Here is a 72089-nt window from a genome sequence, read left to right as displayed (position 1 = left end):
CTTCGTTGTTTAACGACACCATGTTGAGGTCAAGATCAGGGAATAGGCATGCGAATTGTTCCCGAGCGGCTTCAAATCCAGCAACCAGAATCTGAGCGGAGCTTAGCTTAAGTTCTTCAATTTGCCTTTGAAATTCTTCAACCTGTTGCTTAAGCTCCTTGTTCTGCTGCTCCAGCTCTTCGACTTGTTTTCGCAGTTGTTTGTTAGTCTCTTGAGCGTGGAGAAGGTCGTCAGTAACCTTCTTGGATTCAGTTTGAGCTTGGGCCAACTCGGCAGCCATTTTCCCCTTCTCCTTGTTTGCCTCGGCGAGAGCAGCCATGGCGTCGTCTCTCGCTTTCTCTACTTGCCCAAGTAGCTTCTCGCGGTCGATTGACCTTTGCTCCAGTTTTTGTACCTTATCGGCATTAGCTTGAATGTGAGCCTCCAGGTCGCTCGCCTTGGTGCGCAGAGCCACGATTTTGCTTTCAAGTTCGACTTTTTCTTGGGCAAGTTCATGGACTTTGCGGCGAAGGTCAGCAGCTTCCTTGCGCGCAAGCCTAAGCTCGGTACTCAGGGCATCCTCTACTCGAGAATGTTCCATTTCCGCGAGTGTCAGGCTGAATGACACCTTCTCCACCTCGACCTTCATAGTGCTGTTTTCGGTCTTGAGGTTGTAGATATCATCCTGTAGCCGCCTGGTGGAGCTCTCCATAGCTCTCGTTATGATCGATGGGATATCCTCTGCAATAGTTTTGAGTTTGGCGGTCAGAGGTTCCCACATCCTTGTGACTTCAAGGGAAAGGTTAGATGCCTGGAGAGGCGCCAGGGGGGCTTGTGGAGGGTTCTCGCCGCCACCTTCTTTAACAGGGTTTTCAATGTTTGCTTCCTGGCGTGGCGACGCAACCGGGGATTCGGTGATTAGAATTGGGGAGGTGTGAGCAACCTCATCCCCGGTCGGAACGTTCTCTGCAGCTGAAGCATTTGAAGGAGGGCCCCCTCCAGCTGAGATATGGGGCGTAGAGGCACTTGGGGGGTCCTCCAGAAAGTTTGGCTCTTGAGCCTCGACTGCTGGTGGCGCAGTGGCCAGTGGAGTTGCTTGGACTGGTGGTGAAGGGGCTCGTGGTGTTGGCGATGAGGGAGGAGGGGCAGGTGTTGATAGTGGTGTTGAAGCTGGAAGAGGGGGTGGGGCAGGTGGGGAAGGTGGTGCCACCCTTTTCCTCTTTGTAACGAGGCCATCCTCAGTGACCTCGTCGTCCTCTTCCTCATCCTCTTGGACAACTTGGGGGGCTTTTCGCTTTGGCCTCTTAAGGACCAGTTTCTTTCGTTGGGTGGGCTCCTTAGACGGTGATCGCCCACGAATGATGGCCTTCTCGACCGCCGAGTTGGGCACCGTCTGGGAACCGGTCGCCAACCCGTGGTTGCGGGCGAGTGCCTTCAAGTCAGCGAGCATGTTCTTACCCAACATGGTATCTGCATGAAACGAAAGTGCATGAGTTAGCTCAAAGGGGAAAAAGATTAGTGTACAAGGCAATGAAACAGCAAAAACAGGCATATGCAGAAAAGATAAAACCAAAGTCTTGTGCGTGTCGCACAAGACGCCCAGAAACAATATCAGAAGCAATGTCAAGACAAGAGTGTAGCATCCTAACCTATTTGGAATTCCAACTGATCCTCAAAGAACTCGAAGGAAATCAGGGTGGGGGTCAAGAATGTTATGTGGGCATCTGCCACCCTCTTCCAGAATAGGCAAAGGTCTCGATCCAAAGCTCCCATGCTATCAGGGCTTCTGGGCCTCCTGAAGCAGCTCTTGGACTCCTTTTTCCCCTTGTCCACCCAGTACAAGGGGAAACCGTCGAGAAGGGAAGTGTCTTTGTCATTTGCACGAACCTGGATGAACTTCCCCTTCCAATCCTTGTACGACTGCTGGAAGATGGTGAAAATGGATCTCCCAGCAATGGCATTCAGGCTGACCCACAGGCGATCTCCTGGGTGTTTGGCCTCAAACAGGAACAGAAACACGTCCACCGACGCGGGCAACCCCAGGTGGGCGCACGTTATTTCGAAGGCTCGAACAAACGCCCAGCTGTTGGGGTGAAGCTGAGCGGCAGCAATGTTGAGCTCGGTCAAGAGTTCCCTCTCGAATCGGGTGAGGGGAAACCTGAGTTTGACTTTCTTGAAGAAAGTTGTGTAAACGAAGCAAAAGGGGCCGTCGGCGCTCACTTTGTCATCAGCGCACACAGGCAGGGCGGCGGGGCAAGGCAGCACCATCATCCTCTCATCGTGCTCCTTATGAAACGATTGATAGGCCTCGTCCCCCTTTGTCAAACGCAGAACTGCTCCCGCAGTGTTCACCGACGAGGTTTCCTTTAAGAGGGTTGGGTTAGCCCATAGGTATAAAGCCTTGAAGTCTGGCAGAGGGATGGGGGCTCCTCCAGCGTTTGGTGGAGTCGCCTGGGCCAGAGCAGCTTGGGAAGACGCAGGCCTCTCAGCCTGCGAAGAGGAAGCGCCACGAACTTGGGGTGGGTCGTGCGCTTGCGAAGAAGGGTTTCGCGCTGATGGAGGGGGGTTCGGGGTGATCTTCGTGCGAGTCATGATAGCAACTGCAAACGAAGAAGAAAGGAAAAAAAAAAAATAATCAGGAGGGTTACAAAGGCTGACTCGATCATAGAAGGAAGGTGAAAGACGAACGAATGCGAGTTCGTTGCGACGATCGACAAAGCCCTAAGTTACGCAGAAGGAGAAATGGAAAAACAGCCCACAGCGTATGCACCAGACAGTTACAGGATGATGCAAATCGGTGAAAATGCAAGGAAACCCAGCAGATGAAGGAAAGTAGTTACCTTTCGATGATCAGGAGAACGTTGAAGGGAAGTGGTGATCTAGAGCGTCGAGGAACGTCGAGAGTTTTCGCAGAAGGAAATGAGAGCGTATGCAAGTGTGAAGAAAGTGATGGAACAGTAGGAGCGTAAGGGGTTTAAGGGTTTTCGAAATAAGTTTGGAAGCGCTAACGGCAGATGAAGAGAGCCGTTGATGAAGCCACGTGTCGAGCGATCACTGAAGGGTTTGGTGGAGCGTCAGAACAGCAGAAAGTACGATCGCTTGGAATTCTGCGTCCGTGGGACGCAGATCGGTGTTAACGAGGGCTCTTTCAGTCTTTTCGCTAGACAAGTCTTCGCTTAAGACTGGGGGGCTTGTGTACCGCCCTGGTGGACGGGTGTGATGACGTGGCATCCTGCTATAGTATAGGCGTGTTGACAAGGCGCCAGGTTGGCAGATGGGAAGGAAGTCGGGAGGCACGTGTGGTCGCCGATTGTTAAGTTGGCGTGTTCCGATTTCCAGTTTACCAGAATAGGCGATCGCCAGGTTGAAGATGAAATCGCCAGATATAGACCCAGGCGACCAAGCAGTCGGAGATCGCCAGAACAAGCACATCGCCGAAGATGAAGGAGAAGCAGATTATGAAGGCGGCCGGCGAGACCACAGGGAAGGTGTATGAAGGCCCTAACTCGCCAGTTTCAGTAGAGATCGCACTCCTGAGTTAGCTATGCACTGGGCAGTACCATGCATAGGTAACTTAGCCAAAATGAGAGTAGAAGCAGCGCCAAGTCAGGGAGCCTCCAGATGATGGCACGTGTACAGTTGGATGCGAGCCACGTGTCCGATTCTGTAACTGCCAGGAGAGAGAAAACCACCAGGTATATAAGAGTTCTTAACAGATTTTCTAAGGTACGCGCGTTCAGTTCATACACTTTACGCTTGCGAGTGACAGAGCTGTTTGTGAGAGAGAGAGTTTGCACGGTTCCAGTTCTTAGTATTTGGTGATACCGTCACTGACTTGAGCGTCGGAGTGCGATCGGCCGCAGCGGCGCCATGTCGTTTCTTTGCAGGTTCTTGAGATAGATCCAGAGGAGGAACGGAAGTGAGAAGCGGCGCGCACGTCGATCCTTTGACGAGGCATTCTCCAGCGCTCCGGTCAACAGGCAGAATCACCTGGCGACGCCTTTCTTGGGCGACGCCTTTGCGAGGCGACGCCTTTCTTAGGCGACGCTTTCGCGAGGCGACGCCCTAACCTGGCGATGCCTCAAGCGGTCAACCTGTTGACTTCCTTTCCCTTCTTTGGGGCCCTCGAGCGGTCCCACCGCGTGTTGACTTTGACTTTTGGTCAACGCCCCGGGACAGTACACAAGCCCCCCAGTCTTGAGCTGATAACTTGTTTTCAGCGAAAAGACTAAGGCCTCGCCCTATTGTCCACGTGGCATTCTGATGACGTGTCATTCTCTGACGTGACATTCTTCGTACCGCTGATGTGACGTACCTTCGAGTGCTCTGACGATGTGACATTCTCTGAGCGAGAAAGGTGACGCTTTGGGTCATGTTCTAATCTCGTCACACGTGGCTCAATCGCATAGTCAGCGCTTGGTGCCCTTTGCGCTTCAAGTTAGCGCCCGATCCTTCGACACGTGTGCGATCCAACGGCTGAGGGTGCACGTCGTTAGCACTTCTTGAGTTAACGTTATAACTTTTGAAAACGCGTGCTCGAGGCATTGTTTCATTCGCATTCTCTTCCACTGTTCATCCTCTCAGAGCTCTCTCTACGACTTGCGATTCTCGTGTTCTTTATCTCTGCGAAAGCTCTTGCCTTTCTACGTACCAACCTCAAAGGTATGGTTTTTCTTTCTCGTTCACTCTTGCTTGTTGCTGCATTAACCTTATAACTGCCTGGGTCTGCTTTCATTTCTACATTCTCTGTGTTTTTCTTATTTCTTCATTTTTCCCCGTTCTTTTCTTTTCCGCATGGTCAGGATTTTTCTAGGGTTTTCTCCCTCTTTGCTTCTTCGAGCCCTCTTTGCTGAACCTTTGTCTTTTCTTCTTTCTTCAGCTCTTCATCCATCCATGGTGCAAACAAAAATAACACCCAATCCCCCTCCCCCAAGTGCTCACTACAAGGCCCTCTATTCATGGGCTTCCGACGAGCTATTGAACGAATGCACCAAACTGACCACTGTTGAAGACATAGAGAATCACCTGGGTGACTTGCGGTTGTACAACTTTAACTCCTTCTGCAAAACCCACGACTCTCATATCTCTATTCGTCATGGCACCCCTGGGGAGCTAGTTTTCGTGGACGAGAGGTCCAATGGGGGAAAGCCTTTCTTTTTCCTCTACCAAGTGGTATTCAAACGCATTGGTCTGCGTCTCCCATTCACATCCTTCGAGAGGGAGCTGCTCACAGAGGTCAACGTAGCCCCTGCCCAACTACATCCGAATGGCTGGGCCTTCGTAAGGGCCTTCCAAATCTTGTGTGGGTACCTGGGCATCCCACCATCAGTGGATGTTTTCCTCCACTTCTTTGAAGTAAAAAAGCAAGGGAAAAGTCTCTGGGAGAGCTTTTCCGGGGTTGCTGGCCGAATCCTCTTCACCCTCTTCCAAAACTCCTTCAAAGGTTGGAAGGGCAACTTCTTCAGGGTGTGTTGCGCCAAGCACGACCCTACAACCCTTGATGGCTTTCCCCTTGCTGATAGGGAGGTCTGCGTGGTGTTGGCTAGCCTGAAAGTCATCTTCCACACCCCAACATTGATTTCACTTGAATTTAAGGCCAACGCCCTCTCTGCATACTTTGGTAAGGAGTCTCGTCCTTTACTTGTTTTCTTCGTATCTGATTCTTGGTCGTGCTTCTCTCCAATTATTGTGATCAATGTTTGTCTGCTCTAATCTTCATGCGTGCTGTTGCTCTGTAAATTTACTTTAGTAGTAGAATTGAATCATGTGCCTGGCTCTGAGTTCAAATATTGATTCCATGTTTTTATGTATCGCCACATACATTTGATACTTCCCCCTAACTAACCTTTGTTGCTTGTTTGCCTTGGTGCAACATCGGTGATGGATTCTGCAACAAGGGCTGAATTGGCTAGGTCTTTGAAGGCTCGCCTTGGCGCGACGTCCACAAAGGCTGGTGCCTCCCTCACTTCCCCCCTTAAGTCCAATCCACCGACATCATCACTACCATCCCACTCTGCCGAATCTCCCGATTCCCCCCATTCCCACCAAACTCCCCCCTCACATCACAAACACCTTCCATAGCCCAAACACCCCACTCTCCTCCAACACTTCAAACACCTTCCTCACCTTTCCCCATTGCTGCAGTCCCACTGGCTGTAGCTAGTGCACTGTCCATAGCCCCTCCCGACAAAGGCAAGAGGGTGCTTGTGGTGTCTTCTAAGGACGACGATTCTGATGTGGGGCCTGCTTATAAGAGAAGGAGGACCAATCGAGTCATCCACTCGCGCTCTTCTTCGCCTCCGCACGGGGGTCCATGAGGGACAACCCCCTAGCGCCACGTCTCCCCCATGCCCCACAGTCCAAGATGAAGGGGTGGTGGAGTCTATGCCTTCATCAGCACCAACGCCAACAACAATCCCAACATCAACAACACCAACGCCGGCCGCCCCAACAACCGCCCCAGGACTCATAGCAATTCCCCCTCCCATCATGCAGCTGATGAGGGGCTTTAATGATAAGATGTCTCCAGGTGAACCTTCCGGGGTCCCACAGTCAGAGGGCATGCCTTACTACATGGGTGCCTTCTTGGCCGTGGCCCTTGAGTGGCGTGCCCAAGCTAAGTCCAAAGCTGTCGAGGCACGTGCACTTCAATCCCTCCGACAAGAAGTGGCTGCCCTGAAGGAAGAGAAGGAGAACTTGTGCCGCAGCTGGGCGTGCCAGGAAGAGGTCTACAAAGCCTCTTTGAGAGATGCCCGAGAGTCCAACGCTGAAGCCTGCAAATGGCTCACTGAGCGCCTTGAGCAGGTAACCTCTCTTCAGTCCAAGATCGTCGCCCTTGAAGCGGCGATGCGAACCTCCGAGGCACAACAAAAACTACTTGCTGATCAATTTCCTGCCCGGGGGCAATCGCTGGAGAAGACCAAGGGGGAGCTAGCTGAGAAGATGGAAAAGCTCAACCTTCTTCGAACCGAGCATAATCAGTTACAAACTGAACTGAACAGGCTTCAAGTGGAGAAGGAAGCTCTTGAGAAGCAGCTAGCCTCTAGCGACTCCACGATTGAAGAGCTGGAGAAGGCCAAAAAGAAGCTCATTGCCGAGAGGGAAGCCCGAGACTCCACCATTGAAAATCTGGAGCGAGCTAAGGGAAAACTCATTGACAACATGGATGATATCTTTGCAGAGGGATTCAAGGAGGCCTTAGTCCAAGTCGCCTGCGAAAACCCAGGAGTTGACACCTCCAACTGCAACCCTCTCAACCATATTGTTGATGGGAAGGTCGTTCCCCTGGACCTTGGGGATTGAACCTCACTTAATTAGCCTTCATCTGTAAATTCGTATTTTCTAACATTTGCTCTGTAATTCTAACACTCAACCTTATTTAAATGTTTATTCGAGCTTTAGCTTTACATCCTCGTGTACTTTTAGCTTCTCTCTTTTACTGCTTGCTTTACTAAATCAAGGGCGTAAGTGGTACTTACTTTAGATGCATTGCTTCTTCGCCTTGTCTTTAACTCTTTAGGTAGCACGTAACCTTTTCTTTCCGTTCTTCCCTTCTGAGTAGCGGAGCATACCCTTCTTCTGATCTTTTCACTTAGAACTTCACTTGGCCTTCACGTCTGCCAGGAATCTTCCCCCAGAAGGCGTCGCCTGCCTCGTCATTGCCCAAGGGCAAAGGAGAATATAACTTCGCGTATTTTTCTTGCCTCTGATAACTCGTGTTTTTATGCTTCTCCTTCTTGCTCTTCACTTACTTGTTCTTGAGCCCCAAAGCGCTTACTACCAAGGGCATCGCTGGCTTTACCATTGCTTTGGGGCAAAAGGGATCTCATCTTTTTCTTTCTGACCTCGACATCGCTCAAGGGCGAGGAGGGCTTATCTCAACTGTACTAGGTGCCCATGCTTGAGGAGGGACCTGCTCTGGGTGTCCTCAGCGTATCTAGACACTTGGGACAAAAGTCGCGCTTTGGTGCCCACGCCCATGGAGAGGCCTATACAACAGTACCGTATCATGCATGGGGTGTCTGAAACACCAAGGCAACTTAGCCCCTGATGCCCACTCTCGAAGGAAACGTCCCCCGCCACTTCCTCGCGAGGTGTCTAAACATTAGACACCGGGGCTAGCTATTCATACCTGAGGAGGGGGCGTCCCGAAGGAATCCCTTAACCCCTGCCCAAGGACTAGGCACCCGGATGTCAATTTATATCTTAACATCTGACATCGAGGCTAGCTATTCATACTTGAGGAGGGGGCGTCCCGACGGAATCCTCTAACCCCAGCTCAAGGACTAGACACTCGGTTTTCAACTTATACTGATGTACCGACCAGGTCACCGGTTGTGATGACGTGCCTGGCACGTGACCATGTGGGGCGTGCTCAGCAGAACACGTGGACAAGTGAGAAACGAATGGTTCGGGAGTGAGCATGGTCGTCGATTCATGGAACTGGCGTTCTATAATGAACGTGCTCGGTTGTCGCCGGGTTTGTGTGATATCGACGTGTTAGATAATAGGAGATCAGGTGGTCCGACGTCGCCGCGAGGAGCACATCGCCGGATCTCCCAGTAAACTCAGTTGAAGCTGCTAGAGGCTCAGAAGGGTAAGTTCAAGCGTATAATTTCAGTAAGATGATTGTTGCGCCAACATAGGGCGTGAAGGTCGTGTGGGTTGAAGGGAACAGCTTGCCCATCAACGACATCCCAGCATGCACATTCGTTGGTGGCAAGGTTTCCTTAGCTAGAACATGCATGGCACAGCGAGGAGGAGGTGCCACTGGCGACAAGCGATATCACAGAGATGGCGCACTCTGCTGCATCCGATACTCGCCTTGTCAGGTGGTGTTTTAGGGCATATTGCGTGCTAGCTTGCTCCTTGAGTAGAGGACTTAGCCGCGCGGCTGGTTACTACACAAAAATAACGTTCAAGTTGCCCCCACCCAAATGACGACACGTGTAGGGTTGGATGCTACCTGTTACTCCAACCCAGATGATGACACATGTAGGGTTGGATGCAATAGAGAAATGACCCTCGAGTTATCCTAGTTCAGATAATGACACGTGTAGGGCTGGGTACTACCTGCGACCCCAGCCCAGATGGTGACACGTGCAGGGTTGGATGCGAGCCACGCGTCCAAAGCGTAACTGCTTGGAGAGAGAAAAATCCTAGCTATAAAGGTAAACTTAATAGAATTTGCAGAGGTACGTTTTTCATTACGGCTCATTGCTAGGGTTGTGTGCACTTTAGTACGGTTCCACAGAGTATATTTTCTCTCAGTTTTTGGGTGTTCTTGTGACTGATTTGAGCGTTGGAGCGCCACCGGCCGCAGAGGCGCCACCTTGTGTTTTCAGGTTCAGAGAGAGACTTTCTGTGGTGTGGACTTGAAGGGCACGTGGTGTCAAGCTAGTGAGGAGGTTCGTGACGAGGTAACGCTCTTGCGCTAGGTCCACCGGCAGGATCATCTGGCGCCCACCGTGGGGCCGTATAAAAGGTGATTCCCAACCATAGTTCGTGTTTGTTGAAGTTTTGATGCTTTCTGTTCGACTGTTCGCTGTCGCAGTCGGTTTCTGGAGTTTCACCGTTCGTTTGGAGTTTCTTTGAGTTGCTGAGTTTGCTGAGAAAGGATAAGGACAACGCGATCTAGTTCAGTCGCGCCGTCAACAGATGAGGATGCTGTGTCTATGACGCAGGTGATGGATATGATGAGGACGCTGCAGGAAAACGTAGCTGCATCACGTTCTGAACTAGAGAGAATGCACGAGGCGCTGGTGGCCTTGCAAGCTAGGAATGAGGAGCTCAACAGGGTCAACGAAGAGCTGCGTAAAGCTCTACAAGAGCGGGAGGAGCGTGCAGTCGGGAACAGATCTGCACCCCCATCCCCACCGCGTAGCTTTCCCATGTAATTTTCTCAAGAGATCATGGACTCGGTGGTCGCGGCCAATACGGTGGCGGTGAAGGCGTCTTTCACCGGTGTGGAGGACCCTGAGGCTCATCTCACGGCGTTTCACACCCAGATGATGCTCTCGGGGGGGTCGGACGTGGTTTACTGTAAGTTGTTCATGAGCACTCTCAGTGGGACAGCGCTGGACTAGTTCGTCAGTTTGCCTACTGGCCACATTACCACGTTTCAGCAGTTTTCCAAGATATTTGTTGAGACGTACATAGTGAACAAAGCACCACCATTGGTGTCTTACAACCTGTTCGACGTGGGACAGTACCAAGGGGAGTCCCTTATGGATTTCCTGAACAGATTCGGAGCTCAGATAGTCCGCTTGCCAGGAAAGGATGAAGAAATGTTTGTACACGCCTTCAAAAAGGGTGTGTTACCTGGGCCCTTTAGCGAGTCGCTTATCAGGAGTCACCCCACCACGTTCGCTGAAATCCGGCGACGTGCCGTGGCTCACATCGCCGTTGAGAGCGAAGTCTCCGAGAAAAGGGGAAACGTGGCCCCAGCCAAGCCGCGCGCCCAGGCAAGGCCCCAGGCGTAGAGGATAATAGAGGCGGCGGCGGGGAAGAGGGACCAAAGGATGCGCCATCCTTATGACCCTAAGCAGAATAAGGGGAAGGGGTCGGGGCGGCCCAAAGAGACTAATCGCCCTCCGAGGTACGAGTTCGTGATGGGGTTGGCCGATCTGATCGCCATCCCTAACATTGCTGCCAGGCTCAAGGTGCCTGAGAAGACGACGAAAAAGGTTTTGGGACCAAAACCAGACGCGTGGTGTGAGTTCCACAAGAGCTTTGGCCACTCTATCAACTCGTGTTTGGCTTTGGGGCACCAACTCGTCGAGTTGGTCAAGTGCGGATTCTTGAAAGATTATTTGCTGGAGAAGCAAGCGGGCCAATCAACAGGTTCCCAACCGGTGGGCAATGAAGGACAACAGCACGAGGTTCCCATTCACGGTGAGATCCACACCATAGCTGGTGGATTCTCAGGTGGAGGGTGTACTACATCGCAGCGCAAGGAGTACGCAAGGTCGGTGATGTCAGTGGAAGTTTTCGAGGATCACTCACCCGACGTGGACATCACATTCACCAAAGGAGACCTTAGGGACGTTGTGCCTCACGACAACGACCCTATTGTGATCTCTCTTGTCACGGCGGGAAGGACTGTCCACCAGGTGCTAGTCGACCAAGGAAGCTCGGCAGATGTAATGTTTTGGCCGACTTTTGAAAAGTTACAACTATCCCCCGATCAACTGAGGCCATATGGGGGCTGCTTGTATGGTTTCGTCGGCGATCAAGTGGAGGTCAGGGGGTATATTGAGTTAAGGACGACGTTCACAGATGGTTTGGCCTCACGAACAGAGAAGATCAGGTACCTTGTCGTAAACGCTCCGTCAGCATACAACATACTGTTGGGGAAGCCAACGCTCAACAGGACAGGAGTTGTGCCCTCAACAAGGCACATGAAGGTCAAGCTACCGTCTATGGAAGGTTTGATCATCACCATTTGTTCTGACCAAAAGGAGGCGAAGAAGTGCTACGAAAATAGCCTCAAGAACAAGAGATCTGTATGTCACGTAACCACAACGCCGGCCCCTGGCGTGGAGCCTGCGCGGGAAAACCGGCGAGTTTCGGATACGGCGTTGGAGGTGGCCACCGAGGGCGATGCGCCAATGGAAGATATCGAGGCGAGGTCCGAGAGCGCCGCTCGGGTGGAGGGAGAGAGAAACTGCTCGGAGACCGCCAGGGAAGGAGGTATCGCGAGGGCGCTGATCGCCAGCGAGAAGGAGCCTCAGCCAGTGGAGGAATGGCTTGAGAAGAAGATCAACGGCAAGACGTTTAAACTGGGGAAAACCTTAGACAGCGAGACACAAGACCAAATCGCCAAGGTGATAAGTAGACACATGGATGCATTTGCGTGGTTCGCTTCAGACGTGCCGGGGATCGACCCCGATTTTTTGTGCCATCGCTTAGCAATGGATCCCCAAGTCAGGCCCATCCGCCAGAGAAGGAGGAAGTTCAACGAAGAAAAAAGGCAGGCGGTCAAGGACGAAACACAGAAACTCCTTGCAGCAGGCCACATCAGGGAGATCCAATATCCAGAATGGCTCGCCAATGTCGTTCTGGTCAAGAAGAGTAGCGGAAAATGGCGGATGTGTGTTGACTTCACAGATATAAATAAGGCCTGTCCAAAGGATTCTTATCCTTTGCCGAGTATAGACGCCCTGGTAGACAACGCATCAGGGTGCAAGTTACTCAGCTTTCTGGATGCCTTCTCAGGATACAACCAAATCAAAATGCACCCCATGGATGAAGAAAAGACCCGCTTCATGACGGAAAGGTCGTGCTATTGCTACAAGGTGATGCCCTTCGGGCTGAAGAACGCAGGGGCCACGTACCAAAGGCTAATGGACAAGGTGCTCGCACCTATGCTCGGGAGGAATGTGCAGGCGTATGTTGACGACATGGTCGTGACGTCCCTGGAAAAGAGCAGGCACGTCGCCGATTTGGAAGAGTTGTTCATTACCATCACCAGGTACAAGCTGAAATTGAATCCTGAGAAGTGTGTTTTTGGCGTGGAGGCAGGGAAATTTCTGGGATTTCTCTTGTCGGAGAGGGGAATCGAGGCCAACCCCGAAAAATGTGCCGCCATATTGGCGATGAGGAGTCCCGCCACCGTGAAGGAAGTACAGCAGCTCACGGGGCGGATGGCCGCTCTGTCCTGATTTGTATCTGCCAGTGGAGAGAAGGGCCACCCATATTTCCAATGCTTGAAGAGGAATAACAGGTTTGTCTGGACGAGGGAGTGTGAAGAAGATTTCATAAAGCTCAAAGAATACTTGGGGAGCCCGCCAGTTTTATGCAAACCTCAAGTAGCAACGCCCCTCAGGTTGTATTTTGCCATAAGTGAGAGGGCAATAAGCGCGGTGCTCGTCCAGGATCAAGATCAGGTCCAGAAGCCCATCTATTTTGTTAGCAAGGTGCTGCAAGGCCCAGAAGTGAGGTATCAGGCCTTGGAAAAGGCGGCACTGACGGTTGTATTTTCGGCGAGGAGGCTGCGTCATTACTTCCAGAGCTTTACAGTGTTGGTAATGACCGACTTACCCATCCAGAAGGTTTTGAAGAAACCGGATGTAGCTGGAAGAATGGTGAAGTGGGCGGTGGAGCTGTCGGAATTCGACATCAAGTATGAGCCTCGGGGACCGATCAAGGGGCAAATCTTCGCTGATTTCGTGGTCGAGCTGTCTTCCGAAACAGCACAAAACGCCAAGGATGATTTTCGTTGGGTGCTCTCGGTGGATGGGTCGTCTAACCAGCTGGGTAGCGGGGCTGGGGTTATTTTGGAGGGACCCAACGGTGTGTTGATAGAGCAATCTCTGAGGTTTGCTTTTAAAGCAAGCAACAATCAAGCAGAGTACGAGGCTTTGATTGCCGGTATTTTATTGGCAAAGGAGATGGGGGCAAAGGTGCTGATGGCCAAGAGTGATTTGCTATTGGTCACTGGGCAGGTAACTGGCGAGTTCCAAGCCAAAGATCCGCAGATGGCAGCCTACCTGGAGTACGTGCAAGAGCTAAGGAGATCTTTCGTTTTGTTTGAAGTGGTGCACGTGCCAAGAGAGCAGAATGCCTGACCTGACTTGCTAGCTAAGCTTGCCAGTTCGGGCAAGGGGGGCAGACAGAAGACCGTTATTCAAGAAACTTTGAAGACTCCTCGGGCTTTTGTCGCAGATCACCAGGTCCTACACGTTTGAAAATCGACGGAAAGGACGGCAAGGGGCCATAGATCTTTAACGCAGGAGACCTTGAGGACACCGAGGGTCAGGGCGCGCCCAGCGAAAGAGGTAAGAATGATGCAAGTTTGCGCTATCCACAAGCCAGATACGTGGATAACGCCATACCAGCGCTACTTGGCAGATGGCATGCTTCCAATGGACTAAACGGAAGCCAGAAAGATAAAGAAGAGCTCCAGCAAGTTTACCCTCATCGACGGTGAGCTGTACATGTTCGGATTTACACACCCTCTTCTTGTATGTGTACACGGAGAGAAGTGCACGAGAATTATGGCCGAGCTCCATGAAGGGATTTGTGGGAGCCACATCGGGGATCGAGCTCTGGCGACAAGGACTGTCCGTGCAGGTTATTACTGGCCCACAATGAGGGAAAATTGCAAGAGATATGCCCAGCGTTGCAAGCAATGCCAGCAGCACGTCGATTGGCACAAGGCGCCCCTAGAAGAGTTGAAGTCAATATACAGCCCCTGGCCGTTCCACACGTGGGGAATCGACATTCTGGGACCCTTCCCGTTGGCGATTAGGCAAATGAAGTATTTGGTGGTGGCGATCGAGTACTTTACGAAATGGATTGAGGCAGAACCAGTAGCCCAGATCACCGCGCACAAAATCCAGAGTTTCGTGTGGAAGAATATTGTGTGTCGTTTTGGCGTGCCCAAGCGTCTAGTATCAGACAATGGGACTCAGTTCGCAAGCCACCTGTTGAAGAAGCTGTGTGAGGACATCGGGACACAACAGGTATTTGCTTCCGTGGAACACCCGCAAACGAATGGGCAAGTGGAGTCCGCTAATCAGGTTCTTCTGAGAGGCTTGAAGAGGAGGTTGGAAAAGGCCAAGGGGTCTTGGGCTGAGGAAGTTCCCCGCATAGTGTGGGCGTATCATACCACTGAGCAATCGGGAACCCATGAAACCCCGTTTAGCTTAGTGTATGGATGCGATGCGATGATTCCAGTCGAAATCCAGGAAAGCTCGCCGAGGTTCCAGAACTTCGTGGCGGAAGACTCGAACGAAGAAAGGAGAATGAACTTGGATTTGCTGGACGAGGTCAGGGAGGAAGCACGGGTGAAGGCCGAGGCAGTAAAGAGAAGAGTTGAGCGTAAGTACAACTCCAAGATAAAGCCGAGGCAATTCAGAGATGGCGACCTGGTGATGAGGAAGGCCCACCAGTACGAGATGGAGAACAAATTGTCACCCAAGTGGACAGGACCGTTCAGAATAATCGAAGCACTTGGGAACAGCGCCTACCGCTTGAAGACGCTGGAAGGAGGGACGATTCCTCGCACTTGGAACGCCACCCATCTCAAGTTTTACTACAGTTAAGGCATTGTAAGCAGCAATTAACTCGAACAATTTAGGATGTATCAGTTTAAACAATTTTTCAAAGGGGGCACTCTTTTTTCCCTAAGGAGGGTTTTAAATGAGGCCACCCAATAAAGAAGGTTTCGAAGTTCCTCAAAGTTTCCCAGTTATTAAGTTTGCATGCTGTTTGTTTTTCGAGCTTGTGGGGAGAGACTTTATTGCCCTTGTGTAGTTTTAAACGATGGTAAATCCAAATCGCATGCATCCAGTACAGAGTTTTCGAAACATGAAGTTTTAAACCCTCATTACCACCCGGCGATCGGAGGCACAAGTATTAAATTTTTTGACCGCCACCAGGCAGAAAAAGATTTAAAAGACCTCCTTGTCTTGAGCGAGTGTAGGCGAGAAAAAGATTTAAAAAGACCTCCTCGCCTTGAGCGAGTGTAGGCGAGAAAAAGATTTAAAAAGACCTCCTCGCCTTGAGCGAGTGTAGGCGAGAAAAAGATTTAAAAGACCTCCTCGCCTTGAGCGAGTATAGGCGAGAAAGAGATTTAAAAGACCTCCTCGCCTTGAGCGAGTGTAGGCGAGAAAAGATTAAAGTCCTCCTCGCCCTGAGCGAGCACAGGCAAGAGTAGATCACAAGACCTCTTTGCGTGAGCAAATTGAGGCAAGTTGAAAGCCCTCAGTGCATCCAGGGGAGGAGGAGATGTAACCCCTGGGCAAGTTGAGGCATCAGGAAAAGTCCTTCTCACCCTCGAGTGAGTTCAGGCAAGATGAAACTGAAAAGTCAGTGGTGTTAATAATCTTTAGTATGGGAAAGGAGGGTTGGAGAAGAACTCTTTTCCTCTTGAGTGAGACATCAATATTGACCTGGTAAGACCAGTTAAAAAAGAGGTTAAAGGGTGGTCGGGGAAGGTTCACGGAGGACACCTCACCACCTAAGTCATTGTCCTAAAACTCGGGGAGGTAGAGAAGGATCCGAAAGGCAGCTCTACCCCCAGATGAGGGGACAAATGGTTTAAGCGATTTCTAGTTAAGGACTCAGGGAAGGTAGAGGGGGATCCGAAAGGCAGCTCTCCTTCCAGTTGAGCAAAGATGAAGTCATGAGGTGGCCCCGCAAGGGACGTTTTCAGTTAAAGGAAAATGGCGTCGCCAAAAGCCCATGGCTTTGAGATCGAAATAGAAAGAGGATCACACGGCGAGAGCCGGATTAGTGAAGTTTTAGGCGATAACGTAGAAATACACTTGTCCTTTGGCAGATCGGGCGAGTAAGGTTTCAGATACTAAGATCGACCTACGCCTTTTTGCCATGTAAGTGATTTCGCGTTAAACGTTATTGCTATGGACTAACCGTTCTGATCCTGCCGGCAACTTGAACGTGGGTGGATCGCTTCGTAACACTTTCTGCCCTGTCTTCGCGACTGTGTCTCCTGAAGAATCACCTTCTGAACTCTCTCTCTCAGATGTCTTCAAAATGTGACCTGCAAAATACACAGACGGCGCCTCTAGCGGCCGTTTGCACTCCGACGATCAAGTTAGTTCAACAGAACCACCAGAAAACTGGAAACTTAGTAAAAACGTGTGTATCAGAAAAACTTGCACTCTGTTTTTCCCTCTATCTTTTTTCTCCCCCCCCACTCTCCCTCTGATTCTGTCTTTTATCCCTCTTTCCCTGCTTCTGGGCATAACAGAATTCTGTTATGCTTTTCTGGCATGTGTCAGAACCCTGTCGTGCTTTTCAGAGAAAGCGTACCTTCAGAATCAGCAATGGGGAGCGTGAGAGTCTGCGCATGTCTGCGCTTGGCTGCGCCTGTCTGTACCTTTAGCGGTACGGAGTGCTCTTTTGTCTGGACCGCACCCCTCTCAGATGGTGACACGTGGAGGCCTGCAACTCACATCTAACCACACACGTGTCACTTACTGGAAGGGCTCTAGCGCCTCTCTTTGTCTGCCTAAGCTACACCCTTGCGGAGTAACTTGGGATGCTTCTCTTATCTGGGCAAATTGCATACTCTTAGGAGAACGTCGGGTGTGGCTGGTCTAGGCGCACTCACCAAACGTTACTCTCTGCGTAGGCGACTTACCCTTCAGGATGACACGCACGTAATGGGTTGAGGGAATCACCAATCACCGACTGGCTTACTGTTCCCTCAGGCCACTCTCGTGCATGATTCCTTGAGGTGTGCTCATGCGAGGTCCATGCGTAACGCTCTCGCTGGGAACCTTAGTCCCAGTTTAACTGCGTGTAACACGAGACCCCGATGACAATACACCCGATGACTGATCAGTGTTTATTCGCTACTCGCGCTCTGCCTCCAGGCGCGAGTCTGGGAACTGGTCTGCTGGTGGTCACTTGGCTACTGACCACCGATCACCATTCTGGGTGATCTGTCCCCCGACCTCTCTGCCGCCTGATCTGTCGGTGGTAACTTGGTTACTGACCACCGATCACCTCTCTTGGCGATCGTCCCCCTACCTCTCTGCCACCTGGTCCACGTGTCACCCTGTGAGTGGTCCACGTGGTTCTCTGATGCTGATGTCATCGACTACCGATGACCGATCGGATCACAAGCCCCCCAGTCTCGAGTCGAGAACTCGTTCTCAGCGAAGAGACTAAGTGGTCGTGCCCTCAGTCCACGTGGCAAGTGGGGCCGCCTCACGTGCCACCTCACGTGCTGCTTTTTAACGTTTGGGCTTCCTTCCTTAATCTCGCGACACGTGGCACCATCAACGGCCAGCGTTGTGCGTCGCTAGCGCTTCTCTTATTCAAAATGGCGCGCCCTTCCACTGTTCCTTCATCTTCTTCATTTGACTCCCAAACTCTCTGCGAACCTTTCTTCTGCGCACCCATCTTTCTTCGAATTCTCTGTGATCCTATACTCCTACGATCATTCAAAGGTATGGTTTTTCTTTTCCCTGGCCCCTTTTTGGTCATCTTTACCGATTGCATTTACCATTCTAGTTATCATGCATTCACCTTCCCTGTTTTTCTTCTTCTCAACCCGCGCTAGGGTTTTTCCCATGTTTCCGCTTTGGCTTCTGCCTCCCCTTCTTTCTCCTTTACCTGGGCATTTCTTCCTCATTCCCCCTCTCTGTTTTTCACCGAACCATCCATCACTCTCTCCCTTTCTATTTCTGACCCTTCGTTTTTCCTCCATTGCAGCTATCTCACGATGGCTCGCTTGAAGCAGACCGCTCGCGTCCTTGCCTCTTCTTCTGGTGCACAGCCCTCCGCGAGTGCACCAGCTTCGCCACCGCCTGTTGTCACCTCATTCCATGACAACGCCAAAGTCTATGACTGGGCCCCTCTGGCGTTGCTATCTGAAACGTCCATCTTGCTACCTGAGGACCATCTTAACTCGCTTCTGAGCCACGACCCGGATGAACCCTCGTGTTCCATAGACAGGGAAAACGACTTCCACATCCGAGTCCGCATCCCTCCCCGAGGGATGCCCATTTGCGCTGACGACAGGGCCACCAATGGGGTGCCCTTCGTTTTTGTTTACTCCGCGATCTTCAAAAGGTTGAGGTTGCGACTCCCCTTCACCTTCTTCGAGAAAGAGCTGATGATGGAGTTGAACGTCGCGCCCTGCCAACTCCACCCCAATGCCTGGGCCTTCATCCGGGCGTTTCAGATTCTGTGCAACTACTTTGGGCACAACGCCTCGGTGGAGGTGTTCCTCTACTTCTTTGAGGCGAAGAAACCAGGGGATAGGTTTTGGGTCAGCCTGAACGGGGTTGCTGGACGGGTGCTTCTGGGCCTGTACCAGCAGTCCTTCAAAGACTGGAAGGGCAGATTTTATATGATATCCGCCACCCCACAAAGCCCTCATCTGCTCGAGGGGTACCCCCTCTACTGGGTTCCCCAGGTTCAATTTAAAAAACCCAAGGATCTCGAGACCATGGCCCCCTACGAGCGCGAGCTGTGTGGGCTGCTCCTGGGGGCTAAGTATGACTCCGCTCGCCTCATCAAGGATGAGTTTGATGTGGTTTCCCTGAAGAAATATATAGGTAGTTCTTTCTCTGCCGCCCCTTAGGACATTTATACTTCCTCATGCATGCTCTTATACTTTCCACCTTGCTTGCGTCTCTTAGCTGTCTAATTTTCCTCTTTCTTGCCTATGCAGATTCAATGTCAGGGAAAGATAGGAGGTTGGCGGTGTTGGAGCTCGCTAAACGCCGAGCGGCCAAAGGGACTGGCTCTTCCTCTTCCACCACCGAGCCAATCGAAGCCCCTCCGCTCTCGGTCGCGCCAGCCGAAGGCCCCGAGCAAGGGAAGAAAAGGAAGAGACTGGTGAAGGCTTCTTCGCTGGTACCTGCTGCTGCTGCTGCCTCAGTGGAAGAGGAAAGCTCAGGCTCCCCCCTCATTCACCGCCAGAGGAAGAAAGCAGTGGCTGAGGGGGTCTCGTCTCTCCAGCCTGGAGGGATAGAGGTGGTAGAGGTAGAAGAAGGTTCACCACCTCCCTCTCCCTCTACTCGACCGGCTCCAGAGCCCGCATGTCCTCCTTCTCCTGGCCAAAAATCGCCCCCAACCTCTCAACCACCAACTTCCCCCCCAGCAGGCCAATCACCTGGTCCATCCGCTCACCCTGCTGGGGGTGTTTCTGCTCAAAAAGAGTGTGCCCCGCCTCCAATGACAATCTCCACCGCCAATGCTGAACATGGTGGGTCTGGCTCGCGCCCAAGCAACACTGGGGCCAACCATGAAAACTTCAGCAGAGTTATCTCCATGGTGCGACAGCACATCAGCAATGGGGAGCTCGTCGACTGGAGCGGGGAGGAGATTGACGCACACCTTGCCAAGCAGGTGGTGCTCTCGCTGGAGTTCTCCAACCAGCATCGCAAGCAGAAGGTCCTGGAGAAAAGGGTGAGGGAACTCGAGCACGACAACGAGTCGCTGCGCAGTGACCTTGAAGCCGCTCAGGGGTCCGTCGAGCTGATGCGAGGCATGGTGGAGAAGGCCAGAAGGGAGTACTTGCTGCAGGTCCAGGAGACCATCAAGATGGAGATCTTGATGGGGCAGACTGTTGGTCCTCTGGACTGGAAGGTGGCAGAGTTACAGGCTGAGAATTCCTCTTTGCTCGAACGGAGTCAGATGGTGGAGGAGTTAGAGGCTGAGAACTCCTCCCTACGCCAACAGGATTCTCAGCGGGTAGAGATGCTCAAGGCCGCCAAGGAGGCAACTGCTGCCGCCGAAAAGAAGCTTGAGGAGGCAGTGGGCAAGCTCTCTGAGGCTGCCTCCTCCCTTGCTACCCTTACCACGCAGAGGGATGCTGCAGAGGCTTCGAGGCGAAGTCTGGAGGCGGAGAAAGAGGACTTGATGAACGTGGGCGCCGATTCCCTCATTGATGGATTCGAGCTGGCGCTCGAGCAAGTCCGCTGCGTCCTTCCAGAACTGGACCTTGCGCAATTCAGCATTCATCACTCGGTGGTAGATGGGAAGCTCAGCCTCCTACTCCCTGAATCTCTTCCTTCTGTAATTTTGACTTCTTCTGTACAAAGTTTCATTTTGTAACCTTATGTTTCTGCACCATTCAACTCTTTGTAACTGACAATTGTATGAACATCTCTGGTGATATACCTTGGTTTCAATTGCTCAATTTTCTTTGTATTTTCTTTGGACTCCACTTACCTTTATGTGCGCGACTAACTGTTAGCTAGTTTAGGTTCAGCGCGATCTTGGGCTTTGCCTTTCCTTTCGCACACGACTAAGTGTCAACCAGCTTAGGCTTAGCGCGATCTGCTTCTCTTACTCTTTGCGCGCGACTAAGTGTTAACCAACTCAGGCTTAGCGCGATCTGCTTCTCTTCTCTTTGCGCGCGACTAAGTGTTAACCAACTCAGGCTTAGCGCGATCTGCATGATCTCGACTGGCTGTTCCCTCAGCTTGGTGTTTAACAGTCCTCGTGCGCTGCTTTGTACTACTAGCCAATTACTGACGACTCATCGGTGATCGCTCTTTAGTCCTTACTTAGCTTTCTCTGTCGCTCTAGCGCTAAGTGCATAAAGGACCTTGACATCGATTGCTCAAAGTGAGGCCTCATCTTGGGGAAAAGGAAGTGTTTCTCGCTAACCCCTTTCCCTTTCCCCGAGGTCATCACCCTTTGGCGGGTTGAGTCGATCACTCCCTGTCTCACTCCTGGGGTGAGTAAGGTTTCTGACTGAGAGTTTTACTGGCCAATATTGGTGCATGCCAAGTGGGTAAGGACGTTTTGTCAAAACCTTTCCTTTCCTTCTCTTGGTCTTACTAGCACCCCTGGCTTTCAAACCTTTCTGCTTGCGCTCACACCTGGGGTGAGGAAGACTTAGATCGGTGCCAGTACTTGCGCCTAGGGCAAGTAGGGCCTAACCAATCACCTGCACTTGCACCTAGGGCAAGGAGGATTTTAACTTTAATACTGAGAACACTTTCCACTGCTGCCTCAGTGGAAGAGGAAGCTCAGGCTCCCCCCTCATTCACCGCCAGAGGAAGAAAGCAGTGGCTGAGGGGTCTCGTCTCTCAGCCTGGAGGGATAGAGGTGGTAGAGGTAGAAGAAGGTTCACCACCTCCCTCTCCCTCTACTCGACCGGCTCCAGAGCCCGCATGTCCTCCTTCTCTGGCCAAAAATCGCCCCCAACCTCTCAACCACCAACTTCCCCCCCAGCAGGCCAATCACCTGGTCCATCCGCTCACCCTGCTGGGGCGTTTTTGCTCAAAAGAGTGTGCCCCGCCTCCATGACAATCTCCACGCCAATGCTGAACATGGTGGGTCTGGCTCGCGCCCAAGCAACATGGAGCCAACCATGAAAACTTCAGCAGAGTTATCTCCATGGTGCGACAGCACATCAGCAATGGGGAGCTCGTCGACTGGAGGGGGAGGAGATTGACGCACACCTTGCCAAGCAGGTGGTGCTCTCGCTGGAGTTCTCCAACCAGCATCGCAAGCAGAAGGTCCTGGAGAAAAGGGTGAGGGAATCGAGCACGACAACGAGTCGCTGCGCAGTGACCTTGAAGCCGTCAGGGTCTGTCGAGCTCATGCGAGGCATGGTGGAGAAGGCCAGGAGAGAGTACTTGCTGCAGGTCCAGGAGACCATCAAGATGGAAATCTTGATGGGGCAGACCGTTGGTCCCCTGGACTTGAAGGTGGCTGAGTTACAGGCTGAGAATTCCTCCTTGCTGAACGGAGTCAATGGTGGAGGAGTTAGAGGCTGAGAACTCCTCCCTACGCCAACAGGATTCTCAGCGGGTAGAGATGCTCAAAGCCGCCAAGGAGGCAACCGCTGCCGCCGAAAAGAAGCTTGAGGAGGCAGTGGGCCAGCTGTCGGAGGCTGCCTCTTCCCTTGCTACCCTTACCACGCAGAGGGATGCTGCAGAGGCTTCGAGGCGAAGTCTGGAGGCGGAGAAAGAGGACTTGATGAATGTGGGCGCCGATTCCCTCATTGATGGATTCGAGTTGGCGCTCGAGCAAGTTCGCTGCGTCCTCCCAGACCTAGACCTTGCGCAATTCAGCATCCATCACTCGGTGGTAGACGGGAAACTTAAGCCTCCTACTCCCTGAATCTCTTCCTTCTGTAATTTTGACTTCTCCTGTACAAAGTTTCATTTTTGTAACCTTATGTTTCCGCACTATTCGACTCTTTGTAACTGACAATTGTATGAACATCTTTGGTGATATATCTCGGATTCAATTGCTCGATTTCTCTTTGTATTTTCTTTGGACTCCACTGATCTTTATGTGCGCGACTAACTGTTAGCTAGTTTAGGTTCGGCGCGATCTGGGGCTTTACCACGACTAAGTGTTAACCAGCTTAGGCTTAGCGCGATCTGCTTCTCTTACTCTTTGCGCGCGACTAAGTGTTAACCAATTCAGGCTTAGCGCGATCTGCTTCTCTTACTCTTTGCGCGCGACTAAGTGTTAACCAACTCAGGCTTAGCGCGATCTGCTTGATCACGACTGGCTATTCTCTCAACTTGGTGTTCAACAGTCCTCGTGCGCTGCTTTGCACCACTAGCCAATTACTGACGACTCATCAGTGATCGTTCTTTAGTCTTTACTTAGCTTTCTCTGTCGCTCTGGCGCTAAGTGCATAGAGGACTTTGACAGCGATCGCTCAAGGTGATGCCTCGTCTTGGGGAAAGAAAAGTGTTTCTCGCTAACCCCTCTTACTTTCCCCAAGGTCATCACCTTTTGGCGGGTTGAGTCGCTCATTCCCTGCCTCACTCCTGGGGTGAGAAGGGTTTCGGACTAAGAGTCTTACTGGGCCAATATTGGTGTATGCCAAGTGGGTAAGGACGTTTTGTCAAAACCTTTCCTTTCCCTCCCTTGGTCTTACTAGCACCCCTGGCCTTTCAAACCTTTAACTGCTCGCGCTCACGCCTGGGGTGAGGAAGACTTAGATCGGTGCCAGTACTTGCGCCTAGGGCAAGTAGGGCCTAACCAATCACCTGCACTTGCACCTGGGGCAAGGAGGATTTTAACTTTAATACTTGAGAACACTTTATATGCTGGAAATTTTCTTTAATTGGGTGGCCTCGTTAAAAACCCTCTTTAGGGAAAAGAGTGCCCCCTTGTCTGTTCAACTGTTTCCACCACAAACAAAACATGTGTCTTTTAGCATGAGAACGCCATTACTGTACAATTTTAACTGAAATAAAATTTTAGATGGGTGGCGTTCCACGTTCTGGGGATTGCTCCTCCTTCCAAAGTCTCCAGGCGATAGGCTCCGTTCTCTAACGTCTCCACCACTCTGTACGGGTCTGTCCACTTCGGGGATAACTTATTCTGCATGTCATTCTGATGCGCCTTTCTCATCACCAGATCACCTTCCTGGAAGCGCCTGGGCCTCACTTTAGAGTTGTGCCTCCGCTCTACTCTTCTCTTCACGGCTTCAGCACTGACTCTGGCCTCTTCTCGCACTTCGTCTAGCAGATCCAGATTCACCTTACGCTCTTCATTGGACTCTTCAGCAACAAAGTTCAAGAATCTGGGAGAGCTCTCCTGTATCTCTACAGGAATCATGGCGTCTGTCCCATAGGCAAGGCTAAAGGGTGTCTAATGGGTGCTGGACTGTGGGGTGGTGTGATAAGACCACACAATTCTGGGGATCTCCTCTGCCCAGCCTCCTTTGGCCTTGTCTAGCCTTCGCTTCAGCCCCCTGAGCAGCACCCGATTTGCCGACTCCACCTGCCCGTTTGTTTGTGGGTGCTCCACTGAGGCGAAAACCTGTTGTATCTTTAGCTCCTCACACATCTTCCTCAACTGATGACTGGTGAACTGGGTGCCATTGTCGGAGACCAGCCTCTTGGGTATTCCGAAGCGGCAGACAATGTTCTTCCAGACGAAGTGTTCGACTTTTTGTGCGGTGATGTGTGCAACTGGCTCTGCCTCCACCCACTTAGTGAAATATTCAATGGCCACAATGAGGAACTTCATCTGCCTTGTCGCCAGGGGAAAAGGTCCTAGGATGTCAATCCCCCATGTATGGAATGGCCACGGGCTATGGATGGACCTCAACTCCTCAGGGGGTGCCTTGTGCCAATCTGCATGCAGCTGACATTGTTTGCATCGCTGAGCAAACCTTATGCAATCTTCCTTCAGCTTTGGCCAGTAGTACCCCGCGCGGAGTACTCTACTTGCCAAAGCGCGACCACCTACATGGCTTCCGCACACCCCCTCGTGCAACTCAGACATGAGTCTAGTGCATTGCTCGCCGTGTACACAGATCTGCACAGGGTGAGAAAATCCAAATCTAAATAGGCTTCCATCTATGAGAGTAAACTTACTTGAACCCCTCTTTATTCTTTTTGCCTCTGCCAGATCGAGCGGGAGTACACCATCTTCTAAGTATAGCCGGTATGGCGTCATCCAGGTGTGGGGTTCCTTCTCCGCGTGGACCTCCATCGACTCACCGATCTTTGAGGGTCGCGATCTCACCCTCGGCGCTCTCAGCGTCTCTTGAGTCAACGACCGATGACCGATCGTTAGACGCTCCATTGACTTGTATACATGAAGTACCTGGTTGTCTGATACAAACGCGCGTGGCACCTTCAGGGTCTCCTGAATGACAGTCCTCTGCTTCCCCCCTTTGCCTGAGCTGGCCAGCTTGGCAAGCAGGTCTGCTCGGGCGTTCTGCTCTCTTGGTACATGCACTAACTCAAACTCGGCGAAAGACGTCTTCAGGAGCTGCACATACTCCAGGTAGGCTGCCATCTGGGGGTCCTTTGCTTGGAACTCCTCGGTAACCTGTCCGGTGACCAGTAACGAATCGCTCTTGGCCAGCAGATTTCTTGCTCCCATTTCCCTTGCTAGCAACATTCCCGCGATCAGGGCCTCGTACTCCGCCTGATTGTTGCTAGCCTTGAAGGCGAAACGGAGGGACTGCTCGATTAGTACTCCGTTTGGCCCTTCCAGGATGACCCCAGCGCCGCTTCCTTGCTGGTTAGAGGAGCCATCCACCGATAACACCCATCGGAAACCTAGCCCTTCTGCAGGTGTCGCGATGGATGATAGCTCGACTACGAAGTCCGCGAACACCTGCCCCTTGATCGGGCCTCGGGGCTCATACTGAATATCGAATTCCGACAATTCTACTGCCCACTTGACCATCCTTCCTGCCACATCAGGTTTCTTCAATACATTCTGGATAGGCAGATCAGTCATCACCACCACTGTGAAGCTGTGGAAATAATGCCTGAGTCTTCTGGCTGAGAATACCACCGCTAGAGCAGCCTTCTCGAGGGCCTGGTACCTAGTTTCAGGGCCTTGTAGCACCTTGCTGACGAAATAAACAGGCCTCTGGGCCTGATCCTGCTCTTGCACCAGGACTGAACTGACTGCCCTCTCCGTAACAGCAAAGTATAGACGGAGAGGGATGCCTACCTGGGGCTTTCGCAAGACTGGTGGGCTTGCCAGATATCCTTTCAACTTAATGAAGGCCTCCTCGCACTCCTGCGTCCAGAGAAATCTGCTGTTGCGCTTGAGACACTGGAAGTATGGGTGACCTTTCTCCCCACCAGCAGACATAAACCGGGACAGTGCTGCCAAACGACCGGTGAGCTGCTGCACCTCCTTCACCGTCGTTGGGCTCCTCATCGCCACGATCGCCGCGCACTTCTCCGGGTTAGCTTCGATTCCTCGCTCTGTCAAGAGGAAACCCAAGAACTTCCCAGCCTCTACACCGAATATGCACTTCTCAGGGTTGAGCTTCAACCTATACTTGGCGATGGTGGCGAATAGCTCTTCCAGATCAGCTGCGTGATGCTTCTTCTCTTGGGACGTAACCACCATGTCATCTACATAGGCGTGTACGTTTCTCCCCAGCATGGGCGAGAGCACCCTATCCATGAGCCGCTGGTAGGTAGCCCCCGCATTCTTCAACCCAAATGGCATGACCTTGTAGCAATAGCAAGACCGTTCCGTCATAAACGCGGTCTTGCATTCGTCCATTGGGTGCATCCTGATCTGGTTGTATCCCGAGAAAGCGTCCAAGAAGCTGAGCAGCTTTCCCCCCGATGCGCTATCGACGAGGGCATCTATACTGGGTAAGGGGTAAGAATCCTTGGGGCACGCCTTATTGAGGTCAGTGAAGTCCACGCACATTCTCCACTTGCCGCTTGCCTTCCGCACCAGTACCACATTCGCTAGCCACTCGGGGTACTGGATTTCTCTGATATGCCCTGCGTCAAGGAGCTTCTGCGCTTCGTCGTGGATCACCTTCCTCTTCTCCTCGTTAAATTTCCTTCTTCTCTGCCGTACGGGTCGAACCATGGGGTCCATTGATAGACGATGGCAGAGGAAATCGGGGTCGATTCCTGGCATGTCGGACGATGACCATGCAAAGGCATTCATGTGCTTCTCAATCACACGCATGATCAGCCTTCGTTCTTCTTCAATGAGGGATCCCCCCAACTTGAATTTTCTTCCCCCGATGTCCACTTCGACCCATCCTTCAGCTGGGTGGGGCCTTCTCTCACTGGCAATGACCGCTCTCGCGATCCCTGACTCGCGAGGAGTGATCGCGCCTTCCTCTTCTTCTTCAACTTGGGCTACCTGGGAGCCCCCCACCGCGGCGTTCTCCATCCTCTGAGCGCCTTGTGTTTCCCTGACCGCCAATCGCTCTTCGCGCACGCCTGGTGGTGGTTTTGTGGTGACGTGGCACACACTTCTCTTTTGCTTCAAACTGTTCTCATAACAGCGTCTTGCCTCAGCCTGATCCGACTTGATGGTTATCACGGCCCCCTCCATCGACGGCAGCTTCAACTTCATATGCCTCGTCGATGGTATTGCGCCCAGTCTATTGAGTGTTGGCCTCCCCAACAAGACATTGTACGCAGAAGGGGCGTTCACCACCAGGTACTTTATCTTTTCAGTACGGGCTGTCGTTCCGTCAGTGAACGTTGTCCTCAGCTCGATGTATCCCCGCACTTCTACCTGATCCCCTGCAAAACCGTAGAGACAACCAGCATACGGTCTTAACTGATCGGGGGACAACTGTAGCTTGTTGAATGTTGGCCAGAACATGACATCCGCCGAGCTTCCTTGATCTACGAGTACTCTATGCACTCGTCTTCCTGCTGTGATGAGAGAAATGACCACAGGGTCGTTGTCGTGTGGGACAACGTCTCGTAGGTCAGCCTTCCTGAAGACAATGTCCACCTCAGGGTAATGACTCTCATTTACCGCATCTACCGCCATCACAGATCGAGTGTATCTCCTTCTTTGTGAAGCTGTGCATCCCCCACCAGAGAAGCCTCCAGCGATCGTCTGCACTTCCCCATGCACAGGGACTTCATGCTGTTGCTCTCCAGTTTGGGATCCCGACGCGCGATCACCCTGTGGCTCACGCAGGTAATCTGCTAGAAAACCAGACTTCACCAACTCTGCCAGTTGGTGTCCCAGCGCCAAACAGGAATGAAGAGTATGGCCAAAGGCCTGATGAAACTCACACCATTCATTCTTCTTCCTTCCGAGTACCTTGTCTGTCTTCTCTGGTACTCGTAGTCTTGCTGCTACGGCAGGAAGGGCGATGAGATCCGCCAACCCCACCATGAAGTTGTATCTCGGGGGTGCGTTATTCTCCCTTGCACGCCCCTTACTCTGGTCTTTGCCTGGTGCATAGGGACGAGGTTTTTCCCGCACCTTCTTCCCTTCTTTGGCCTCATGCACCCTTGCTTGCTGTGGTTTTCCTTGCCCTCCACGCGGTCTGGGTGGTGCAGCACTTCCCCTCTTCTCAGAAACTTCTGTTTCTGCCACTATGTGCGCCACCGCACGCCGTCGGATCTCTGCAAAAGTGCTGGGATGGCTCCTGATGAGAGACTCACTGAAAGGGCCAGGCAGCACTCCCTTCTTAAACGCGTGCACAAGCATATCTTCATCTTTGCTGGGTAGTCTAACCACCTGTGCTCCAAAACGGTTGAGGTAATCTTTCAGCGACTCCCCCTGGTATTGGCGTACATCGAATAGGTCGTAGGACACCACTGCAGGTGCCTTGTTGACGATGTATTGTTCAATGAAAAGCTTCGAGAACTGAGAGAAAGACGTGATATGCCCTTCTGGTAAACTCACGAACCACTCCATGGCGATTCCGCTCAGCGTGCTCATGAACATCTTGCAGTATACGGCGTCTGAGCCCCCAGACAACATCATCTGGGTGTGGAATGCCGTCAGATGCGCCTCCGGGTCTTCTACCCCTTTGAACGACGCTTTTACCCCCACCAGATTGGAAGGCACCATGGTTCCCATAATCTCGGGGGAGAATGGCATGGGAAATGCCCTTGGAGGTGAAGGCTGCCTAGACACTCTTTCGTCAACGACGTGCTCCCTCTGCGCCTGCAGCGTTCTTCTCAACTCTTCGTTGACACGATTCAGTTCGTCGTTCCTGCTTTGCGACGCAGCCAACTCCGCCTGCATCCTTTCTTGTTCGACTTTCGACGCTGCAGCGTTATCCTGCAGCGTGCGCACCATTTCCAGGACCTGCGCCATTGTCACAGCTCCTTCGTCAGCGGACGGCGCAGGCGATGGCTGTCTGTTTCTAGGCATCTTCTCTATCAGAGAAACTGATGAAACTCTGGTGAACTTTAAAACTATGGTATATGTGGGACAACAATTCCCTCGGCCCCACGGTGGGCGCCAAATGATCCTGCCGGCAACTTGAACGTGGGAGAATCGCTTCGTAACGCTTTCTGCCCTGTCTTCGCGACTGTGTCTCCTGAAGAATCACCTTCTGAACTCTCTCTCTCTGATGTCTTCAAAATGTGACCTGCAAAATACACAGACGGCGCCTCTAGCGGCCGTTTGCACTCCGACGATCAAGTTAGTTCAACAGAACCACCAGAAAACTCGAAACTTAGTAAAAATGCGTGTGTATCAGAAAAACTTGCACTCTGTTTTTCTCTCTATCCTCTTTTTTTTTGTTTTTCCCTCTTCCACTCTCACTCTGATTCTGCCTTTTATCTCTCTTTCCCTGCTTCTGAGCATAACAGAATTCTGTTATGCTTTCCTGGCATGTGTCAGAACCCTGTCGTGCTTTTTAGAGAAAGCGTACCTTCAGAATCAGCAATGGGGAGCGTGAGAGTCTGCGCATGTCTGCGCTTGGCTGCGCCTGTCTGTACCTTTAGCGGTACGGAGTGCTCTTTTGTCTGGACCGCACCCCTCTCAGATGGTGACACGTGGAGGCCTGCAGCTCACATCCAACCACACACGTGTCACTTACTGGAAGGGCTCTAGCGCCTCTCTTTGTCTGCCTAAGCTACACCCTTGCGGAGTAACTTAGGATGCTTCTTTTATCTGGGCAAATTGCATACTCTTAGGAGAACGTCGGGTGTGGCTGGTCTAGGCGCACTCACCAAACGTTACTCTCTGCGTAGGCGACTTACCCTTCAGGATAACACGCACGTAATGGGTTGAGGGAATCACCAATCACCGACTGGCTTACTAGTTCCCTCAGGCCACTCTCGTGCATGATTCCTTGAGGTGTGCCCATGCGAGGTCCATGCGTAACGCTCTCGCTGGGAACCTCAGTCCCAGTTTAACTGCGTGTAACACGAGACCCCGATGACAATACACCCGATGACTGATCAGTGTTTATTCGCTACTCGCGCTCTGCCTCCAGGCGCGAGTCTGGGAACTGGTCTGCTGGTGGTCACTTGGCTACTGACCACCGATCACCATTCTGGGTGATCTGTCCCCCGACCTCTCTACCGCCTGATCTGTCGGTGGTAACTTGGTTACTGACCACCGATCACCTCTCTTGGCGATCGTCCCCCTACCTCTCTGCCACCTGGTCCACGTGTCACCCTGTGAGTGGTCCACGTGGTTCTCTGCTGCTGACGTCATCGACTACCGATGACCGATCGGATCAGTTATCACAACAAGTTTAATCAAAATTAACCAAAGGAATGTCATCACTCTTAATAAAAGAAAAGAGATCATCCACATTAGAGAAATGAGAAGTAAGGAAAATTTGTCAAACCCAACTCCAAATAGACATAGCATTCGGACATTCAAAAAATAAATGGTGAATAGATTTCTCCTGCTTTTCACAAAGCATACACATAGAACATAAATGCAAACCTCTATGTTGAATATGTTGATCTGTAGGTAGTCGCTCATGAAAAACTTTCCAGAGAACTAGAGTTTTGGAAGGAGGTATATATGAAGACCAAATGAGTTTAACCCAGCCATAGGGAATTCCTGGATCTAAGAAAAAATCATAGCCTACTTAAGAGTGAAACGCCGAGAATCTTCTAGAATCCAATTAGGAATATCCTGTTCTTGCCTAATCATGATATGTTCAAAAAAATGAGGCATCTACCGTAATGACAAGAGAATACTACTAGTCCAAAATTGAGAAATTGTATCTGACAATATTGAACCATCAAGTACCCATGCAATGATTGATAAAGAAGAAGTGGAACACCATTTATCATTCCAAAAATTAATAAAAGTACTTGTACCAATAGTCCAAAAAGTATGTTCAAGAATAGTGTCATAAAAATGTTTAATCATAGGTCAAATAGAGGTGGATCTATAAACCATTCTAAATTGGTACTTTGATTTAAGAACTCTGACTTTCAAGAGAAGAGACCAAGGCTTGTTACTATAAGCAAAATTCCAAGTAAGCTTAAAAAGATACACATTATTTTCATGATAGAGATTAATAAGCTTTAATCCTCCATTCTCAATAGGAGAACAGATCTTAGCCCAATTAACTATAATTATGCCTTTTTTTTCATAATATTACCAATCAAAATAAAATTTCTGCTCCACTGCTCAGCTTGCTTAAGAATAGAAATCGACCATTTATATATGTTAAAACTATAACCTAGAAAACCAGTAATAACCGTATTAACCAACTGGATTTGACCCATCATGCTAAGAGATTTCCCTTTCCAAGATGCTAGCTTCAATTTGACTTTATCAGCCAAAGGTTAAAAAAATCGACACTTTGGAGCACCAACAAAGATAGGCACCCTTAAATAATTAAAAGGTAAAGCCTAATGACTACAAGAAAGAAACGTTGAACTTTAGTAACAAATCTTGCAGAAGTATCCATGGTGAAAAAGCTACTTTTAGAATTATTAACATAATGACCAGAAAAGTCATCGTATGTTTTAAGGAAGATACTCAAGTTTCTAAGAGACTTATTATCTACCCTACAGAAAACAAAGATGTCATTTGTGCATAAAATGTGAGTGGGAGTGATGTAACCTGTAGGGCTAGCCATATGCTAAATCTTCTTATCATTCACAGGTTTAGAGATGCTTCTACTTAGAACCTCTTCTGCGAGGCAAAAAAGCAAGGGAGATAAAGGATCACCTTGTCTCACACCTCTACTACAAGGAAGAAAACCCACCATACTTCCATTTATCCTAATAGAAAGCATAATTGAATGAAGGATTGCACTAATTCAATTAACAAATGAGGAATGCAAACCAAATCGTGTCAAAACTAACAATAAGAACTTCCAACTCAAAGTGGCAAATGCTTTATGAATATCAACTTTGTAAGCCACATTACCTCCTCTGACCTTTTTAGAAAGCATGTTAATAGCTTAAGAAGCAATACCAATACAATTATGAATATGTCTACCCTGCACAAACCCATATTGATTTGGAGAAATGATTCTAGCGGCCACAATAACAAGTCTATCCGCTAGTATTTTGGAGATGATCTAAAATTTGAAATTAGCAACAACAATTGGTCTGAAATATTTAACGGAATCTGCTTCCGTAGTCTTAGGAATTAGAAAACCATATTACTGTTCATTCCAAGAAGAATATAGTTTTGTTTAAAACACTGTTGAGCATCTTTACAAACATCCATCCCAATAATCTCCTAGCAAGAATGATAAAAAACACCACCAAACCCGTCCGGACCAGGAACTACATTTTTTATTTCCAAATAATAAGGGGATTTAGTCAACATAATATTCTCCTCAGAAGAAACTGTTTCGGGGATATAGGAACCAATAAACTCCTCCATACTACCAGTATTTAGGCCATTAGAATTAGATTTAACATAAAGATTTCTATAAAAGTCTAAAATATGATCCTGAATGAGTTTAGAATCCTCAATAACACCATTATCAGTCTGTAATCTATGAATCCTACTAGAATTATTACGCCTTTTAACCACAACACGGAAAAAAGCAGTGTTTCGATCCCCATCTTAAAACTAGAGCATCTTGGCCCTTTCTTTCCAAAACAACTATTGACAGTGAAAAGCTTGATCAAGCTCCTCCTTAACAATATTTTCTTGACAAATAAGTACATCAAGAACAGACGAGCTAGCAGTCTTTAAGCTTTGTTGAATAGCAAGGAGGGAGGCTTGCTTAAGAAACACTTCATTTTTAACATTACCAAAAGAATTTTTATTCCAGCTTCAAAGCTCAATTTTCAACCTTTTTAATTTATGTTGTAAAATAAACATTGGACAACCAACAACCGTATTAGTCCAAGAATCGTGAATAAGCTTCATATACGAACTATCTTGAAGCCACATAGTAAAGAAACAAAAATTACTCCTTCCGTAAACAATTACTAGAAAGACTACCAAGAATAGGGGAGTGGTCAAAACAATTTTTTAATAAGAACATGATAAGTACAAGAGTCTCATTCATCCAAACACTCTTCATTACATAAAACCTTATCCAACTTTCTATCAATTCTCTGTGACCCTATCCTTCCATTACACCAAGTATAACAAGGACCAGAGAAAGGCATACTAGTAAGATCATTATTGTTAATCCAATCAAGAAATTCATTATAAGAAACCTGATTAGGAGCACCCCCCCCCTTGCAGTCGTCAGCCGAGAGTACAACATTGAAATCTACCAAAATACATCAAGGCCCAATGAAGAAACTAAGATCCCTCCACAAAAGTCATCTAACCAAGTATGTGTTAGCACCATAAACAACTGCAAAGCTAAAGCCTTTATCATGCAAAAAACAATTTACAGAAATAAACTAAGCATTAACCAAGAAAACCGACAAACACCAAAGCTTAGCAGCTTTATTAATGATAGGAGAAGTAGCAACCAAATGCAGATTAACAGATTTGAAAAGAACATTTAAAGCATTAGTGTACGATATCATGGGTTCAACAATAAAAACAAGAAGAGGTTTATATAATTTAAGTAAATTAAACAATATCTCCACGGTTTTGTGGTTTGTCAGTCCTATGACATTCCAAAAAACAACAAGAAATCTTCATTGCGACTTTTTTTTATGGAACTGCCTTTGATGTTTTTTGGATCTACAAGCCCTTTTAGGTGATCTCCTTGATTTTCTAGTGATGCGAACAATATCGCCCCCGGTATCACTAGTAGTCTCCTCTGTCTCACTATGATCCGCCCAAAATTTAGAATCAATTGAAGTCGGGACAATTGGCTTACCAGTATTAGGACCACCTGCCTCATTTGCAGTTTCCAAACCATCAAGGGATGAAAAATGATTTTGCAGGGTCAACGCAAGTGATTGTGCCGCCATAGGAGAATTCTCCCTTGGCGGAGAAGGAACAACAACAATATTAGAACATACCAACACATGAATAACATCAATCTGAGCCGTAACTACATGTGAATCTACTACAATTTGTGATTCTAAAACCTTGGTTTGCGTAACAACCTGTGTATCTACTGCAATTGCTGATTCTAAAACCTTAACTTTGTTAGAAATTGGCCTTGACAAATTCTGCCGAGGTGAAGACGTATCATGATCCGATGCATCCTCAAAGGGAGGCATATCGATAACAACATCCCCACCTCCATATGTTTTAACGGAATCAAGTTGACCCAGTTGTATCCCAGTCGTAGTACCACCAAAGATGTTAGTTGTCAAATTACCAACAAAGCCATCAAAGAGATTATAATGCGGAATAGGCACTGCAATAGGATTTTTCTTATGATACTCTTTATGTTGTTTAGGAACCATTGGGTCCCCCACAACCTTCCCATGTTCTCTGTCATTTTTAGGAATTTTCTTGGTCTGAGAAAACTTATGTTGAGGACCAACAACATGACTTTAAGCATTAAACACACCACACTGACCAAGATCATGCCCAATCATCTTACAATGACTGCAAAATGGAGGGAGCCACTCATATTCCATATCCGCTATAAATGCAAATCCTGAATGTTCAACTAATAGCTGATTAGGAAAAGGGGACAAAAGATCAATATCCACAAGCACCCGAGCAAAAATACCCCTTATTTTTCTTCATAGTATGATAATCCAAAGACAAGGGGGTGTCAATGTCTCTAGTAATAGAAAATATAGCCCGTGATCTCCAATATTCTGAAGAAAAATGGTAAATTCTAACTAAGGCCTAGGTTTTAGTGCTTTTCATAGTAGATGGAACAAAATCCTTTATCCTGGCAAACAGTCTCAAGAAACCAGGAGATAACTGCCAGGAGCCAACCTCAAGAACCCACCTAACGTCTTCTAAAGAAGAAAGCTCAAACTCATAGAAACCCTTGCCAAGAGGTATAACTTTCCATGATTTGAGCACTTTCCACACAAGCTACAACTTTTTGGTTAAATCAAGGTGTGGGAGGGGTGTATCCCCCTTAGATAAAATAATCCTCCCATGTAGATGATTCTTACAATCTTCTAGAACCACCAAGTAATCTTCCTCTTCAACCTGGACAACAACCATGTCTCCCTTGATACAGGGCATAGGCAACTGGGACAAGGGGATGTCACAGGTGTTGCTCAAGGCCTAAACAAAAGTTTTTCGTTGGCTTTGTGGAGCATAGGCCTTCTTAATTGGTGCCACTTCTTGTTCTTTCAAAAAACCCCAAGGTATCAAGAACCATGCAAAGGCCTCTGCCATTCTTGAAATTCCAAAACTCCCACACCTAAGAACGCTATCCAGTTGTCTGCCACCGTAAGATCAAGAAAACCATCCATGTAAGCACGTCCCGTGGCACCAACCCTATTCTCCCTTACGTAAGGGGACCTACAACCGTGACAATAGAAGACAACGACAAGCGCGATGACAGCAACAGGCGACGAACACAACGATGACAATAGGCAGCAAGCACGACGAAGACTAATATGGCAAGCGGTGCGCTCGATCTTCAACAACGACGCAACAATGCCAAACGCGAGCAACAGAAGCGATGCCACTGATGGCGAGGACGACAGGCGCACGCGACGGAGACGCAAGCAACGGGATTTCAGTGAATGGAGTTCGATTTAATTTTTTTAGGGTTCAGTGAAACCTAATTTAGTGGGGTTCCAAAAAATTGTTCTAACTTACATTTCTTCTTGTTGTGTTTGTTTAAAACATGTGATGATCATATGTTACACAAGAGTAGAGGATGTTGTAAGAGATAAAACTCCACAGTGAACATATATAATTTTTTTTCTTTTGATATTTTCTTTTAGTATATTTATATATTTGAAATTTTCCATAAAAAGATATATTATTTTATAGGTATAATTATCTTATTTGTCCCTACATTTAGGGTCAATATTTAGTTTAGTATTGTGGTTTTAAAAAAAAAATCAATTTGGTCCCTATGTTTTTTAAAATGTATACAAATTGGTCATTTCCATTAAATCTCACCTTACGACGTCAAATGTTGCTTATGTGGCAGAGAAAGGTGAGATTGAGAGACGTGACGTGTCAAGTGGCGGTGTCCCCTAAAGTCGTAACCCCCGCATCGTCGCCGACGGCATCTCCTCCCATTATTGTGGCTCCTGCTCCATCGGCCAAGCCTCGGGCAATGTCTCATTCGGCTAAGGTGCTAGTGAGCTCCCAACCGACTCCAGTTCCAGTGAGCTCTCCCCCTGCGCCTGTGCTTACAACTGCTCTCGTGGTGACTCCAACTTTGACACCTTATCTATATGTGAAATGGCAGCATAACGAGCTAGACCCAGGCAGCTTCCTTGACTGCCAAAGCACAGGAACCATTAAGGATGCTCACAACTGCATGTCTATAATGTAAAATATTCAATACAAGTGGTTGAGATGTAAAAGATACATTGATGTTTGTGGGAAGCAAGCATTGGTGGATTAAGCATTGTTGGTATTTTGGCGATGGATGAGTCATACCATACACTACTTGTCACAGCACCTGATCTTGGCCAATACATCTCTGGTGTCATTCTCTTCGAAGAAACTCTCTACCAATCCACACTTGATGGAAGGAAGATCGTAGACGTCCTTCTTCAACAAAAAAATAGCTGCAGAAACTAAAACTGTTTTAGAACAGAGAAAATATATTTGAAAGAATATGTTATAAAATCTATTGTTACTATTCTTTCTACAAATAAAAAACAAAATATCATAATAGAAAGATGTCAAAAAAGTAAAATAAAATATAAATTTATATAATTTTAACATTTAAACTGCATATAAAAAATAAAATTAATATATCATCATGCTTAAATTAAAATCTCAATAATATTATTATTAATAATCATAGCGTTCCTTGTAACCTCACATCTTAATCCAATTGTAGTTTCTAAAATCAGAAAATTATAACATCTCCAGCCAATTATCTTAAAAAGTTTTTATCTAATTAAAATATTACTTTCACATACATGGAGGAATTATTTTCAAATTTTAAAAATTCATCCTCGGATACTTAGGTTAAAAAATAACATTTTTTTATAATAAATTGCATTACTCTAAGTAAATAAATAAAAACAAACCAAGAATCCAATGGCGGGAGAGAAGCGTTGAATTCCTTTCCAACATGTAGTCTAATTCGAAACAATTGGTCCCAATTTTGTACCCTATACCTAGTAAAATCTTTCTATGTTTTAACGATGGAACGTGAGCTTTGACGGCAGTGTGTGTATGAATGTTAATATATAAGGTGGTTTCATGAACTGTAAACTAGGGTTTGGTAGGGTCTAGTGCCTTGACTGGTTCCAATTAGAGACAAGATCCCTTAATATGTGGGTTCCAATGATTGCCTTTGATTGTGTTAATCCTTGTAATTATTGTAATTATCAATCAATGGTTATCAGCATTGATTGTTACCTAATTTTTTGTAGTGTCGTGATACTGGGTATTAATTGTAGGATTATATATTGTCAGGTTTTGACTATATATGAATATTGTAATCAACAAATTAATAACATATTCTTTTACCTTTCGTTACCCTTTTTCTCACTTGGTATCAGAGTTGTAAAGCTATGAAGACTTTTTTGATCCAATTCAAATCATGGCATCCGCTACAGATTCAAAATCCCAAAATTGTCTTTCATTCACTGTATCTGTCAAGTTGAACAGAGACAACTATCCATTATGGAAATCCTTGGTGATTTCTATAGTCAAAGGTTGCAGGCTCGATGGGCACATGCTAGGGACAAAGGAATGTCCTAAAGAATTCATAGTTTCTGCAGACTCAAGCAAGAAACCAAATCCCGCATTTGGAGATTGGCAAGCTCATGATTCACAACTCCTTGGATGGTTGATGAATTCAATGACTGTTGAAATAGCAGTACAGTTGCTGCACTGTGAAACCTCAAAACAACTTTGGGATGAAGCCCAAAGCCTAGCTGGTGCACACACAAGATCTCGAATCATCTACCTTAAATATGAGTTTCACAACATCAAGAAAGGAGAAATGAAGATGGAGGAATATTTGGTCAAGATGAAGAATCTCGTTGAGAGACTTAAACTTGCAGGGAGTCCTATTTCCAACTCAGATCTAATAATTCAAACCCTAAATGGTTTAGATTCTGAATACAACCCTGTGGTGGTCAAACTATCTAATCAAACTAATCTCACTTGGGTTGATCTGCAGGCATAATTACAGACCTTTGAAAGTAGACTTGATCAACTGAATGGTCTTACCAAACTCTCTCTTGATGCATCAGCAAATGTTTCTAATAAAACTGATTACAAAGGTAACAAATTCAACACAAACAACAACTGGAGAGGCTCTAACTTCAAAAGTTGGAGAGGAGGCAGAGGAAGAGGAAAAATGTTTAAACCAACATGCCAAGTTTGCAACAAGGTTAGGCACACAGTTGTAAACTGTTGGTACAGGTTTGATAAGTCTTATTCAAAGTCAAATTATTCAGCAGACATTGACAAACAAGGAGCACACAATGCCTTCCTAGCCTCACAAAGCGCTGCTCAAGATTATGATTGGTACTTTGACAGTGGTGCAAGCAATCATGTGACACACCAAACTGAAAAATTTGAGGATCTAGCAGAACATCATGGTAAGAACTCATTAATAGTTGGAAGTGGTGAGAAATTGCAGATTGTTGCCACAAGTTCCTCAAAACTAAACTCACTCAACTTACATGATGTCTTATATGTGCCCAACATTACCAAAAATCTATTAAGTGTGTCAAAATTAATTGCTGACAGTAACATTCTTGTTGAGTTTGATGCAAATTGTTGCTTTGTGAAGGACAAGTTAACAGGGAAGGCAATTCTAAAAGGGACACTTAAAGATGGCTTGTATCAGCTCTCAAGGACTGAAAGGGACTCGTGTGCTTATGTATCTTTCAAGGAGAGTTGGCATAAAAGGCTTGGTCATCCAAATAATTCAGTCCTAGATAGAGTCTTGAAAAGTTGTAATGTGAAACTATCACCTAGAGATCATTTTAACTTTTGTGAGGCTTGTCAATATGGCAAAATGCATTTTTTACCCTTCAAAGCATCTTCCTCTCATGCTAAGGAAATCCTTGAATTAGTCATACTGATGTTTGGGGTCCTGGACCAATAATATCTTATTCTGGTTTCAAATATTATGTTCACTTCATTGATGATTTTAGTAGATTTACTTGCATTTATCCTCTGAAACAGAAATCAGATATTGTACAAGCCTTTATTTAGTTTAAAAACATGGCAGAAAATTTGTTTAACAAGAGAATTAAGACAATCCAATGTGATGGTGGTGGTGAATACAAAGTTGTGCAAAACTGTGCAGTAGAAGTAGGGATACAATTCAGAATGCCATGCCCTTACACATCACAACAAAATGGTAGGGCTGAGAGAAAACACAGGCACATTGCTGAATTTGGCTTGACATTGCTAGCACAAGCCAAAATGCCCTTACATTTTGGTGGGAAGCTTTCTCCACACCAGTTTATCTCATAAACAGATTGCCCTCTCTAGTCACTCAAAATGAAAGCCCTTATTCATTGCTTTTTCAAAAGAAACCTGACTACAATTCCTTAAACCCTTTGGGTGTGCTTGCTATCCCTGTCTTAAACCTTATAGTCAGCACAAACTACAATTCCACACAACTAGATGTGTGTTCTTGGGGTATAGTAACTCTCACAAAGGATACAAATGCATAAATTCTCATGGAAGAATCTTCACTTCAAGACATGTTGTTTTCAATGAAGAACATTTTCCATTCCATGATGGGTTTCTCAATACAAGAAGTCCCTTGAAAACACTAATTGAGAGTTCATCTCACCCTTTTTCTTTGCCTACTGCAGGTAACCCACACATTGGAGCAGCCACACTTCCAGATGATAACAATCTTGGTGATGACCAAGAATCAACCAATCCAACTGAGAGTGTTGTAGTTAATTTTAGCATAGATCAGGATGCAAATAATTCAACAAGGAACAATCCAATTTCTGAAAATAGTTCACCAAGCAACATTCAAATTCCTGATCTCACAGAAACAGTTGCTAGAGATCACCAAGATCTTGTTGAACCAAACATCAACACTCATTGGACCAGGAGCAAAGCTGGAATTCATAAGCCAAAGAAGCCATATCTTGGGTTTGTTGAAACTACCACAAATGAGAAGGAACCAGAAAATGTCACAAAAGCACTCACAAGACCACAGTGGAAAGAAGCTATCGAAAAAGAGTATCAGACACTCATGTCAAATCAAACTTGGCTCTTGGTATCGTATCAAGGCCAAGAAAACACCATTGATTCTAAATGGGTCTTCAAGACCAAGTACAAAGCAGATGGGACAATTGAAAGGAGAAAGGCAAGACTAGTAGCAAAAGGATTTCAACAAACAGATGGATTGGACTATGAAGAGACCTTCAGTCCAATTGTCAAGGCAAGTACAATTCGGATCATACTCTCAATTGCAGTACACCTCAATTGGGAGGTCAAACAGCTGGACATAAACAATGCATTTCTTAATGGCTATCTCAAAGAAACTGTGTTTATGCATCAACCAGAAGGAATTGTAGACTCAACTAAATCTGAACATGTTTGCAAGTTATCCAAGGCAATTTATGGATTGAAACAGGCCCCAAGAGCCTGGTTTGACAACCTAAAAAATGCCTTAGTCAACTGGGGTTACAAGAACACAAAAAGTGATTCCTCACTATTCACTCTAAGAGGTACAAATCACATTACCTTCGTACTTATATATCTGGATGATATAATTGTCACAGGGAACAACACCAAGTTCTTGGAATCCTTCATCAAACAACTCAATGATGTGTTTTCGCTTAAGGATCTTGGTCCACTGCACTACTTCTTAGGCATAGAAGTTTAAAGAGATGCATCTGGCATGTACTTGAAGCAATCAAAATACACCGGAGATATTCTGAGAAAATTCAAAATGGAAAATACTTCATCTTGTCCAACACCTATGATAACCGACAAGCAATTTAAGCTGAAGGGGAGAAATTACAAGACCCAACCATGTTCAGACAAGCTATAGGAGCTTTGCAATACTTAACAAACACAAGGCCTGATATAGCATTCTCAGTTAACAAGCTCAGCCAATTCATGAGCTCTCCCACTATAGATCACTGGCAAGGCATAAAAAGAATATTGAGATATCTCCAAGGTACCATTCAACACTGCCTACACATCAAACCATCAACTGACTTGTACTTAATAGGATTCTCAGATGCAGACTGGGCAACAAGTGTGGATGATAGAAAATCCATGGTTGGTCAATGTGTCTTCCTTGGTGAAACACTTGTTTCTTGGTCTTCAAGGAAGCAAAAGGTAGTCTCAAGATCCAGTACAGAATCAGAATATAGAGCATTGGCTGACTTAGCTGCTGAAATAGCATGGACCCGTTCACTTCTTGATGAATTGAAACTCCCTATGCCAAGAAAACCAACCTTGTGGTGTGATAACTTGAGTGCTAAGGCACTAGCTTCAAATCCAGTTATGCATACTCGATTCAAACACATTGAAATTGTTGTGCACTACATCAGAGACCAAGTGCTGCAAAATGAGATTGTTGTAGCATATGTTCCATCAGCTGATCAAATAGTTGACTGTCTCACTAAAGCATTAACTCATACACGATTCAGCCAACTCAGAGACAAACTTGGGGTGACTCCTTCACCCATCAGTTTGAAAGGGGGAATTAGAGACAAGATCCCTTAATATGTGGATTTCAATTATTGCCTTTGATTGTGTCAATCCTTGTAATTATTGTAATTATCAATCAATGGTTATCAACATTGATTATTACCTTATTTGTTGTAGTGTCGTGATACTGGGTATTAATTGTAGGATTATATATTGTCAGGTTTTGACTATATATGAATATTGTAATCAACAAATTAATAACATATTCTTTACCTTTCATTACCCTTTTTCTCACTATTCCAACCATGGGTCGTGGTGCCAAGGTCTGGATGGTCTTGTGTCTCGCTCAGTTGCATACTATCAGCAAGAAGCCCATTTTGACAAATGGTGAGTGTCTATCCACCAATGCTTGCTTCCCACAAATATCAATGTATCTTTTACATCTCACCAAACTTGAACTTGTATTGAATTTTTTACATTATAGGCGTACAGTTGTGAGCATCCCTAATGGCCCCTTTGCTTTGGCAGTGAAGGAAGCTGTCTGGGTCCAGCTCTCTATGCTACCATTTCACGGATAGATAAGATGTTGGAGCCGAAGCTAGTGCCACCACGGGAGCTGTAGGCACAGACGCAGGGGGAGAACTCACCGGGACAGGAGTCGGTGGAAAGCTCACTGGCATCACAATCGGAGGAGACGCTGTCTTGGTCGCTAGAGTAGGAGCCACAATGGTGGGAGATGATGTGAGGGTTATGACCCTAGAGGACTCCGCACTTGACACGTCACATCTTTCAATCCCACCTCTCCCTGTCACGTAAGTAGTACTTGACGTCGTAAGGTGTGACTTAACGAAAATGACCAATTTGTATATATTTTAAAAAACATAGGGACCAAACTGATTTTTTTTTAAAACCATTATAATAAATTGAATATTGACCATAAATGTAGAAACGAATAAGGTAATTATACCTATTTTATAATACTATTTGATGACAATAATATATATATATATATATATATAACTTTTAGATGATGTAATTACGGATCTTACATTATTTCTATTATACACCATACATTAATATAAAAATATTATTTAATTAACCGTACCATCCTATTGATTGATAATATTTCTATAATTAATATTAAACATAAAACCATAATTGTTTTCTTAGTGTCTTACAATAATAACAATAATGAAGAAAACATTAAATTCAATTAAGTTATATGTAATTAAATTTATATTTTTCTTTAAGTCATTATTAGAGTGATGGGACGAAACTAGTTGAAAGGTCACGTTCGGCCAAGCACAAACCAAATTATGAACAAACCAAACTATAATTGAGTTTATGAAAGGGCAAATTCTTCCTGCACCTTCATGCCTTCTTCTTACATCTTTATAGAAGAAGAAAAATAACAATTTTACCCTTTTATTAATCTATTGGGGAATCCTCTTCTTCTGAGCCGCAACAACCTCCACCTCCAACTTCCACCACCACAGTTTCCCACATCCAATGCCACAATCACAACACCTTTCACGTCCAACACCACCCCACAATAGCCCCTCACTTTCACCGTTTAAGCATTGTCCAATGAACGTTTAAGCATCATCTAGTCATCACCGTACAACCCTCACCTTCACCTTCTAACCATTGTCTAGTAAACGTCTAAGCACCATCCAACCCCTCACCTTTCGGAATATAAATTAATGGATACCAGAATACAAAATACATTGTATTTTGAATTGTAGAATCTGAAATACAAATTTGTATTTCATATTTACAATTGAAAATGAAAATGTTATATTATGAATTCTACAATTTTAAATGTAAAATTTAATTTTGTATTTGAGATTGTAGAATTTAGAATACAAAATTTGCATTCCAAATTGTAAATTTCAAAATAGAAAATTTTGGTACTTTTGAAAATATAGGGTGTTAGAAGAAAGTAAGGAGGTACAAGATAAATTTGCCTTATAAAAATTTGGTTATTAGTTAATTATCACAAATGATATTTCTTTCATCACCCCTTGTTTTTATGTGCAACTTATGGGGTGATTAAATGATCAAACTACTTTATGTTGCCAGCAATTCTTGTTGATATTGTTTATGAGTTGTGTCATAAATAGATTCAAAGAAAAGAGTATTATGATCTACAATTCAAAAGACACTTCTTGATTTTTAATACGAAAGTAATAAAAAGATACTTTTGTATTACACCATCTAAAAATTAAAAAATAATTTTACAAAAACAAAAATAAAAATAAAAATTATATTATATTATTTGAAAATAAAAAAATTTGTGGATTACATAATTTAAAAGTTATTTTTTTATTAAAAAATAAGTGAATATTTTTTTTTATCTATAGGAGTGTAGAAAAAAGTTATGTGGGTAAAGAAAATCTCACCTAACAAATATATAAATGGAAATAACCACCTACCAAATATCTTTAAAAATTAAAAGGCCTATGAATACATTTTAAATCATTTAATATTTTTACACAAAACTATCATATTAAATTGCATACTAATTTATTAAAATAATTAATGAAAGATGCGACATGTTAATCTTGATTGTATAATTATATATGAATAATAATAATAATATTACATTTTCATTACAAAATTTGAGCCGATATTATTGCCTAAGGTTCGATTTCAAATACGTTTCTAATATTTGGTCACTTTTTACAAAGTAATACTAAATTAAGTTTTTTTCGTGATAATTTTTAGCCAATTTTCTTAAAAAAAAATGTTGAAAATTTAACTTTTCTGACTTAAATTAAAACATACCCTTCTCATTGAATTATTTAATGCGATAACAATTTTTTTTAAAACCAATATATTACTCTTTTATTTCAGAAAAAAAAATTATTATTTTAATGAATTTTTTTACCAATCAAACTTATATTTAATTATTATTATTATTACTATTATTATAATAAACTATTAGCAGAAATACAACGTAATAATACTCGTGAGTTTCCATTTTTTCATTATTTTATTTTAATGAGTAAAACTTTAATATTTATATTAGTTTTATTTTATACATTTATTTAAATAAAAAATATATGTATTATTATTTTACATATTTATATATTTTAAAATATTATTATAGAAGTAATATAGATAAAAGTTTTACGTAAAAGAGAGATAAAAAAAAATTGTATTATGAAATAGTTATACAGAATAAATAATTTATCTTTACTATTTTCTTTATTATTACTAGCGGGAACACCGGCACTCACGTGCATGTGTATCTGCATTTTTCATTTTTACTATTTATATATTCATATAATTTTAATAAATATTAAATTATATGAGAAGATATGTAAATTACCTAAATGCACCATTGATAATAGTTTTATTAAGATTTTATGTTAATTTTTTTATATTTTCATTTTATTGTTTTTGAATATTAAATTTTGATTTAACTTGGGTGTAATCTTGAACTTTGTAAGGTTATCAAGATTAAAATTAAGGTTTAAAAAAAATGGACCAGCAAACAATGTCAAAACATAATGCAAATGGTTGTATGTTGGAAGTTGTAGGATTCATACAAAAATATAAAAAAAAAATTAAGAAAGCAATAGAAACAAAAATGTTAATCCTATAACAATGACGCTTTGGAAAGTGCGAGAAGGAGAAAGCAATGGTGGTTGTTGTACAGTAGTGATTGAAGAGGGACTAAGATGGGTGAGAGTAGGAGAAGAACATGGAGCGTGAAGGAAGAGGGGTTCAAAATGTGTCAAAATTTATGAGCATTTTTTTTCTTTGGATGCAACGGGTGAAAACTACTCCTTATAAGGAGGTGGAAGAAAGTATAGTAACCGCTCAACTACTCCTTATAAGGGAGTCAAAAATGTTAATCCTATAACAATGACGCTTTGGAAAGTGCGAGAAGGAGAAAGCAATGGTGGTTGTTGTACAGTAGTGATTGAAGAGGGACTAAGATGGGTGAGAGTAGGAGAAGAACATGGAGCATGAAGGAAGAGGGGTTCAAAATGTGTCAAAATTTATGAGCATTTTTTTTCTTTGGATGCAACGGGTGAAAACTACTCCTTATAAGGAGGTGGAAGAAAGTATAGTAACCGCTCAACTACTCCTTATAAGGGAGTGGATGTAACTGGTGAAAACTATACTCCTTCGTAAGAAAGTGGATGTAAATGGTGACGGTGAAAACTACCGAAGAAAGTGGTAACCGTTCAGTAATAATCAAATTGTTCACATTTGGCCACTATTCACATTTCCTAATATTTATTTCTCTCTCATAAAATAGACACTCCCTCTCATTATGCAATTAATTTTCAAAATAAATTATCTCTTTCAATTCAAACGGTTGCTCCATTTATTTCAAACATTTTATTAAATTTATTTCTCTCTCATACAACAGACACTCTCTCATTATGCAATTAATTTTCAAAATAAATTATATTTTTCAATTCATAACCACTCCTCCACCTCTTTTTTAATTCATAACTGTTCCTCCACATCTCTTTCAATTCAAAACCGTTTTTCACCTCTCTTTCAATTCAAAACCGCCCCACGTATACCAAATATTGTAGAAAAAATAAGAAAGGGCACAATAACCATAATACAATAATAAAATTAAATATTAATATAAGGATAAAATGGGAAAAAAATTAAGAGTAGTTAAGAGGGGAATAAGAAATGGCACAATGACCATAATACAATAATAAAATTAAATATTAATATAAGGATAAAATAGGAAAAAAAATTAAGAGCAATTAAGAGGGGAATTCCTTTATATATAGGTATAGATATACATAATATAATAATAATTTTGATTTTCATAACATTAAAAGTAAAAAAAATTAAGAACAAAATAAAAACAAAAAATACATACAAAATGAGAATATACTCATTATATAGTACTAGCGGTCACATAGGCGCGCCGTATCCGCATTTTTTATTTTTATCATTTATATATATATATTTATGTTTAATATTAAAAATTCAAATAAATAATGTTATTATTTGCACACTTATATTAACAATATAAATTTATAGTATATTATGAATAAAAAATATCATTATCATCATCATTATGTAAAATCATTATACCTTAGTGTTAATTGGCTTAATCAATGCGAGTGCTCGATCATCCTTCTAAGTGTTCCATTGTTTTACAAATTTTATTCCTACTAAAAATGTCAATTACGAATAAATTGCAAGTATATATATATATATATAATATATACATATATTAATAAATACCTGTTTGTGTAGATAAATGTGTAAATGCTTTGTGTTGATATCGATTCAAATGCAACGCCTGTATTCTCCTCATATCCTCTCTTTGTGCACCCACATGCATAAATAAATTTAACAAAAAAGAGTAAATTCACACATTGCATATCCATCTTCTATTTTATAATTGAAAAACAATATTTTGAAAACGAAAAAAACGTTTGATGGGATAAAATGAAGATGAACGAAAAAATATGCAATTGTGCAATGCTCCTGAGCAAGTCTCACTTTACAATGTTTAATTTTGAATTTAAAAATAGTTTTATCTATTCTGTTAGTCTTATTTAAGATATAAAATTAAAACTACTCACAAAAATATCTTCGATCATATATTTGTAAAATAATAAAATAAAATAAAAATATAAAGATAAAATTGAAATAAAATAAAATGTCAGTAAGTGAAAAATCCCCTTTATATATAGGTATAGAAGTATAAATAACATATATTAAAGTTACATATACTTTAATATAATAAAAATGTGAAAACATAAAACAATTAAATTATAAAAATAACATATTAAAATTATATGTACTTTAATATAATAAAAATACGAAAACATAAAACAATTAAATTTTATAAATAACATATTAAAGTTATATATTTTTTAATATAATAAAGATATGAAAAGATATGCGAAAGATTCCTTTAAGCAGGTTGGATTTACTTAAAATTTTAATAAAAAAAACTGTATTTACAATTATTTGTTTAAAAAAAAATTATTTAAATAGTATCATATTTATAAAAAAAATCTTTATGTAAATAAAATATAATTTATTTATTTAATTTAAAATAAATAATCAAATAATTTTTCATTATTTTAAAATAACTAAATAATTTATTTTGTAAATAAGGTTATATAATATTCTAATACTATTTTTTAATAAAATTACAGTAAAAAAAAAACTAAGTTAGTTAATAATAATTTAAACGATATTTCTATATTAAATTCAAGTGGCAAACATAAGATTGTTAAAATATAAATAACACTAAAATTAAAATATATTAAAATTAAATAATAAATTGTTATAAATTAAAAGTGCTTAATTTTATAATATTTTTAAAAAAATATATATTAAAATTGTAAAACTATTAATTAATTTTAGAATTTTTTTTCTTTTCTTTTATATTTTTCATCGGATTAGTTATATAATATTTCTTTAAATTATTATATATGTCACAATTGTTATCATTCAATTTTTTTCACATTTTGCTATCACAAATACACTCTTTAATAATTAAATAAATATTAGTCTTTGCATAACTAAAAGGATATAATCTCTTTATATTTTATTGTTATCAAATTAATATAAACAAAAACTAAAAATTGTAGTCGAGAATAAAATAAAATAAAATATAAAATCCGATGAGACTTGACTAACAATATTTTTTGCAAACTTTAGAATAATATGGGAATTCAATTTTTTCCAATATTAACAAAAAAGTATAAGATTCAAAATCATGAGAATTAAAAGAAAAGAATATTATTATTGTGGAATACTTTTATTTCCAAACATTCCACGAATATGAAAATACATTAATCAACAGTGGTTGATGGTGCCTCATTGTTAACACTACTTTGTGAGGGTCTCAACATTGTTAGAATTTTTTTTCTCAACATTGTTAGAATGGGTCATTCAGATGCTTCATCATTAGTAGCCAGTGTTTTAGAAGCAGAAAGTTTCCTTGTGAGGCTTTGTTTCCAAATTGTACATCGAATATATAGAAATATCAACCATCATGCCTAACACCTGGAAGACAAAAGATACTAATTAACGGTGAATTACAATCAAACATAATATTCCAGATATACAATTACATTACTATAAAAGAAAAAACACTTATGCAAACATTATTGAAAAAACAACTATATGAATAAGTGAAACCCCATGATTGATCTAATACTAAATATAAAATAAGATAATAATAATGATTTAATATGACAACAAAAGTGATTACAGTTCTAATGGAGACATTCTCTCGAAACTCATCCAAAAAAACTACTAAATATCAAAATAATTGTTTTACCTTGCATACACTGAAAAAAAAGAAATTCCTGCCAAAACTCAAACAAAACACATGAATAAGCAAACAAACAAAAGAATCATTTTTCCCCAATTAAAGGGAGTGAAGATTAAGGAATATAGTAGAATGAGAAAAAGAAGAATAAAAGTGAAACCTGCTCCTGGAGGGTTCAAGCAAGCGAAATCAGAATCAACCTAGTTGAGATTAGTGAAAGGGGTCGCAAAAGATTAGGAAGAACGGTTGATTCTCCTTCACCTAGATCAACTTCTCCATTTTCTACTTCTTCCGCCTCCACTTGCTCTTCCAACAATTAAATAATCAAAATTATATAGACTTTTTTGTGTGCTTAGAAAGCATTTTGAAAGAGTGGAGGCCGATGAAAAGGCGGAATGGATGTAGTGGACGTGAGACGGGTGAGAGTAGGAGAAGGACACGGAGCGTGAAGGAAGAGGGTTCGAGGTGTGTCAAAATTTATGAGCATTTTTTTTCTTTGGAGTGGAAATATAGAAGAGAAAATGAAGTGGATGTAACAGGTGAAAACTGCTCCTTCCGAAGTGGATGTAACTGGTCCTTTTCAACTACTCCTGAAACCCACTACTCCTATGTAACCGCTAAGTAATAATGGAAAATTAGAAAATGACAATAAACCCAAGAATTTTCAAAATTGCTCACGTTCGGCCACTACTCACGTTTCCTAATATTTATTTCTCTCTCATCAAACAGACACTCCTCTCACAGTTAATTCTCCATTTATTTCAAATATTTTTAAAAAGAAGGAAATGACGCAATACCCAAATAAAACTAAATATTAATCTAAGGATAAAATAGGAAGAAATTTGAGAGCAGTTAAAGAGGGAATCTCCTTTGTATATAGGTATAGATATATATTGATAATTCACAAATATGCTGGTCATAGTCTCCTTTATCTTCAAGCAGCATTTATTCACTTCACAACACTAAAAAAATTACTAAATTAAAAATAATTTTAAAAATAAAAAATATTAATTATTATATTAAGTAATTTATATATTATTTTATAAACTAAAAAGTCATTATATCTAAAATAATTTCTATTATTAATAAAAGAAATATAAATTATTTTGTAAATTATTATCTAATATTAATTATCAAGAATTTTAGCTATTAATTAATTTGAATTTTAAATTAATTACTTTAAAAGTTAATTTATAATTTAAAATAATTAATAAATAAAATCTTAATAATTAAAATTATATCAATTTAAAAATTAATATATAATTTTTTATTAATAAAAATTATTTTAGATATTAATAATTTTTATTTAATACTCTTTTAATACTATAGAGTTTTTATTTTTATTTTTTTGTATGAGTTCATTCAATAACCTTTCAGTGGCACGAAGAGTTATCTTTCTCACCACAAGCCATACAACCTTCATAAACAAAACCAGCAATGGAGTATGGTAAGTGATGGAACATTCCAATTTGGACATTAATAATATAATTATGTTCTGTCTTTCAATATTTTTTCAACATGTTATCATAACCTTGTCTCTTCAACATAACATATAATCAAGAGTTCCGTGTGTTAAATAGTAATAAGTATTGAGTCCCTTTCAATTAACTTAAACTAAAATAAGCATAAATAAATATTTTATTTAAAATTTCAAAATAAAATATTTAATTTTTTAAATATCAAATTTAAAAAATTATTAAATATTAAAAATAAAAGTCCATATATCAAACAACAGAATATTTAAGAAAAAAAATGTGATATATCATAGTATTTGTGAAAGTAGTGTATGACTTTTCCAGAAAATACTTCAATTTAGAAAAAAAACTATCAATACTTGTTAACTTTTGCATGAGTGTGAGAACCATCGATATTATCGGTTATTATTATGATGTGGTGTATGTTTCTAAAATCTTTTAATTTAAGAGAAAAAGGGATTTACTTACATAATTATTTTCAGAAATACTTTTATGAGATAAAAAAGTTAATGAGTTAATTTATAAACTAAACATAATTATATATATGTTAAATTATAATTTTGGAACTATGAAATATTTTTTGCAAATTAAGTATAATTAAAAAAAAAGTTGTACGTGGATGGCAACTAAATTTTGCTGATGTTTGTAATCATTTTCAAATAATTGGGTTCTTGAACGTACTTTCTGGAATTTCATGAAATATATTTTGAAAATTAGTTTTTGAACAAAATTTCTAAAATAACCTTATACATTTTGGATTGTATTTTCCAGAATAAAATTTACAAAATTTCTAAAATAAACTTATACATTTGTATTTTTCAGTTCCGGAAAGAACTATCCAGAATGATGACAAATTAAATATGATATTACTTAGATTTTACTTTTGATGGGTACAGGCGGAAATTTGTGATGCAGAAAGAAACACCCAAAAGTTGAAGATGAGAGCATTATTATGCAAAATTGAATTTCAAACAATTGTACAAGTCAATTTCTCCCCGCACCACATCAATTCTTGTGCACCGAACTTCTATTTAAAATGATAAAAATGTCCCTCCTAAATGACGAAAATAACTTAAGGTGTAAATAAAAATTAGTTCCAAAATCTTTTATAAGTAATATTCCAGATTTCAATTTCTGTAACACATTTTTGAATTTCAGAAATTTTTATCCAGAATGTATTTGTAATTTTGTGTTCCGAATATTTTTGTCCGAAATGTAATTTTTTATTTTTGAATTATATTTACTATTCTGGATTTTCATATCTGAAATAAGGGTAATTTTTTAAAAAATATAGGGTGCATGTTAGAATTGATATGGTGCAGGAAGAAATTGTAATTGTACTAGTTTTGAACCTTTAGGGTGTAGGAGAAAAAAAGGCCCAAAGACATGGCATAGGCCCAGAAACTGGAAGACCTTCTTGAATATTTCAGATCCTTTTACACTATTAAAAATCAACATGACTATTTCTTCATGCACCTCCATTCTTCTGCCACCTCCATACACAACATGAAAATACATTTTTATTCTTTTTGTGTCATCCCCCATAGAGTAGTTTTCGGATTATATAATCCAGAACACATTTGAAAAAAAACTTTCGAATTACATAATCCAGAAGTTAAATAAGACTTCCGGATTATGTAATCCAGAAAGTAATCATGCATCTGAAAAAAAGTTTCCAGATTACATAATCCAGAAGCTAATTATAAATTTGAAAAATGACTTCCGGATTATGTAATCAAAAATATTATAGAGGAGCATTTTTGGAAATTTGAAAATTTATGGAGGTGAGAGAAGAATGTATGGAGGTGTCAGAAGAAACAGTCCATTAAGATTTGGTGAACTCTATTTTGGCCCTATTAAGAACAACTTTGCATAAACATTTATAGAAGAAAATAGAAAGATAAAGTAGATTAAATTTATTCTGTAACCAAAAACAATTTAAGCACTTGTATATAAGTATACAAGTTATCTTATCTAACTTCAAAAGTTAGGTGCATACCATTTAGAAAAGAAAGTAAGAAAATAATTCTATATTGAACAAAAAGTTTACTTATTTAAATACCTAATCATTATTATTATCCGAGCTCTCAAAACCATTGACTAAAATATCAGTAAAAATTGACATTATTGCAACCCCTCTATAGATTGCCTCAAAGACCCTTCTGTTGCTTCAAATGCTGCTTCACCTTTCTTCAACCAGTTCACATACTGCTCTTGCTCTCTTTTGTGTAGGTAATGGAGAAGGAAGTTGGTCAGGCTTATGTCAATGCCCTTGACTATCAGGTATCCCTTGAGTGCATGTTGCAACTCATTATCCAATGTGCTTCACATGGAATAGACAAGACAATGAACATGTATTAGTAAAAAGATCCATGTAATTTATGAATGGCTTACTAGAATTTGAAATAATGATATTATCTAAACCAGCTTCTGGTGATGATTTGATGAAGTCATAAAAGCAACAAGGAAATGCATGTCTGCTAATCTAGCAAATTTAACTTTCTAAAGAACATGAAAAGAAGTTTAATATTAACACAGGTTAAATTCTCACCGGCTTAGTTATATCAAATTACAAGCCTATTCAGTTCAGAAGATGAGTAACCAAAAAGCATACATTAACAGTTGAAATAACTTTAATATGTTGAAAATCTAACAAATTTTGGTAAATGATTCTTTGTTTCCAATGCTACTTGAAAAGAGTAGTTGAAGACTGTCTTGCTTAGCTGCTTCAAATTTACCAGTAAGAACAAGAATCAAGATGAGTAACCCTGTGAAAATGTATTTCTAATATCTAATCCAACAGGACTACGGCTTGCAGCATGCCATCTAAACATTAAAGCCATATAAATAGGTATGTCAACACTCAAGGTGCATAAAAGATGTAAGCTTAATAGACATTAGGTAGAGGAGGATATGAAGCCAAGATACAGAAAAGATAAAATGATAGTTTGGAAACTTATTGCCAATCTAACACACGCATGCTTTTACATCTTGGCATTCGAATGTGCAAAACCTCAGTTTAACACCAATTTGCCAAACACAATATAAGCCATAAGAGTACAGTTATTCTATGACAATAACACTGGCACCATAAAAGAACTAGAAAAATGGAACATCAGGATGCAATGTGCAAATAAAGGGGAGAGATTGAAATAATCTTGGGAGATTTTGAGTACATCAAATGATCAAAACTAAGCATGTTAAAGGTGTAGGCCTGAGTTAAATTTACAGTTATAATCTATGAAGTAAATAGCCACTTTTTTCTCTGAAGTTGTTGAACATTGTCTTACATTAGGCTCTTGAACAAAACAAATTCTCAAAAAGTTCCCCAAAGTCAGTTACAATTAGTGCAACATAAGGACTAAAGTGATAATATTAAAATATGTTCAAGAATAAAAAAAGACAGAACCGGTTAAATCTAGGGACTCAGATGAAAAGAATTATACTTCCCGGAGATTTTTTATATTTTGTTAAATCTAAAAGGACTAAAATGACAATTTTAAGGATTGAATTTATCATTTACTCTAATCTATAACATAAATCCTATCTTTGTTCATTGAAGCAAATCATCAACACTGAATGTATCCACCACAAAATTGCAAACCCGATACAAATCAACTTCCACTCAAACAGGAAAACCAAAATTGTTTTAACATAGATTATAGTTACAAGGAACAAGGGTCAGTATCAGCTTACCTGAATAAGGGGCCTCTGTAATTGGAGGGCTTGAGAAATGTAGGTGATCTGAGATAATAAGCATTATAAATGTCAAAATCAGAGCCCTTGTCGGTTTCTTCATGAACTCCACAGTCAAACTGCAAAATGGAGCTCAATGCTGGTTTTGTCAGACACACTTTCATAAAAGCATCCCTTGGAAAAACAGTGTCTTTCTCGTAGTTAGGAGGCCCCAGAATAGCAGAAACTGCAACTTCCTCACCAGAATCGAATTTTCTTCGAAAAACTACATCTTTGGAACTGGGTGAGTCCGATTCCACCACAAAGTCCCCTAAAGAACCAGTTTGAGCATTCTGCACCCATGGAAATGCACGAGTAACTCAAAAGACCCCCTTTTGTTTTTTTAACTGTCATGTGTGTGGCGATTCAAGATATAGATTGTTTTGAAGTAAAATGTGCATTTTATTACGAAGGAACAAATAATGAAAGCAACATGGAAGGAAAAGAAGGAATGAGAGAACCTGAAAGTGATTAGAAGAAAGCTCGAACTGAATCTCGGATTTGAAGCACTTGAGCAATTCGAGATCTTGAAGATGTTTCTGTGGGTTGTGGCACAGATGACGAAGATGTGCCACACTCTGCTTCACCTCTCTAACCCTTCCCAACAACATCATCCTTTTCCCAACCACCTTACGATATTCGAAGGTGTTGTCACTTTTATGTTTCAAACGTTCTCTTAAACCTCAGCTACAACAAATCTTTCCTAATTCAATTGTTTCTAATTTTTTTTATTTTTATGAAAAAAATGTATTTTTTTAACTTTAAATAAGGAAATTTAACAGGGTAGTATTTTTTTATGAATTTAAAATTTCCTAAAATAAAATAAGCTGTTTAAATATTTATATATATACATATATTTAATTTTTTTTTTGAATTTTTATAGGTATTTTAAATAATTAAAATACTGAAAATTTTGAAATTAAATTTTTCTCAAACTATTCCTTTGCTTATGCTTGCTCATTCTCTCACTGGAACAATGCTCGTTCCTCACTAACGACATTCTCTCTCTAAACTTTCTCTCACACTTTGTTCTGTCTCTGATAACGATATCTCTCACCAGTGATCTATATCAGGTTCGTTTCTCATCTATGTGATCCTCTTGGTGTGTCATTCTTTAGTTCGTTATCTTGTTCTTTGGATTTCATGGATCTAGGGCTTCGTTTTCTCATTTCATTCTTACTTCAAATTGGAATATCGCTTTGATTCTTTTAACTTTGTGTTGTTATGCTAACAATTACGCATCATTTTTCAGTGTTTTTTTTACTTCAGATTATTCTTTTATGTGTTTCTGATGTGCATAATTTCATCGGTCTTAAATTTTAATTTCATTTTACTGCATGGTCATTCTCCATGTCCAGCTTGTATACCCAATTTCTGCCTATAATTAAAAATATTGTTTAAAAATAAGAGATAAAAAAATAGAGCATTAGCATTAGCATTTCTCTTTTGGTGTTTGTCTGGGTAAAATTAGAAGGTGCATTTTTCTTCCTTCCACACTTTTGAATGAACGCGATTAACTTATCTTGCAGTGGATATCTTTGAACCTATCATCCCATTCATGTTGTTGATTTGTTTCTCTGTGAACTTTTGTCTAAATTATCCCTTCATGGTTGGTTTTTGTCTACACATCTCAATCTTACTTCTTTAATAATATATAAAGGAATACATACTGACTCTTTGAATTTGATAATTAAGTTATATAAATTATTAGTTTAATTCACTGAAGATTTAAACGCAGTGTGCAGAACGAGAGTCTTTAACAAGAGTTAATGTATTGTATATATTTAGTGAAATTTATATTCCATTGGGGAATGTCTTGGGCAGCCATGCAAACCCATTACTATTTATGTAAAAGGTTTGGCTTGATAAACCACACGGTCTTTGGATAGTCATTACTATGAGAGAATATGAATTTGCACACTGTGTGGAAGTGGGTTGAGGAGGGAGTATTTATTGAACCTCACCTAGAAGAGTACAGTGACAGTTGCAGTTGCATCTCACACATGGTCTCTTTTGAAAGATGCAGATCAAGCTAATTAGGAATGAAACACTACTGTCAATAAAAAGTATAGCTTTACTATATATCTTGGTTATAGTACGATAATGGATTTTTAATTAGGATTTCTAACTTTCTCTTTTTCATCTAATTCAAAAGCTATCCTAATGAAAATATATCTAAGATCACATCACTGAAATTTGAAATCAATATCCTTCACCTTGCTTGTTTGAAACCAGAAATTGTGCATTAATACGGAGTGAGCTGTCTAAACTTACTTTTCTTGGAAAACAATCATTGAAGGATGTATTAGGAAGTTAACTTACTGTGTGCGGAAGACATGATGTCATGACTCATAATTGATACAGTATTATATTTGTTCAAATAAAAAATATAGAAAGTGTAACCGGTGGTCATAGATAAACATACATGGATCAAGTATTTGCAGCTAATGATTGATCAGTAGTGAAGGTTGTGGAGCGGTAAGTACCTAAGTCATATTTTCTGAAACATATGTTTTAATATTGCTTTAGTGGCCACTGTTTGTTCTCCGGCTCCTTATAGGTATTGTTGGTTTGTAACTGTTCAATTGAAAATTATATTGCTGACATTGCTTGCTCAAATTTCACACTGGAAAGTAACTAACATGTTCCTTTAATCTCATTTGTGATATGTGAGAAAAAAAACCCTTTTCAAATTCACTTTTAGAAACCAAAATGGATTTGATAAAATGAGATGCTCTTTTCAAACCTGTGTTATTAAGCATGTCTTTTGTTTAGAGATACAAGTTAAAAGTTGTGTTGTGAGATTTTCTACTAGAAATATAGAGATTTTTCCCGAGTGAAGCTCTGAAAAGCTCTTCTAACTTTGTACACAACAAAAAAACTTATTTTTCAGTAGTGCTGCTCATCTCACTCTGTCTTTCCTTCAAATTCTACAGAGAACAGAGGACCTATTTTTAGTTGTGAATTGAATCTTAGTACTTAAGACTTATTATTATGAGTTATTTTTATCATGTATATTATTTTTAATGCATGCACACGGGTCTATGAATATAATTTTTCATATACTTGTATTATTTCCTTTCCGATCCTCGAGTTTGACAACATTGGTTGTGGGTGAGTGATATAAAATATAATGAAAAAGGGGGTTCTATTGATTTCAGTTTTGGATTCAGTGACTAGAGTATAATGTAATTAATTGATTTGATTTAGCTTTGTACTTGTGTCTGTGTCCACACCTGAGAGAGGAAAAATGGAGGCAAGAAAAGGAAGAGATAATTTGAAATAACTCTTTGTCTCTCTATTTCACTGTGAACCTGAGAGGTATTTTAATAAACAGGCCTGCAATACAATTAGAATTTAAAATAGATATCATGACCCTAAAATGCAAAATAAAATGGAAATTTGTTAGTTGTTTGCTTTTTCTTGCTTTCCGTGTCTTTTGAACATGTGTTATGCGTGTTGGTTTTCGTAGATGAATGTTTTTTAGGGCACAAGAAACTTGCTTTGCTATAACTAGGTGCTTCTTTGTTTATTTGTTTTTGTGTCTGTGATTATTGTTTAATGATGTGATTTATTTATATATTATTTTAACGATGCTTCCAACAATCCTATCTTATGAACTGAGTTAATATTTTAAATTACAGCTTTTGAACTATGGAAGACAAGACATGGGGATGTTCTTCAAGTGAAGATAGTGATGATGAGGCCTATTTGCAAAATGCAAGTGATGAAGAGGATCTTGGCTTTTCATCTGGTTCTATACCCAAGTTGCAGTTCAGGTCAAGCATCTTTACATTGTAAATTAGTACATACTAAAGATATCTCTTCCCCTGCTCAAGTATGATTTTCAAAGACATTTGCATTTCATTTACCAGGAGCGTGAAATCCAAAAGCTGTTGGAATGAAGAATTGGGAATGGGAGAAGTCATTGAGAAAAATGGAAAAATGTGGATAACAACTGGAATAGTTCGTAGTGGCAAGATTTATTCTTCAATTGAGGAGACTTTGTAGGTGATATGCCATCTTTTCATATTTATCGTTTGTCGACATTCAGAACTAGGGAAGAGTCACATAATTCTTAAAGCCGTACTTTTCTGTGAATAATAAACTACGTAACTAGGCAATACACTTGTTTGCATGAGAAAAAAAGTGTATAATGAAATTTTTAAGTTGTTTTGAAAACTCCTGCTTATGTAAAGGCTAATATGGCAGGTATCTTATGGAACTAGGAGCCTTACACCTGTTAGAAAATAGTGGTAGAAGCATATCTCTCACAGAAATGTATGAAAAGGTTGCTGCCGGGACGAGTGGATGTTGTTGGGAGCTGTTTGAGGTTTACAGGCACCTCAAGTCTCTTGGTTACATAATTGTACGGCATGGTGTTCTTTGGAGTTTGAAGAGTATTAGAAGTTCCCATAGACCTGCTGCTCTTGAAATCACAGAAGAAAGCAAAGAACTAGTAGACATGGGTGCTGTCCAAAGATTATTTTCTGAGTTGCGAATTAATGAGTTGAGGCCAGATTTTGATGTTTATCTTCCGAACAGCCGGTTTAGAAAGTCTTCCCCTGGTGATCCCAGTTTTTTACTGTACTTATCTAGGTAATAACCATGTCTCATTTCATCAGTATGATTACTTTAGATTCAAAAATTTAATTGGTAAGTGATCTTTATATTGTTATTAAATGGACTAATTGAGAACGTGACTGAGGAATTGAATCATATTATGACCTAATTTTTTGCATTCACTCCATTGTATCAGAAGGATTAATACTGGCACAAACATGCTGCTTCATTTTGTGGCATGTGTGTGGTAGGGTTTGGGTTCTGTAAGGTGCATGTGGGAAGTAATGTGGCCATGTTATTTCTCACAGTAAACACTGGGAATTGATAAAGACATTGTCACCGTCTGGTCTGGTCTGTTCTCTCATAGGATTTAAAGGTAACGACAATAGAAAAATGCAATTTAATATCGGAAGATACCTGTTCTGTTAAATATACTTCAATACATCCATGAGAGGTTGATAGCCATATGAAACTTGGATGAATAGTTCTGATAGAACAGTAGAAATTACAGCTACCTATTCTATCATTAACTATGATGACTATGGTCTACAGAATACTGAGATTACTAAACTAGGGTTAAATATAAATTTTTCTTCTACTTTTTATTTTTCAGAATATCTTACTTATATATGTGAGATTTAGGTTAATAGTTTGTTGGGCCTGAATGTTTGGGCCTATCCTAACAAGTTCTAATTCCTGGGGAACAAGTGTGAGTGAGCAAGTAACTGTTGTGGGTATTTACCAATTATGGTTATTTATTTTAGAAAAGGAACTGAAAATGATCGATATTTGATTATTTGTCCCTTACTAATTAATAGCTAAGCAAATTTGTCCTTAGTTCTGATTTCCATCTTTTCATTTTTTATTACTTGTTGATGGAAATCTATTTAATCATGTATCTTCTGTTAGGGGTCATCCACCATCTAGAACAGAGATCGAAGCCTTTGAGAAACAATGTGGTGGCATTCCTTTGAAAATCTGCCTGGTCACAGAAGGAAGGGTCAGTTTTTTTTCCTTTGACAAGGTAGAACTTCCTGTTCTAGCCTGAACTTCTGGTACAAACCTACGTTTCCACTCTGGCCTGGGGGCAAAGGAAACTAAGGGGTGTAACAAGAGAATGGGTTTGTTGTAAAGTAGTAGCTTATAGGATCCAATGATATCCAAGAGAGCTGAAGAATGAGCTTACTCTAGTCAAACTGATCATTACTATGACGTGGGAGTGTGCTATTGTTGACCATAGCAAGAATCTGAAGACAAGAGGACCTCTGATTAGAGTATCATTTAGAATATTGTATAACATCATTCAAGTGATTGTTTATTATAATTTCTATTTTAACTTATAGAAAGTCTTATCTGCTTGCTGCAGTGGTTTTAGAAGATTTGAAATCCATATGATGTTTTGCTTTGGTTTGTCATGCACACATTGTAAGAGAAATTGATAATGATGTCCAAAGGTGATTGCAATATGAAAAGTGTTGAGGGTTCTGGTCCTCTCTGCTGACAATTGATATTACTTATCCGTAACCATTTTGGACACTCTTGTCTCTTTAGGCCCCCACATGTCTTCTTATATTTCCTTCATGATGATTTTTTAAGAAATCTATGTGGTTATCCTCTTGGAAGGTTACCACCTATGTGAAAATTTGAGATGTCTTTATGAAACTAAATTCTGCTGATGTTGTGATCATTTTCAAGTAGTTGGGTTCTTGAAAGTTGTGGATCGGGATGAAATAGCAAGTTGAGTTGGATTAGCTGATTCGTCATTAATTTAGTGGAAAAGATTAGTGTTTTCAATTCGTTTTGATCCTTAGATCTTTTCTTTTAGTTCAAACAAAACTAATTTAAACATTAAAAGTTTTGTATTATGATTGGAAAAATACAAATACTTAATAATATTTTAATTTAAATTGTGAGTATATATTATATTTTTAAAAATAAATCAACCTTTAAAAAAATTATGAATAAAACAAGTGTAGGACACGACCAGATAATTACTTATTTGATACGTATAAAGATTTGTGTGTATCTTCATAAGGATATAAAGTTTAAAGTGACACATTTGAATAAAAAAAAAAGTATACCTCAAATAATAGAAAGTTACTCAAACACAAAACTGGATAAGATATATGAAAAACTAGATAAAGACGTGCACAGTAGGAGAATAATTATATATTTTTTTAATTTAAAATACATTGTTCTCAAATACGTTATTTTTATTTAACTTTAACAATAACAATTCATTTATGCTTAAAAAAATATGATCCATTCATTTTTATTTTTAAATATAATAGATCATCTTATTCATACTTAATTGATAAAAATTAATTTATTATAATTTTTCATGTTTAAAATTTTAAAATAACATTTTCAACATAATGAACGTCGTGCTACAGCAAAAATAACCAATCGAGACTGTGTATTGAAAGAAGAATATTTGTTATGAACAATATTGTATAAATAAATCCAATTTCAATTCATAAAGAGAAATGAAAAACATGAGAAAAAAAAGAGAAAATAAAGAATATTTCACAACTGATTTTTTTTTATAATATATTATTTTTATGGATAAATTAGATATTCATACATTAAAAGTTAAAATTATTCTCTGGGTGAATTGAATTAAACTTCTAAATATTTTTTTAGTGAAACAAAATAAGTTAATAGTAAATTATATTTTTGCCTAGTCCATTGTTACCTCAGTATAACTTCTTTTTTATTGAAGTTGTCACATTAAAAAAAAGTCATCACTTAAATAACTAATTTTTTTAATCTAAAAAAAAATTATCACTCAATGATGATTTTTTTTACTTTTTCATTTTTTTATTTATATTTATATAAAATAATTATAAATAAGTAAATTAAAGTTATTCATATAGTTAATTAAAATTTTACTAATTATATTGTGTTAGCTTTAAAAATAAAGTTGAGGTCTATATATTTTTTTTAAAATGTAGGTACTTTATTTTTAGTTGATAAGCTTTGAATAACTTTGTTAACTTAACTTTTATCATATATAATTTAATGGAGTTAAACAAAATATAAAAAAATGTAAATATTTTAAACTAGTTAGTTTTTTTTTATTAAATACGTTATATAAGATTTTACAATCAAATTATTATGAGAGTTTCTCCTCCAAATTGATTTTCTGGTTTATCTTTTAGATCTTTGTTGTAATTCTTACTTGTTAGATAGGTGTTTGACATGTTGGTGTAGGTGGTTGAATTTTGTTTTCTATATTATGATCGTGTCCATCATTATCGTCATTATTAATAATGATCAATAGATGGTGTTGGATGTTATGTTGAAAGAGGTGTCATTGAATAGTAATGGATATATTTGATGGAGGTGAAAATGATTTGACTCACGCAAAACGTATGTGTAAAGAATATGTTGAAATGCGAATTGACGAAGTAGGTGGTGACAATTGTTTGTAAAATTGAATAAATAAGAGGATTGAATATTAGAGTGACTAACCTCTTCTTGTTTATGTTGATGTGTATTTGAAGAAAATCCAATATTATAATATTTTACATCTTTATAATTATCCAAACTGTATAATAAAACATATAGATATATGTTATGGATTCCTATCAAATAATAAAAGTCCTATATCAAAGCAGACAACTATCTATGTATTAATACTAATCAAGGATATTAAACTAAACTAAGTCATTTGAGTCAACATCTTAGATAAAATCCTGTGAAACTAACCTTGAGTAACTTTTATTGAACAAATTCATCTTTTACTTATACCATTATCTTTGTAAGTCTCAAACATCAATCTTAAATTAACATTCAATAACAAACAATATATGTTTGTGATTTTACTTGAAATTGTAAGACCGAGTCTCACTTCAATTAACACTACAAGAAAATCATGAAATAGAAACTAATTTTTAGTGACAAAAAATAATTAGTTGCTATAGTGACTAAATTAGAGACCATTTTAGAGACTAAAAAATTTTTGGTTTCTAAATTAGTTTCTATTATTATTAAATGGTTATAAACTAAATAATTGGTAGTTAAAACATTGATTGTTAATTAGATACCAATTTAGAAACCATTTAACAATAATATAAACTAATTTAGAAACCATTTTTTTTAGTTTCTAAAATGGTTTCTAATTTAGTTACTATAACAACTAATTATTTTTTTGTCTCTAAAATTGATTTCTATTTCATGTTTTTCTTTTAGTGTAAATGTATGAATCTATATCCAAATTCTAGTGATACACTATGAACATCAATAGTTGCTTAGGAAGTGATTAGATAGTTGAGAATTTCTCATTAAAAATCATTGATACAATCACAATTATTTTTCTATAGAATATCAACTATCTTTTAACCCACAATAGAGTTATATGTTCATTGTCTAACATTGATGATGCTGAGTAAGTATCAAATAGCCCAAAGTTTAGAATATGAATCTTCTAATTCAAAGTATTACTTTGAACTATCATATATTCATCAATTTGATAATTACTTCCTTAGACATTAGAACGATCTTTGTTTTTCATCTTAGAGTGTACCGAATTGTGACATCCTAAATATAGACTTTTAGTTGTCAACATGGTCCTAACATATATCACAACGGAACCTCAAACTCTCTCCTAAATTTTAATAATATATTTTGAGACATCGTGATAGAGTTTTCAAGATCATAAAACTTAATAACTAATAAGATATGATATATCTTATCTTAATCAATCATGTACACACAATTCAAACAATTAATAAATAATAATAATAAAATTAAATATAATAACTTAATATATACATATCTTCTTTTATCCAAATTTTGTTGGATTAAAATTTATTTACTTTTTTAAAATAGAAGAAGAAAAGTGTATTTATAAAGTTTTATTTATTAATGTTATCATATAAATATTTTTTTTTTTTTTTTTTTAGGAAGATAGTGTCGTGGAAGTCACTAATTTCCCCTACCTTATTTTTTATTAATATGTTTTTATAACTTGCCATGCAAGAGACTTTTTATTATAATTTTAAAAATATTATATTATTAGATTACTTTTGTGATAAAGTAATTTTACTCAAGGTTCTATTGTATTTTTAAATGTCTTTAAAAAAATTAATTTTAAAAATATTTATTTATTTTCATTATTATTTTTTCATAGCAGTGTAAAATTTATCAATTATTTTACAAAAAATAGGTCAATAAACTTCTTGAAAATTTTAAAAAATTATCATGAGTAATTTTGATATACATTTTTTAGTAACAAAAATTTAGAATTATTAAATATTGTTTCCATTTTATTTCATTATACTATTTTTTAAAGACTTACTTATTTATTTTTGTGTTTTACAAACTTTATTTAGATAAAATATTTAAATTCTGATATATGTATAAATTTTAAAATATAAATTTAATTATATGAATTAAAATTTTATTTTTGAAATAAAGATAAATTAAATAAGAAAGAAATGTCACATAATGTCTGCATACTATATTAAATATACTGCGTCAAACATCAATAAAAAAATTAAAAAGTGTAGAGTTATGTATATTATATTGGTAAATTCTTCCTCGACTTTCATTTGGGAATATTGTAGTTAGAAGTTTTTTCATTTACAAAGAATTTTCATGTTGTATTTGCAATGCAAAGGTTTCATGAGGGGGACTATTATTGCAACTTGAAGCTACCATTGGAACCAAAAGTTTCTTCTACCGAAGATAATTTGTTTTTTAGATTTGTACTCTATTTTTGCACATCACTGATTTTTTTTGTCTGAATTTAGTGACTTTCAAATTATACAATAAGTGAACAATATGCACTAAGCACAAGTAAAAACATCATAAAACTTACCTCAACAACCAACCTTCACTATTAGTCACCACATAAAATGAAAAAGAAGATATCATACTTTTAATCATACTTGTAAGGATTGAGAAAAATAGTCTTAGAGTAGAAGTGGTAAAATTAAAATGACACCTGAATATTTTATTATTAAATTTAAAACAGCATATAAATAGAAATTATGTTATTCAGGTTTCATTTTAAAAAGAACCATCATCTCTCTAGAAAGTTCTTTTCCTTTCCTCTCCCTTCTCTTTAAGATTCTCACTTCCTCGTTCATCAGTTTGACGATCAGAGTCCACCATCAGATTCCTGGCAGTGAGTACTACAAGACTGCCCGATCAGAATCTTTGATAGAGTAAGTTCATTTTTGCTCTTCTCTCTGAGTCAACTTTTGAACTTGTTCGGTTGTTTTTGTCCTTGCTTTGCATGTGACCCTTTTAGCTTCAGGGTTAATCTCTGTTAGCTCATGGTCCTAATGATATAGTTAGATTTTTTATTAGGACTCTATGGTGCAAATTAAGTTACTTTAAGTTCTTGGTGGATTTGGAGCTCTTAGCGAGTATTTGCTAAATTTCAGGTAAGGGGAGCTAGTCTTAATTTACAATAGAACACTAGACTAGAAGATCTGGATGTGGGGGTGACGTGGTCACCAGTCTCAAACTTTCTTCCAGGATTTGTTTGTTTTAAGTATTTTAGTAATTGACTGAGATTTGAATGTGAAATTTGATATATGGTTGTGGTTATACAATTATAATGTGTTAAGTATTGGTTGTTTGATGTTGATTCAAAGTAATTTTCAACTATAACATGGACTTTGTTATATTTGGGTGCCCTCTGGTGTTATTTAGATCAAACTAAAATATTTTCGATCAATCCAGATTTCCTGGGTGCTCTCTGGTGTAATTTAGATCAAACTAAAATATTTTCAATCAATCCAAATTTCATGGGTGCTCTCTGGTGTTATTTAGATCAAACTAAAATATTTTCGATCAATCCAAATTTCTTGGGTGCTCTCTGGTGTGATTTAGATCAAACTAAAATATTTTCGATCAATCCAGATTTCCTGGTTGCTCTCTGGTGTCATTTAGATCAAACTAAACTCTTTTCGTTCAATCCAAATTTCCTGGGTGCTCTCTGGTGTGATTTAGATCAAACTAGACTCTTTTCGTTCAATCCAAATTTTCTGGGTGCTCTCTGGTGTGATTTAGATCAAACTAAACTGTTTTCGATCAATCCAAATTTCCTGGGTGCTCTCTGGTGTAATTTAGATCAAACTAAACTGTTTTCTATCAATCCAAATTTACTGGGTACTCTCTGGTGTCATTTAGATCAAACTAAACTATTTTCGTTCAATCCAAATTTCCTGGGTGCTCTCTGGTGTAATTTAGATCAAACTAAAATATTTTCGATCAATCCAAAAGTACTAGATGCACTTTGGTGTCATTTAGCTCACACTAAAATATTTTCAATCAATCCAATTATGTATACACATATAGATATTACTATTATTATTATTTTAGCATAGTTTATTTTGAATTATTATTGTTAAATAACTTTTCGGATATATTTGGATTGTTAGAAAGTTTAAATTATATGTTATGATGTAATGGTGTATTGATGAGTTAAATGAAGTGTACAATGATGTGAAAGTAAGATCAAGACATAGTATTTTCAGGAAAGGAAATACCGTGTTGATATTGTTGTTAGGGTGTATTGATCTGTCAGGCCCGTAATGAGACATCCTGACTCTACTGATATAATGGAATCACATAGATGAAGTTATTCAGTTGGTGAGAGTCGATGGAGGTTCATATGACTTTGTCTGGGGTTTGAAATATAATTTGGTCTTTTAAGTCATATGAATTTACCATGTCATATGAGTGGATGAGATGATGAGATACTAAGATAATTATGCGCATGACTGTGTGGATTTCACAATAGTAGTATGACAGGTGCAAGTCTCAGGATTCTAATTTCAATACACAAGTCTTCTGAAAGTAGAGTCAAGAGTCTGTGTGATATGAGTAAGTGGAAGTCTGACATGTGAAAGATGAATATTGAATTTTAATAGACACTTGATGATTTGAGAATTTGTATGAGACTTGATGATTTGAGAATTTATATGAGACTTGATGATTTATGTTTTATAAATTTCAAATTGAAATTTTATAGAATTTTGTTTTATATAGCTAGCTTACCCTGTTATTTGTTTGTATTGTTTCTTTATATGTGATGATCGTGTATTTACACGGGAGCAGATGATGTTACAAGTGATTGAGCTCCTCCTCAGTGAGAAGCTGGATGATGAAATTATTTTAGTTGAAATTTGAATATTTGTTTTAATTTTATGTAGATATTAAAATTTTATGAAGAGAGATATGTTTTGTAACATTTTAAGAAAGAGTGGTGGACATATTTGTATTATGTTTATATTTTCTTTTTAATATTTTATACAAATTTTTAGTTTTTAGATGTGGGAAAATATAGGGATGTTACAATACTCAGAAGAGTATTCTTCAATTTTATTTTTTTTTAAAAAAATAGAGTTAGAGGAAGAAGGTATAAAGGTGTATGGAGAATTTTGTTAATATATTTAATTTTCTATTTTAAATTATTGGGTTTTGTTTGTTTGACCCAACTTTCCTAGGTCTTAATCTTTTTCTTATATATACACCATGTATTTTACTCTCTAATAGACAAGTGAATAAAAGTTTCTTTTATATTTATTTTTCTCTACAAGTAGGGTTCATCAAAACCTCTCTTTCTTCATTACGATTACGTACGCTACATTAAAGCATCACATCAGACAAGGAATATTCATCCTCATTTACTGTAATATGGTATCAGAGCTCTTCGAATGAAGAGTTCTGCTGCGCTTCTCTCTGATTTTTATTTCCCTCTTTGCTGTTCTTAGTTGTTATTTTTTTTCTGTTCTCTTTCAAAATCTTGATTGGTTTTAAAAATCTTTTAGGCAATGTTTAATGAAAACCTCTCTTTCTTCATTACGATTACGTACGCTACATTAAAGCATCACATCAGACAAGGAATATTCATCCTCATTTACTGTAACATGGTATCAGAGCCATTTCGAGCTTATCCTAGCGAGTGTATGTGACACTTGTATTACTGTTGATACTCATCATGTATGTGACACTTGTAGTCGTGCAAAACAGAGAAAACTTCCTTTCACTTTAAGTAATACTGTTACCTCTACTATTTTTGATCTTGTACACTTTGATATTTGGGGACCATGTTCCATAATTTCTATGCAAGGTTTTCATTATTTCTTGACTATTGTTGATGATTACTCGCGTTATACTTGGGTTATTCTGTTGCATAACAAATCTAAAGTGCGTCAGCACATTATTAACTTCACTGTTTTCGTTCAAAATCATTTCAAAACTAATATCAAAACGATTCGTACTGACAATGGTGTTGAGTTTGCTATGTCAAATTTTTATGCTTCAAAGGGAATTATACATCAAAAATCTTGTGTTGAAACACCACAACAAAATGGCATTGTAGAACGTAAACATCAACACATACTAAATGTAACCCGGGCTTTACTTTTTCAAGCAAATCTTCCTCCTATTTTTTGGGAATTTGCTGTAAATCATGTTGTTTTCTTAATAAATGCTATTCCTACTCCATTACTTGATAACATCACTCCTCATGAAAAGTTGTTTGGAAAACCATATGACATTTCCTTTCTAAAAGTGTTTGGTTGTCTTTGTTATGCTAGTACCATTATTGCACATAGGAAAAAATTAGATGATAGATCTATCAAAGATATTTTTCTTGGCTTCCCGCAAAATACAAAAGGTTATATTATCTTAAATTTAAAGTTTCATAGCATAGAGATATCAAGACATGTAATCTTTCATGAAAACCACTTTCCATATAAATTGGACAGTGGCTTGCCTAAGGACCCTAACACTTTATCTCTCCCTATTTCTAATGCATTTAATTCTGCTTTTGATTTTTTTTCTGATACTACACCTCCTGTCGAGCCATGTGCCTCTACTCCTGCACCCAATATTGTTCCTCCACCAGCCTCATTATCCTATGATCTTCCAACAAATAGTGCCTCTGCTCCTGCATCCAACATTGCACCTCCATCAGAATTATCACCGCCTGCATCTCCAGGAAGCATCTCACCCCAATTTCCAAGAAGATCAGCTCGTCCTCACCGACAACCTGCCTATCTTGCAGATTTCCACACTGCAAGCAACACCGTAAGTAGTAGATATCCTATTCATAATTACTTGTCTTACAATTCCTTATCTTCCAATTTTAGAAATGTTATTTCCTCTATCAATTCTCATCCTGAACCTCGGACATATAACGAAGCCTCCAAACATGCTTCTTGGCAATCTGCCATGCAAGATGAGCTTCAAGCTCTTGCTGCTAACAATACTTGGCAACTTACCTCTCTCCCTCCAGGAAAGAAAACTATTGGTTGTAAATGGGTATATAAAATCAAATACCATTCTGATGGCACTGTTGAGCGCCACAAAGCTAGAGTTGTTGCCAAAGGGTTTACCCAACTTGAAGGACTTGATTTCTTAGACACTTTTGCACCTGTTGCTAAACTCACTACCCTCCGCCTTCTGCTTGCTATTGCCACTAACAAAAATTGGATTTTAAAACAACTTGATGTCAATAATGCATTTCTTCATGGTGATCTCCAAGAAGAGATATACATGACCCCCCCACCTGGCCTCTCTCTTCCTTCTCCCCAGCATGTTTGCAAGCTTCAACGGTCTTTGTATGGCCTTCGTCAAGCTGGTCGCCAATGGTACGCCAAACTTTCTACTTTTCTTTTATCAAATAATTACTCTATTTCTGTTGCTGATCACTCTCTTTTTCTTAAATATAATAATGATAAACTCACTGTTATTCTTGTTTATGTTGATGACTTGCTCTTAAGATGACACGGAGGAAATCAATACAATTACTGCATCCCTTCACCATCACTTCAAGATAAAAAATTTAGGTAATCTCACTTACTTTTTGGGACTGGAAATTGCTCGCAACAGTACTGGTCTTCATTTAAGTCAACGCAAGTATACTCTTGATCTCCTTCAAGAAACTGACATGCTTGACTCTGCACCTGTGGCCACTCCTATGACTCACACCTCCCGTCTCTCTCCCGACCAAGGCTCACCTCTCGATGCTGATGCCACTTCTCAATACAGAAGACTCCTTGGACGTCTAATTTACTTAACCAACACGCGAGCAGACATCGCCTTCGCTGTCCACAATTTAAGCCAATTCATATCTGCACCCACAACTCATCATCAGCAAGCTGTCTCACGTCTTTTGCGTTACCTCAAGGGCACCCCTGGTGAAGGACTATATTTTTCTCACACTAGTTCACTTCACCTTTGTGGTTTTAGTGACTCTGACTGGGCAACATGTCCTACCACACGCAAATCTGTCACTGGATATTCCATCTACTTAGGAGACTCCCTAATATCATGGAAATCAAAGAAGCAGTCAACTATCTCCCGCAGCTCCTCTGAAGCCGAGTATAGAGCCCTTGCCACCACCACATGTGAGTTACAATAGTTGTCTTACCTCCTTCCGGATTTAAATTAAGTGTTATAAGAGTTTTGACAAGTTGATCGTTAGTTTTGATAAAATACAATTAAAAGATTTGATTCAAGCTTGTGAGACACTAAATATGTAGACACATATGAGAGCTAAATCTTAGAGGACGCATAAACTCTATTTTAAAGAGCCTCATTCATTGACCTAATAAAAACATTAGAAAAAAAATGATTTTTTATGAGTTGTTGAACTAGTATTAAATAGAATACATGATAACTGGTTCTGATTATCTGAAATAAATCATTATAATTTGGTCCACCAACAATAAACTACAAAGGGAACATGTCCAAGTTTTCATTTAATATGTGAACACAACAACAAAGAATATCATCCACGGATTTTTACCAAAATATCACATTTAGAATATTTATTCTTCAATAAATATTCTTTTAAATATTTACCAAAATAATATAATGTGAGAAATAATTACTTAAATAACACGATTTACTCTAATAATTTAAAGTGCGATTTCATTATGAATTTGATTTTTTATTTAAAAATAAAATAAAATAATTTTATAATAAAAAATATTATCTTAAAATAAATATTTTGAATAAAATTGTAAAATCATATATATTTAAAAAATAAAATTTAGAAAGGTAACTATATTGAGGACTAATATTTAGAAAAAAAAATACTAAAAAAGAATAATTTAGAAAATTAATTATAATAATAAAAAATTATTTTAAAAATAATTATTTAGAAAAGTAATTATTTTAAGAACTAATTAATTGAAAAATTAAAAATGTGAAAATTTAATTTGTTAGAAAATTAAATCTTTAGATAAGTAGTTATTTAAATTTGTATTGAATTTAAAAAATATAATATCAATAACTATTTATTTATAAATAAAATACAGATTACGCAGATTGAGTATAATGTTAAATGTAAAAAAATCTATATTAAAATATATTCTAAGTCAATTTTCAATTTTTTATTTATACAATTTTAAAATTTGTTTTTAATCATACACTTAAACAATAATTATGATAATAACAATATAGATAAAAATCAGGGAATAGTGTTATTTTTTTATAAAAAAATATTTTTATAAAATAATTATTTACAAAAATAATTATAACATTTATAAATGTTTTAATCCTTATATCTATTACTCAAAAACCAATAATTTAAATTATATAAAACGTTTTTCACTATTTTTTAAAAAAAAAATTCTTTCCTTTTTCTTCTATAAAATTTTCAAACCAAAATTTTGTAAAAATATATTTCAAAATTTATAAATGTTAGTTTTGTTAACAAGTTTTTTCTTATTTACGTATTTTTAAAAATAATTATTGCTTAAAATATATGTTTTCTTAAATAATTATTTTTAAATTATTATAGTCTATACAATTATTTTTTAAGAAATTATTTTCCAAATTAATTTTTTTAAATAATTATTTTTAAGAACTTAAAATTATATATTTTTTAATTTTTTTAAATATAAAATGAAATCAAGTTTAAAATAAAACCAAATTCTAAATTGCCATAATAAGCCATGCAATTTAAGTAATTATTTGACTCAAATATCACTACAAAAAATAGAAACAAAAAATAATTATAATTAGTTTCTATAGTTACTAAATTAGAAATTATTTTAAAAACTAAAAAAAAATTGATTTCTAAATTAGTTTCTATTATTATTAAATGGTTTCTAAATTGGTATCTAATTAGTGGTTTTAACTACCAATTATTTAGATTATAATAAAAACTAATTTAGAAACCATTTAACAATAATAGAAACTAATTTAAAATCTAAAAAAAAAATTAAGTCTCTAAAATGATCTCAAATTTAATCACTATAACAACTATTTATTTTTTATCTCTAAAATTAATTTTTATTTCATAATTTTCTTATAGTTTATATAACGTGTAATATATAAAAGTTCTG

The 72089-nt window shown here is 39.8% G+C and overlaps 4 protein-coding genes across 5 annotated transcripts; 3 read left to right on the top strand and 1 right to left on the bottom strand.

The window, feature by feature from the left end:
- The first annotated feature begins 6540 nt into the window (after nucleotides 1-6540).
- LOC137825082 (uncharacterized) lies at nucleotides 6541-7281 on the top strand. Its single transcript, XM_068630757.1, has one exon. It carries the CDS (start codon nucleotides 6541-6543, stop codon nucleotides 7279-7281), a length of 741 nt encoding a protein of 246 aa, XP_068486858.1.
- A 30382-nt stretch (nucleotides 7282-37663) lies between these two features.
- Nucleotides 37664-38254, top strand: LOC137825081 (uncharacterized). Its single transcript, XM_068630756.1, has one exon. It carries the CDS (start codon nucleotides 37664-37666, stop codon nucleotides 38252-38254), a length of 591 nt encoding a protein of 196 aa, XP_068486857.1.
- A 14108-nt stretch (nucleotides 38255-52362) lies between these two features.
- On the bottom strand, nucleotides 52363-54903 carry LOC137825526 (uncharacterized). The gene is made up of 3 exons (XM_068631211.1): nucleotides 54666-54903; nucleotides 54166-54497; nucleotides 52363-52792 (listed from the first exon to the last, which is right to left on the bottom strand). The coding sequence occupies exons 1-3, from the start codon at nucleotides 54816-54818 to the stop codon at nucleotides 52594-52596; spliced, it is 684 nt and encodes a 227-aa protein (XP_068487312.1). The 5' UTR covers nucleotides 54819-54903; the 3' UTR covers nucleotides 52363-52593.
- A 234-nt stretch (nucleotides 54904-55137) lies between these two features.
- LOC137825525 (uncharacterized) lies at nucleotides 55138-60271 on the top strand. Of its 2 annotated transcripts, XR_011083308.1 has the most exons (6): nucleotides 55138-55277; nucleotides 57849-57983; nucleotides 58080-58211; nucleotides 58417-58803; nucleotides 58964-59143; nucleotides 59677-59829. XR_011083308.1 is itself a non-coding variant. In XM_068631210.1 (5 exons), exons 2-5 carry the CDS (start codon nucleotides 57859-57861, stop codon nucleotides 59813-59815), a joined length of 783 nt encoding a protein of 260 aa, XP_068487311.1. In that variant the 5' UTR covers nucleotides 55138-55277; nucleotides 57849-57858; the 3' UTR covers nucleotides 59816-60271. The 2 variants fall into 2 exon arrangements, 1 of the variants encoding a protein (XP_068487311.1); XM_068631210.1 differs by lacking the exon at nucleotides 58964-59143 and having other exon boundaries at nucleotides 59677-60271.
- The last annotated feature ends 11818 nt before the right edge of the window (nucleotides 60272-72089 follow it).

Source organism: Phaseolus vulgaris, chromosome 8 (genome assembly GCF_000499845.2).
Source record: "Phaseolus vulgaris cultivar G19833 chromosome 8, P. vulgaris v2.0, whole genome shotgun sequence".
In the NCBI taxonomy this organism is placed as follows: Eukaryota; Viridiplantae; Streptophyta; class Magnoliopsida; order Fabales; family Fabaceae; genus Phaseolus; species Phaseolus vulgaris.
This window is presented reverse-complemented; position numbering and strand designations above follow the sequence as displayed.

Bases quoted from the DNA above. Each gene is read 5' to 3' on its own strand.
- LOC137825526 (XM_068631211.1), bottom strand. From the start codon at position 54,818: ATGATGTTGTTGGGAAGGGTTAGAGAGGTGAAGCAGAGTGTGGCACAT. The intron at 54,498-54,665 runs GTTCTCTCATTC...CCATGGGTGCAG, and splicing joins TTTCTTCTAATCACTTTCAG to AATGCTCAAACTGGTTCTTT. The intron at 52,793-54,165 runs GTAAGCTGATAC...TTCCATGTGAAG, and splicing joins TACAGAGGCCCCTTATTCAG to CACATTGGATAATGAGTTGC.
- LOC137825082 (XM_068630757.1), top strand. From the start codon at position 6,541: ATGCCTTACTACATGGGTGCCTTCTTGGCCGTGGCCCTTGAGTGGCGT.
- LOC137825081 (XM_068630756.1), top strand. From the start codon at position 37,664: ATGGCATCCGCTACAGATTCAAAATCCCAAAATTGTCTTTCATTCACT.
- LOC137825525 (XM_068631210.1), top strand. From the start codon at position 57,859: ATGGAAGACAAGACATGGGGATGTTCTTCAAGTGAAGATAGTGATGAT. The intron at 57,984-58,079 runs GTCAAGCATCTT...TTCATTTACCAG, and splicing joins ATACCCAAGTTGCAGTTCAG to GAGCGTGAAATCCAAAAGCT. The intron at 58,212-58,416 runs GTAGGTGATATG...CTAATATGGCAG, and splicing joins TCTTCAATTGAGGAGACTTT to GTATCTTATGGAACTAGGAG.